General features: G+C 36.0%; 5 protein-coding genes across 5 annotated transcripts; 3 read left to right on the top strand and 2 right to left on the bottom strand.

Annotated features, from left to right (window-relative positions):
- The first annotated feature begins 19213 nt into the window (after positions 1-19213).
- LOC131024714 (biotin synthase, mitochondrial-like) lies at positions 19214-24377 on the top strand. The gene is made up of 7 exons (XM_057954253.1): positions 19214-19613; positions 21124-21388; positions 21459-21638; positions 22049-22155; positions 22793-22998; positions 23181-23320; positions 23912-24377. Exons 2-7 carry the CDS (start codon positions 21206-21208, stop codon positions 24218-24220), a joined length of 1125 nt encoding a protein of 374 aa, XP_057810236.1. The 5' UTR covers positions 19214-19613; positions 21124-21205; the 3' UTR covers positions 24221-24377.
- Positions 24378-44338: 19961 nt separating this feature from the next.
- On the top strand, positions 44339-50497 carry LOC131024703 (squamosa promoter-binding-like protein 1). Its single transcript, XM_057954240.1, has 11 exons — positions 44339-45633; positions 45835-46016; positions 47052-47212; positions 47286-47681; positions 48075-48149; positions 48239-48346; positions 48566-48683; positions 48782-48923; positions 49010-49160; positions 49264-49857; positions 49938-50497. The coding sequence occupies exons 1-11, from the start codon at positions 45137-45139 to the stop codon at positions 50343-50345; spliced, it is 2832 nt and encodes a 943-aa protein (XP_057810223.1). The 5' UTR covers positions 44339-45136; the 3' UTR covers positions 50346-50497.
- Positions 50498-50863: 366 nt separating this feature from the next.
- On the top strand, positions 50864-52485 carry LOC131024705 (MATH domain and coiled-coil domain-containing protein At2g42460). Its single transcript, XM_057954243.1, has 6 exons — positions 50864-51057; positions 51145-51274; positions 51337-51506; positions 51571-51862; positions 51949-52115; positions 52215-52485. Exons 1-6 carry the CDS (start codon positions 51027-51029, stop codon positions 52367-52369), a joined length of 945 nt encoding a protein of 314 aa, XP_057810226.1. The 5' UTR covers positions 50864-51026; the 3' UTR covers positions 52370-52485.
- Positions 52441-53855, bottom strand: LOC131024709 (uncharacterized). The gene is made up of 5 exons (XM_057954249.1): positions 53485-53855; positions 53186-53254; positions 52947-53022; positions 52814-52878; positions 52441-52667 (listed from the first exon to the last, which is right to left on the bottom strand). The coding sequence occupies exons 1-5, from the start codon at positions 53617-53619 to the stop codon at positions 52602-52604; spliced, it is 411 nt and encodes a 136-aa protein (XP_057810232.1). The 5' UTR covers positions 53620-53855; the 3' UTR covers positions 52441-52601.
- A 5188-nt stretch (positions 53856-59043) lies between these two features.
- LOC131025723 (uncharacterized) lies at positions 59044-68055 on the bottom strand. Its single transcript, XM_057955515.1, has 5 exons — positions 68028-68055; positions 67367-67447; positions 66942-67001; positions 66747-66835; positions 59044-59502 (listed from the first exon to the last, which is right to left on the bottom strand). Exons 1-5 carry the CDS (start codon positions 68053-68055, stop codon positions 59044-59046), a joined length of 717 nt encoding a protein of 238 aa, XP_057811498.1.
- Between the last annotated feature and the right edge of the window lie 1535 nt (positions 68056-69590).

Here is a 69590-nt window from a genome sequence, read left to right as displayed (position 1 = left end):
AGGATTATGTCCACATCTCCCATCGGTATAACATACGAGTTGTTCACTACAAGCTTGAGTGACCCTATGTTCAGTTCTAGGTTCAAGCACACATGATCTACTGTCGTCATCCCTCCTATAGGTGATGATATACTCAACTCCTGGTCAGCTCTTTCCATTTTAAGTTTTAAGGTGTCGACACATGTACTTGAAATGAAAGTATGCGATGCGCCCGTATCAAATAGAAGTACAACAGGAGTATTGAGTAGCATGCCCATACCTGCCAGGTTTCCCTGGTTGTTCTCGGGCTGCTTCTGCCTTATAGCCTAGGCTCTAGCATGACGAGACTTTTCATGTTGTTTCTGTTGTCGCTGCTGTTGTTGGCGGGCCTGTTGCTGATACGGTTGTTGAGGTTGTGGTTGGTACTGTAGCTGTTGGTGTTGCTGTGGCTGCTGATACTGTGGTTGCTGCCTTGGGTATTGTTGGGGCAAAGCTTGGATTGCTTGCAGATGTGGAGCCTGGATAGGTGGGTTTGGCCTTAAACTCGTTCCATGTTGCTTATTCGGGCACCGATTTGCATAGTGCCCCTTCTGGTTGCAGATATAGCAACTATCACTGCCGGCCTTACAAATTCCCATATGACTTTTGTTACATTTGGGACAATGTGGGGCTCTTTGTTGGTTATTTCCCATCTGTTTCGGTGCGCCCTGGCTTCCATAACCTTGTGACTGGAAGACCCGTCCCTGCCATGGCCTCTTCTCGCCTTGGTTCGGGTTACTGTTGTCCCATCTCCTCTTTCCTTTGAAATTCTGATTATGATTTTGATCATGTGGAGGTGCTGGCGCAGGTATAATTGCAAGTCTTTCTCCTGGCATGGCTGCCTCAATGTCTAACGCTCGGCTGAGCGACTCAGTGTAAGACAATCCTCCGTGGCTTGCCAAAGCCATCCTAATCTCGTGCCTCAGACCGGCACAAAACTTTTCAGCCATCTTCTCATCTGTGTCAACTTGTTCCGGCGCATATCTAGACATATCGCAGAACATCCTGTCGTATTGAGTTACCGACATCTTTCCTTGTTTCAGATTGTAAAATTCAGCCTCCTTTTTCTTGCGGTAGCTCTTGGGTATATACTTGTCATATATACCGGCTTTGAATTGTTCCCAAGTCAGGTTTTCTAACTGCTCTGCTGTCATCGTTTTCATCCTTGCTTCCCACCATAAATCAGCTGACCCAGTCAACTGAAAGGACATACAAGTCAGGCGTTCTTGGTCGGTGCAACGCAGGAAGTTGAAAATGCGTTCAATAGCGCTAACCCAAGTCTCAGCTTCTGCCGGGTCTCCTGTCCCGTTGAAGGTAGGTGGGTTCTGTCGCAAGAATAATTCCTCAATCCGCCGTTCTGGCTGAACAGGTGGTTGAACTAATTCAGGTTCTGGCCCTGCTTCTGGGCCTCTCTCATCATTACGGGGAATCCTTCCCCCTCCTCTCGGACGCCCTCGTCTTGGTGGCATTCTAATGAGTAAAAACACAAGTTATCAGCGCATTAAAATGCAATAAGGACATACTATCGTTTCTATAGTTACTCCTTAACTCATCGAGTTCTGCTCCTGCTAAAACTTAAGCGAACATATAAATAAAACATAGCGGTTCGACTTGCCGCGAAAGACTGATAGGGTCGCTACATAGACATGGGAAATTAGTATCAATGAGGACTATTTCATCAACATTTGAATCTAAATATGGTGATCTATTCAAGCATTATACATGATGAACTGGCTATCTTGCAAATTCATCATGAAAGATCTCAGTTCCAAAATGCCCTATTAACCAGCGTTTCCGTACTAATACTAGTCAAAATAACTAAGCCAACATAGGGGCATACAAAAGCATCGAAATGATCATCGTTTTCGAAATACACAAATAAGGTCCTACTAAATGCACAAGAGATTGTCTGTATGCATTACGTGCTTGACCCTTGGGTTGAAGCATATGTGTTTGACTGATTTAATCAGATAAGTATCTGTTTGTCCTTGGGTCACAGAAAATCTACCAACAACTAGTAGATCGCAATGATTCAAATAACAAATGGCAATTAGGCAAAGTGTTTCAATAATTTGCCAAACAATTGAAAATGAATAACCATAGGGTAGAAATGAATTGACTGAAAGGTCGAAACGAAATGACCTAATAGTCTGAACCCGTTTGGCTTTTCAGATGAAGGTTTAAAATATATAGGTTTAAAGACCCATATATGACGACTACTGAGATTTTGGCCATGTGGACTGGCCAGGTCCGACACAACTACTTCTCAGTCATTCGGAAATACTTTTCCGAACTTGGCAATTCTTGTTCCTTGGCTGCAAAAGGTATATTTGGTCTAAAATCACCACTTTCTTCTTAATATCTTGAACATGTCCTTGAGAATATTCTAGAGCTTCTCAAACTTGGAGTCTGCCTCCTAGTTTAATGCAATCCTTAAACATTTTCTATAGGCGAAATAAGGTAGGCTCGACCTTACTCAATAATGTTCCTCTATATGATCTTAATGTAGTACTTCTAGTACTTAGTGTTCCTTCACATAGCGCTTGAAATGCAACCATATAATTTGAAGCACTCTTCCGTGTTATTGCAAAAGACCTTCTGAATCATCACGCATTCAATAAGGAAATAGCTTTTGCTCATCTGAGTACCTTTATAGGGTATGTGTCCCCATGTGTAATTCTAAGTCATGGAATGACCTTAGTCAATGCTTGCATTCTGGCTACTAAACTGAATGTTTGGTCTAAAATGTTCTAACTGGGGAATGTCTCTGATCGACTAAGGTATGCATACTTAACCTGCTTAGTCTCTCATCATAATCTCAATCTCTTAACTTTAACATCGAACCATTGTCGATATTTCTAGCTCTTGTTAAACTCCAAACCATCTTCAGGAACTCCTCCCGTCTTACGCACTTGTATAGATTTTTCTAGTCAATCATAATGGTTGGTAACTTCTAGTTACCCATGGCACCTATCCTCCTTTCGATTTGTAGCAGGTGATCGTAATCAATAGAGATTCTCAGTCATGTCCTTATCCATTGCGATAGGTACTGTAAGTAGAATGGTTTCGAATATCTGAAACTATAAGCTGATAGTTTTAATCGCGATGCTATAACATCATACACAAAGTGTTACAACTGCATGTGAGTCTGACTATGAAGTTCGAACATAAATCATGAAGGTTCTCTTCATGCCATAACTGGTGATAATAGAGAGTTAGTAATGAGTCTTAGCTCATTATGCGATAGCTAACTGATTACATAAGTCACACTCGTCGCTACGAGCAATGACTCACGTGATCTATCATCAAATAAGGCAATAGTCGATTCGGTGTTCTGAGCAGTTGATAGCTATCCTGCCAGGGCTAGTGTACACCAGTGACCGTGAGTCATCTAGCGGGTTGGCCGGTCAAGTGTCCGTGAGAGGTGGCCACCTCTCCGGCACACAGTTCCAGATATGATAGATTACAAGAGAACTTCGTCTGCAGACGAACTTTAAGAATCACAAATGAATTTAGTAAGCTTGGGCCTTTTTAGCGAAAAACTCCCTTGCTGTACTGTTTATGATGGCATGACAATTTACAACTTTACGAAGCATGTTATATTTCATAGTAGGCATATGTGCCCACTGAGTACTTTTATACTCAGCCCTGCATATATTTCTAAATGTGCAGGTTGAGCAGCTGCCGATGGTGATGAAGTGACGAGCGGGACTCTTTTGTCTTATTATGTATTAATGAACTCTAGGGTTACATGTCTTCATACATGTAATCAGAACCTTATTCCGCTGCGTACTCAGAAGTTGTATACTATTTTGGATAAGTCGGAGTTATCCGAACTTATTAGTTATTTGAATCTATACGACTAAAACTTCGTTATATTATAAATATTCCTTTTGTTAAATGATGAAATGTGATTCTTCTTTGTTTAATTATCCCCTTTCTACCCCGCTTCTAATATCCCTCCATTAGTCACGGTTTCCCGGCTTAATTATCCTTAATTAGGTTCGGTCGTGACAGTGCTACATTGAGAATTATCTTTTAGTCACTTAGCCAAATATATCCTACCCTACCACAGAGCCTACGTTACAACCTTCAATAAAGACCTTTGTGATCTTGGTTATAGGAGCACACGTGTAGTGGTGGAGAGGTGAGACAATCGACAAGCCTATGGTTGAGCACTTGTCTTGCTTGAACTGAGAGTATACACGTCCATGATCTTGATTGATACACTTGAGAGTTGAGAGTTCTTAAATTCTTTATCTTTTGGTGAGGATTGCAAGTCATTGAGACCATAATTTGAAGTTCGTCATGAGTGTGATATCTTGATGATAGGAGATACAAATGCATGTTGGTTTTTTTTTTGTTGACAAATCTGAAACCACTATGTTATCCACTTTTCTCTACGCTCTTGTTGATTCATTCTTGGTTCATCTTTGTTTTTTCCGAGGACGGACATGTAATGACCCGACTTTTAATTGAGGATTTAAAATCTTCTAATGACTGATTAAGGATTTATTTTGATAATTAGGGTTCATCATCCATTAATAAAATACGAACTTATATGAATTTGATGATTTATATACGTGATGATTTATTTTTATTTTTATTTTCAGTGGACGATGCACTCAAAATATATTTTGAGTCCATTAATTTATTATCGATTATTTAACATTGAAGTGTTAATTATAGATCTTTTAATTGATTGTTAAAGTGAGCATATGCGATTATTTAATTTATGTTAGAAGCAAGCTCAAATGGATTTTATGCTTCAATAAGAATTAGGCTTATATGTCTTAATGTATTTAAATGAGTTTGGAACCATATAATTAATATATTAATCTCTTAGATATTTTAATGATTAAAATTGAATAATCCTAAGCATGCTGAAGAATTTACTACGCATGCTGAAGAAATTCTTCAGTCATACAAAGCTAGCTGAAGTGTTCATACTTGTCAGCTGAAGAAGTCCACGATCCTCATCCATCCAAGCCACCCCATTTTTCTTTTATAACCTACACCATTTTTCAGCCAATTCCCACCTCTCACATTCATCTACCATCTCTCTGGCAGCCATTTTCGAACAGGAGATTGTAAGGTAATAACCACAAGGATCGAATTTTCTGTATCTTTCAATTCTCTTCACAATTGGCTTCTAATCTATGCCATATATAAAATCTGCAGAGACTAATACCATACACCTATTCAAGGTATTCCCCTTTTTATTCAATATCAGAGAACCACCAAGTGAATGATCCAAAAGAAAAGTTTACACGTATTAACATATGAACTGTAATTTCATAGAGTTTAATTTGCAAGAAAAGATATTTAGATGTTAAGCAATCGTGTATATGATATTTACAGTTTTTGATATGTGCTAAGAAAAATCCTATGCTATGTGTGAACTGATTTGAGGCTTGAACCCTTGCTTTGTATGCGTGAGTCGAGGTCAGCGGACGGCAGTCGCGGTGTCTGCCGGCGGTCGACGGACGGCGACGGAGCCGCGGTGGCTTCCGATCTGCCAAAGAGGGGGAAGGGAGATAAGTTTTCAGATTTTAATTTAGAAAAGGGAAAGGATGAGGGAAGGAAAAAGAAAAGGAGAGAAAGGAAATTAGAGTTACCAGTTTTCAGACGGCGGTCAGCGGCGGAGTCATGGTGGCTCGTCGGCGGTGGCAGCGGCGGTAACGTGACAGTCGTGACGTCGCCGTTGCTCCGATTCAGCCAAATCAAAAGAGAGGGAGGAGTTTTCAGTTTTAATCTAAAAAGGAAAGAAGGGGAAAATGAAAGAAGTTAGGGTTTTACCTGGGCTGTCTCCGGCGACGGTGGCGACTCCTGGCCGTCTGTCCACCGGCGAAGGGGAGGACGACGCGGCGGCGCGGCTTTCGCCGTGTCCGCGTGCGTGTGTGTGTGAGTCAGTGAGAATTAGAGAGAAATGAGAGGGGGAGAAGAGGAGACCGAGGGGGTGAGAGTGAGAAGCGAGGCGACGGCGAGGCGGCGCGCCGGAGGCGGCGCCGCCCTCAGCCGAACAGAGAGGGAGCCATAGAGAGAGAAAGGAGGATAGGCGCAGCTGATGTGTGTGTGATTGAAGGTGTTTTGATGTGTGTGTGTTTAGGTTAAGAATTGAGATGGGCCTTGGGCTTCAAAATCTGTTGGGCCATTTTTATTTGGGTGTTTTATTAACTATGGGCCTGAGATATTAAAATCTGATGGGCTTTTATCTATATGGGCTCGGCCCTTTTAAATAAAATCTTATGGATCTTTTAATTTAATTGTTTGGGCCTTATTCAAAGAAAAATATGATGGACTTAGTTTATCTAATTAATTTGGGCTTATATCCATTTAAATTATTTGAGCTCTTAATTATTAATTTAAATTGAGCTTAATTAATTTAATTATATATTAACCTTTTAAATTAATTATTTAAATGGAGTCTTTCATTTGATTATTTATAAATGAACTTTTAAAATAAAATATTTTGAGTTAAATTCTTATTTAATTAATTCTTTTCAAAAGGCTTATTATTATGGATTATTTGAAAATGATTAAATTGTTTTAAGTATGAGAAAGCATGATCTATGATGATATAATTTGTCTATGTGATATCCTATGATTTATTTTTAAATGACGGAATATTTAACTTGATGGCGTGAGTAGAACGAGTTATGATTGATGCGCATGATGATGTTCAAATAAACGGTTTCGAACCTAAATGTTAGTTATGTGATAGATGTTTTGAGTTTAAGGTTTTGAACGAGACAAGATTAATATGGATGCTAGAACCCTAAAATCATTAAAGGAGATAGTTTAGTTTAGAGACCTATCTTCCTTTCTTACACGACTTTCTTCTCGAACTTATCGACTCTTCGTCAATAAAGGTCCAGACGGGAAGTGAAAGCTAAAGAAGGAGGTAACTCTACGCCCCTAGTGGGAACGAATAAGGTGGGCTTTCTTAAAACACGTATATAGAGATCCCCTGCATACAGGCCTCTTATACGAAATAAATTGAATGACATGATATAACTGTGATATTTTAAATGGTAAATGGTTCTTATGAAATGAAATGTTTATGGAAATGATTAAATGATGAATGGTTCTTATGAAAGGAAAGGAAATGTTTATGAAATGATTGTCTGCCAAAAATGTTTATGTTTTATGTATGTATCCTATCTGTGTTGGTTCGCCAACTATAAAGGAAATCGAATTCGGACCCTACGCTAGACGAAGGTTTGCTAGTAAGGGTTAACGTGTACACTCATGGAGACTGTGTGTCGCTTGCGACCGGTCTTGGCGTCCGTGGAAGGAGGCCTCCTTCCCGGCGCGTAAAAGGAACAGATAAGGATCATATAGACTGAAAATGGGATGCGCATCCAACTTTATGAAATGAAAGAAAATGTTTAGTAAGCACAGGTCCTTCAAGTAAAACCCTGTGTGTTACTGTTGGCAGTACAATAAATGATATAAAATGTTATGTTTCCGGCATATGTTCACTGAGTATTATTACTCAGCCCTGCATGTTGTTTTTCCTAATGTGCAGGTTGAGCGGGTGATGGAATGGAGTGGAGTTGAGCGGATGTACCTTTTGACATAGAACAATAATGTAACCTTGAGTATACATCTTCATATGTATAACTCACACGTATTTCCGCTGAAAGATACTCTGATTATGATAATGTTTTATTTTAAGTATGATACTCTTTTGTTGAGTAATCCACTTCGACGGGCCTTCCCGAACGAATGTCTTGATTTTGCCCAAGTGATCAGTTATGATCCTAGTGTTATATAATAAATGTCTCTTTTCGTAAAATGTTTGATTGTTAAGTAAATGCCCCTTTCTTTCCCCGCTTCTTAATCCCCTTCCCGAGTCATAACCCCGGTTAAACCATCCTTAGGGATTGCGGGCTGTGACAGGACAATAGTTCAAGTTTGGGGGGTTGATAAACATGCATTTTTACCTCTTAATGTGTCATTTTTGATGTTTAGTTATGAGGATTTTGTGTGTTTATTGATTTATTTGAGCTTATATTGGTTTATGGTCAATAACTTGTCACTTACTTGTTGTTTGAACAAATTTTCAGATATAATGAAGCAGAATTTGGAAGAATTGACTGAAATACAAGTTGTAGTTCGTCTCGATAGGAGTTTGTGAGCGCAAACGGATCGTAAATCGGAGTTCGGACGAAGGAGAACGAGCCAAAACAAAATTGCTACGCAAAGCGTCAGAGCTCGCACGGCCGCATGCCACGGCCGCGCGACGGAGCAGAATTTGCTGGAAGACCGCGCGGTCCAGGCACGCGGCCGCGCGATTCGCCGAGTTTTCGCCCAAAAGTCCGTTTTTCAGCCTTTTACGCGATTTTGGGGTATTTTTAAGTCATACTTGACCTAGGGCATATAAATACTCTCCAAGAACTTATTTCTAAAGACCTTTTATCATATTTTACATCTTTTGGAGAGCTTTGAGAAGACGGAGAACACCATTGGAGCAAGAACTGAAGATTCTCGATTCTCCTACGGTTTCATTGTTGAATGTTTATAGTTTTATTGAGATATTGTTTTCTTAGTCATATGTCTATGTATGGCTAGAATCCCTTTTCTCAGGGTTTAGGGAGTAGACATGATTTGAATTTCTGACTGTTTGATTCAATTAATTGAGATTGTTATTCTTTTTTATGTTCTTGTTATAATTGTTTGCTTTATTGATTGGCCACTAATTTAGCATAATCATATGTTTTAATTTGATATCGGGAGATGATAATTTTTACCTGAACTAAGAACATAGAACACATATATTTAATTCTAAAGGGAATTGATATTTGTGAGGGCGTTAATCCTATGAGCTTTTAGGAGTTTCATGTTAGAAGTGCGATCCGGGGACGGTAGCCTTGCATGTAATCAACGGTTTGTATGCCACGGGAGTGGGTATAGACTAGTTTTGAGATTACCTTAGGAGATTATCTTGATAATTGAATTGAACATGTTAGATAGGAGAGTCTGTTGAAACCTCTGCCTTGGGAAATCTTCTCTTATTTGTTTCTCTGTTTCGCAGCTTGGTTTATTTTCTTTCCTGCTGTTTATTTATTTAGTTTTTAAAACAAAAACTCATCTTTCCGGTTTTCCAGATAGAGTAGAATAATTTAGGATATGAATTGGTTAAATCAGTCTCTGTGGAATACGACCTTACTTGCTACTGTACACAATTGCACCCGTACACTTGCGGCGTGTTAAATAAAATAGCGAACAATTTGAAGGAAACTCATTCTGATAAATCAATCAGAATCCGTGGTATCGACTGACTACAATGATCAGTCGATCAGTAAGTATTTTAAACTTACTATTTAAAAATAAGTTATTTCAGTTATGAGCCTTTTGTCTGTTTTCAAAAGCTTTCTCTAACTGATCAGTTCTTTTCAAAATCTTTAACTGATTGTTGGAAAATGGAATATCTGTGAAGGACAAGTACTTTCGAAAAGGAGATTTGTATTTGATTTAACTTGTCCTGATCTTTACTAAAAATCTTTCCAACCTTTTGCCTCTGAAAATGAAAATCTTGAGAATCTCATTGATTTGACTACATGCAATGATCTTTCTCACCCTTTTGAAGCTTACGTCCCCTGCAGTGACGGCGGACGTGAATTTTCTCTTCAAAAAGATTTTAGGCACAATTTTCGAAAAACATTTTCATCTTCTTACTTGGTACATTTGTCTATTTATACCTTGATGTCTTCAATATTTTTCTGCATCAACTAACAACTTTCCACAGCCTTCACTGTGAGAAAATTTTCAAATCTTTCAAAGTTTGCAGAGAAAAATTCTGTTACGACAAAGGAGAATTCAATGACTGCAAAGTCATGGAGTGGGAGAATGACGCTCACATGCTTGGTCTTCACTGGACCCTTCCACTGGATCTCAACGTCTCTCCGACGTCAAAGCTTGCTCTACCCTCACTTGTATCCAACGAAGTGAGTGTCTTCCATCCTCATGCCAGGACCATACGGTTTGAAGTACCTGTCTCAAGCAGACGGACTTCACCTGATTCTCAGGCAAGCCTCACACCTTTTTGTGAAGCATCCATATGGTGCAACAACAATGAGCAGGAGCTCGTTGTCAACCGGCGCAACATCGACAGTGGTTGTCCTCACGACTGTCACTGATTCGATTTTTCATCCTCACTTTCCTTTCCTACATGTATGACAAGCCGCGATTTGACCTCATTCTTTCATCAAAGGCTCGCCATGCATTTCCTTCAATTCTCTCCCCACCTCTATCACTCATCTTCCCCACCAACTCATTGTCTCTCTATCTCTCCCTCAGGTTCGTATGTATAGCTGCATCTCATGATTATCTCTAAGATACTATACATACTTTCCTTTCCTTCACGTTTCTCGTCTTCATCTCTCCGTCTCCTTCACTTCTCTGTCTCCCTTCTCATCTCTCTCTTTCTCCACACTGGCGTCCTCTTCTTCTGCATCTCTGGAATCATCCTCTTCTCAAGACCTCCCACAAGTGCTTGAGAATCGGAGTTGAGTCCTATCCGATCATAGCTTTCATCATCAGCTCTCTTTTTGATGTTGCCAAAAAGGGGAAAAGTAGGAAGTCAGAGGAAAACCTTCTCAAAGGTTTTTCCCTGCATCTTCTCGAAAGACTGAAGATGGTTAAGCAAAAGGATCACCAGAAGTTGTAAGGATGACGTTCCAGTAAGGACCTCAAATCAACGGAAAACAAGTGTGAGTGGAACAAGCTTAGGAACATGAAGACTGAAGATGAAGATCAAGAAGTTCAAGGTGCAGCCAAGCAGACTGCTGGAGTCCATGGGTTTCCCATGTGTTTTGTTTTGTGTTTTTTTTTACTCCCTTGCAGGTTTTGCTATGTACCTCGACTGATGTCTCATCAGTCACTTTTTATTGAAATAAAAAGAACTTCTTTTGATCTCAACCTGAAGACAATAACTTTTTGTCCAGGCTCTGATTAATGTTTTTCTGTCTTTGTCCCTGTTCTGTTTGAACTGTTGCGTTCTTGACTCTAAGTACAAGTTATTAGGTTCTATTGTTAAGGGGGAATAGTATTCACCCTGTTTTAGAACTTGTGCTCTGAGTTCAGTCTTTTTATTGTCTAGAACTGTTGTGTGGTTTTGGCATCATCAAAAAGGGGAAAATTGTTGGAAACTTAATGGAATATCCTAATCCTTGTTTTGATGATACCAAAATCCATAGGCTTTGAATGTAATAGACTAGAACTGCTCGAACTCAAGTGTTAGAGTTCTTTTCTAGTTTAGATGCTGTCCTGAAGACTGAAGACTGAAGAATGAAGGACTGAAGACTGAAGACTGAAGTTGCCAACTGAAGTATCAGTTGAAGAATCAGTTCGTAACTGATTACTTAATGCGTGCCACGTGGATTCAGCGGACTGATACTAAAGTCAAGTATCAATTAAACATTATTCCTCGGGTTGAACCTCCAACGTTCAAAGGAAGCCACGTACTCCAAAAGTACAGCCGCATTAAATGCAGAGATCTCAGGATCATCCTTCTCTGCAGAGGTCATTCCTATTTGCTGGCTACTTTATCAGAGACGTCGCATCTCCTGCTCCTCAACATAGCCATTCCCACCAAACAAGGAACCTCGAAGATTGAAGCCTCAGCCCAAATTCAAAAAGCTCTCCAACGGAAGAAATCTTGAAGACGTTCTCCGCCAACAGATCTATTCAAGACCTCTCCTATAAACAGCACTCGAGGATCACTTCAATCTTCACCGATTCAACTACATAAGCTGAAACTCTGCCAAAATTGTTTCTCAGCCAAAAGCTTAACCTCTCCAAAGCTTGAATCGAATAAGAGAATTCCAAAGCCAAAAATCAGTCACTGCTGATTACATACATTCTCTTAGACCTTAGGCAAACCTCTGTTTACCCAAAAGCCTAGGTCAAACTAGCTCCAAAGAACTTGTTCTTTGAAGTTTAGTTGGTAAGATTTCAAACCTCCATTCGAAAGATAGAATCGAGTGTTTGAGTGAAAAGGAGTTCAGGAAGGTACTCTGACTCCGTGAGATCCTTGTGCCAGTTCGTGCTAGGAGTGAAAAATCCAACGCGAGTGAAGTGTTGGTACTGAAGATTGGATCTTCGGTTGATTCGGTTGTATGCACCCGGCTAAGCACACGGATAGGTTTGCAGTGCACCAGCAAGCACTTGCAGAGTGGATTGTTGGTCTGATCAACCGACCGTGGATGTAGGAAGTGTTTTCTGAACCACGTAAAAATTCTCTGTGTTATTTACAGCTTTCAGTTTTACATTCTTACTTGTGTTCTTACATTCGATAAACTGAATACTGACTAACTGCAAAGAGAAACCTAAGACTAACAACGTGCTCAACAAAGGCTATTACGAAACAAAGTTATTTCCGCTGCGTATGTTATCAGTCTGACTGATCTATCATCTGATAGCCAGGAAAGATTTATAACATCTCTGTTTTAGCAAACTCGACTGAAGCCTTACGTGCATCAGTTAAGTTCCAGTGACTTAACTAATAACTCATTACTGAAGAGTATTTCAGTATCAGTCGTCAACCCTGTTTGGTCAAAACTCTTTTCTGTTAACATGTGTCTTAGTTTGCTTGTAAAGTTTCGTTTGATCTCTATCTTGAGATCCCTCTGATTTGTCGAAAAATAGCCTATAGGTGTATTCCCCCCATACACCTATTCGAGACCCTCCGGGCCTAACATATATATAAAATAGGATATTTTTATACCTTCAAATTATTTATCCTCTAATTTTTTCCATCCAAATTTTCTTTCTCTAGTTTATAGTTTAAAATGAATTTTCATTTGAACTCATCTAAATATATACGATAATTTTTTTTTTGAAAGATATATGATAAAATTATTGAGTTATATAAATACAATTTTTTTTTTTGAGAATAAATACAAACAAAATTGTAAATTAAGTATTTCAATTTTTAACGCTACATATGGCCCATGAACAAAATTCTCACAAACCCTACATAAAGCTAACAAAAATAAATAGCTAAACAACATGAGAAAATTAGAAGAAAGAAAAACCCTACATCACTACACCTGTCTACACGCGGCTTATTCTTTCTCAGCGCGCAGCCACATATTCTCCTTCTTCTTCAACAAAATTCTCTTCAAGCTGGAGCTGCTAATTTTCCTTCTCAAATGGAGCTCTCACTAATTCAAGTTTCGATCTATGTCCTATAAAAAGGAAAGAAATTCTAATAAAGGTATTTATTTCAGGCTTGTTCGATCTATGCAAAAAAAAAATGATTTTTTTTCTTCAAATTCTAGATTATTGAGCCATAATTTTCATACCAATGAGGTTTCTGCCGAAATAGCAGGGAAAATAGATAAAAGGGCTCGTTTGGATTTTAAAAGAAACTAGTGTTGTACCCCGTGCGATGCACGGTTTAAAAATATATAAAATTTCGTATGAATAAATAATTAATACACAAACATGAAGATAAATAAATAATGAATCCAAGAAAATTATAATAAATGTAAAACGACAAATACAATATATATATATATATATATATATATATATATATAGGGGAAGGCTAAAATAAAAATCAAAGTTAGACTATAAAATAGGAACCATTTTCAGCCCTTGGATCATCAAGATCTACGGTTAATTCATCACCTTGTTGGAATAATTCATGGTCCTGAGTTCGGATCCCATAGGTAGCAAAAAATTTAATTTTCGTAATTCATACATTTACACAGCGGATTCATGGGTGTTCTACATATAATTCATACATTTAAATTAGTTTATAGTTTATAGTCTAAGAGGAGTTTTCTGAATAGCCCTCCCCTATATATATATATGTTAGGTCCGGAGGGTCTCGGATAGGTGTATGAGGGATACACCTATAGGCTATTGTGGAATAAGAAACTTGAAATACAAACTGACTCAACCTTTTAGTTAAAAGAGTTTTATCAAAACAAGGTTGACGACTGATACAGAATACTCTTCAGTAAAGAGTTATCAGTTAAGTCAGAGACTTTAACTGATACACGTAAAGCTTCAATCGAGTTTGTTGAACAGAGAGATGTTATGAATCTTACTCACTATCCGAAGATAAATCAGTTTGACTAATAACACACGTAGCGAAAAACTTTTGTTTCGAAATAGCCTGTGAGATTAATCACGTTGTCAGCAGTTAAGTTTCTCTTTGCAGTTAATCAGTTTTCAGTTTAAGAAAGTTTGTACACAAGTACAAAGGTAAATACTGAAAGCTGTAAATAACACATAGATTTTTACGTGGTTCGGAAAACACTTCCTACATCCACGGTCAGTTGATCAGACCGACAACTTCATTGGGCATGTGCTTACGGGTGCACAACAAACCTGGACAACTGAAGATCCTATCTTCAGTACCAACACACCTGGTTGGATTTCTCACTCTTAGCGCACACTGGGCACTAAGATCTCTTCGGAGACAGAGCACTGGTCTAAACTCCTTACAACTCAAACTCTCGATTCAATTGATTGAAAAGAGGTTCGAAAACTTGCCAACTAGATTACAAAGAACAAGTTCTCTGTAATCAGTTATACCTAGCCTTTGGATATACAATATTTGCCTAAGTTCTAAGAGAATGTATGTAATCAGCAGTGACTGATTTTTGGCTTTGTGATTCTCTTCTTCGATTCAAACTTTGGAAGGGATTTGAATGTTGAGTGACAAATTCGGCAGCGTTTCAACTTATGTAGTTGAATCGGTGAAGATTGAAGTGATCCTCGAGCTCTATTTATAGGAGACGTCTTGAATAGATCCGTTGGCTGAAATGGTCTTCAAGAATTATTCCATTAGAGAATAATTTGAACTTTGGCTGAGGCTTCAATCTTCGAGGTTCCTTTGTTTGGTGAGAACGGCTACTTTGAGGAGCAGGAGATAGGACATCTCTGAAAAGGTAATCACCAAAAAGGATTGGCCTCTGTAGAGAAAGGACGATCCTGAGATCTCTGCATTTAATGTGGCTGTACTTCTCGAGTGCGTGGTTTCCTTTAAACTTTAGAGGTTCAGTCCGAGGAAGAATGTTTAACTGATACTTGACTTTAGTATCTGTCCGTTGAATCCACGTGGCTCGTATTAAATAATCATTCGTAACTGACGCTTGGACTGGTTAGTCAAATATCAGTATTTGACTTTGCCTTAATCGTTACATCAGTCGGCAACTTCAGTTTTCAGTCTTCAGTCTTCAGTCTTCAAAACAACAACTAAACTAGAAAAAGAACTCTAACACTTGAGTTCAAATAGTTCTAGTCTATTACAAGTGAAACCTATTGATTTTGGTATCATCAAAACTAGGATTAGGATATTTCATTAGGTTCCCAACAATATATATATATATATATAGATATATATATATATAATAAAATAACATGATACTTAATTATTAATAAAGAAAAAATTTATATAAAAATGTATTAAAATTACTAAATTATTAAATTTTTCTTCTCATTTTGCTACTCGACATATTTCAACGTCGTGATATGACATAAATATACTCATGTAAAAGAATAGAAACGATGTTGTATTGTTTAATCACATAGAAATGACGTTTTTGCAACAAACAATTACGATGAATTTTACAAAAAAATCGTCTGTATAGGATTCAAACTAGGACCTGAATTTATTCAACAAAGTAAAAAATTCATTGTAGATCCTCATAATATAAGAGATGACAATGGTTCCTAATTCTAATTTTAAAATGAATTTTTACTTTTGCGTTACCCCCAATAAACATTTAAGAATAAAATATTTTAATTTAATAAAAAATAATAATAATACTTCAAATAATTTCTATGTACAATTTAAAATAACACCAATACACGTAACTATCTATTATGGATAATGATTTAATCAAAATAGCATAAATATTGACACACACACACACACACACACACACACACACACACACACACACACACATATATATATATATATATATATATATATATATATATGTCAATACACATGGATATATAAAACTATGTAATTTAATATAGCAAAGTTAAAATGATAATAAAAATGCGAATTATATATATATATATATATATATATATATATATATATATATATATATATATGTGTGTGTGTGTGTGTGTGTGTGTGTGAATATCAAACTATGTATTCTTCTTGAACTATCATTTACTCTATAATTTTTAAGCATTGTAATTATATAATATTATATAGTCAAATTACCGGTTCAATTTTAAAATAGAAATTATAACTAATTTGAATATTAATTTAATCCAATAATTTTTTTACATAACTATGTAAAATTACTTATTTACTTTACATTTTTCATACATTATAATTTATTAAATAACAAACTACTGATTTAATTTTAAAATATAAATTACAATTAATTCAATTCGGCAATTTTTTTTAATGTAAAATAGATGTCATAGATAAAATTAGCTCTAATAGATAAGAAATAAAATCAAAAAAGGTATATGAACAAAAATTCCTATTATTCAATAACCCATTATAGGAATCAACAACCCACCTTAATATGATAATTGTGAACTCTTAATTGAATTATTATTTCTAAATTAAAAGCAAAACTGTTACTAAATAAGCAACACATATTTAAAAAGATAATTAGATTTAACCCAAAAAAAATATGGAAGAAATAAAAAAGAAAAAAAATGATAATTTCCCAAATTAAAATTAATAATTTTGGACATGAATTAAATAAACTAAACGAATAGCCCAAAACTAAACTAAATGATCTTGATTGAATTTCGTATACAAAAACAAAATTACAAATAAAGAATTAAAATAAAAAAGAATATAAAAGAGAAAAAATTGACGCCCTAGTTTTAGGTTATCTATATGCGCCTAATGAAACTATACTTGCCTAACTAACCTATAACAAATTTGGGCCATTAATAAAACAAAACAAACAAAGAGCCCGACCAAAATTAGAAGACACAACAATGAAAAACAACATAAAATCCAAACAAATAGGAGTAAAAACTTAATCTTCTTTCTTGTCTCTCTATCCTCTCTCTCTCGCATTCTTGGCAGCGCAGCTTTCTGTCTCACTCACTCACTCTCTCTCTCTCTCGTCTCCGGCCTCTCCGTGCCGTCGTCCTCGCCGGCTTGCTCAACCCTCTCGTCTTCCAGTTTCTCTCATTTCCTCTTTCAGTGCGCCGCCGCCCTCCCAGACTCGCCTAGCCTTCCCCGTCGCCCCGCCTCCTCCGTCCTTGACGCCTGCGTTCGAAGCCACTGCTGTTGTCAAAACAGGTAAAGCCAAAAACAAAGGATTCCGCTTCTTCTTCACAATAGGTTTTTATTCAACGTTTATTTCTCTTCAATCCGCCTGTCGTGAGAAAAGGTCATTTATGTAGTGAGATTTGCAAGTTTGTCTATTTTTGTGAAGGTAGATTAACAGATTTTGAAAAATTGCTTTGATGAAAATTTTGAGTTGGACATGTATTTATAGCCATTGGTTTCTTGGAGCCCAAATCTTCATCTCGAAAAGAGTGATTGACTTATGTATATTAACTGCAAGTTTTAGCAATACACAATAGTTATTGGGTAAAGGTCACTTTCTGTCTCATCGTTTTAGCGAATTCTAAAAAATGTCTCAACCTAACGATAATATCAAAACGATACCCAACCTATCAAAAAAATATCATCCGTGTCCTATTAAAATTTTTCGGAGACCGGAAATTGACGTGGACGACCGGAGAGCCTACATGGCCATATCGACGTGGACGAAATTTATCTAGCTGGAAATTTTTTTAACATGGCTCTTAAAATTAAATCTCCACCATCACCACATTCTTGAAGACTGCCAACCCCGTCACACCCACCCTCAACGCCGCCTTATCGCCCTACCTCCCCCAGCTAACTTCCGACGTCTTCCACTCCATTCTCTCCTCCTCCGCCCTCCACCGCCACCCGTCCGCCCTCATCTCCTTCTTCAATTGGGCCCAATCTGCCGCCCCTCTCACCCCCCCTTCCCCTCCCCCTCCCCCCTCTCCTTTCTTTCATCTCCTTCCTCATTTCCCACCACAAATTCGACGGTGGAGGGCTCCTCCCTAGCAACTTTGCTCCGGTGGAGGACCTTCCCCCCCCACCGCCTGCAACACGGTGGAGGGCTCCCTCCTAGCTGCCTCGACAGCAGAGCTTACATCCACCTCGAGGATGACGGCGCACCAAAAAGTTGATGGAGTCATCGGAGAAGCCTTCGCCTATGAATACGGCTGCAGCTCTCCATTCTTGACCTATTTCCAGAAGGCGGGAGTGGTGGTGACTGACGGCGGGTAAAAGGGTTGCTCGGCGGAGGAAGAAAGAGTGGTTAGGGTTTGCAATTTATAGTCTGCAGAAAGGGGGTGAAGAAATTCTTCTCGTTCTTCTTCTTTTTTTGCATTATTTGCTTTAGGATTCTTCTCTGAGCCCATTATTTCTTCTGTGAATCCGAAATTTATTGATTTGGATCAAATTGTAGAAGAATTCGAGTCTAACTGTGATTCGTGGAACCGAGCCGACGATGACTCTTGTCGGCCCTCCAGTGGCAGAACGACGCATCAACAGAGGAGGTGGCGAGATGTCGAACAGAGGTCCTCGTCGATATCAGAGCAACCGCGACTTGAGAGAGGGATGGAGTCTTTGGCGGTGGAAGAGCTGACCATTTACCGGAAATTGCGGAGAAAAAAAAAAGAAAAAGAAATGATAAATTACGTGTATTTTAGTTTTTAGTTTTCTTTTTCCTTTCAATCCACGTAGGCAAGCCATGTAGGCTCTCCGGTCGTCCACGTCAATTTCCGGTCTCCGGAAAATTTTAATAGGACACGGATGATATTTTTTTGATAGGTTGGGTATCGTTTTGATATTATCATTAGGTTGGGACATTTTTGAGAATTCGCTAAAACGATGGGACAGAAAGTGACCTTTACCCATAGTTATTTATGCATTCCAGATTTCCAACAGATATATTGCTGCACTCTATTGACGGGAAAATGGCTAAGTATGGATGCATTTGGCTTTTATATAGATATATATAGATATCATAACTCAACCAAAAACAAAAAACAATATCAAGGAATTTTACTTTTAAAAACTATAACTCGTGAATTATTTTGTTAAAGTTTCTTATTCAAACATGTAATAAAAACTGTCTCCTATCATTGAAACATATGTAATAAAAAATAAAATAACTCATTAAGTAACTTGAATGTCTCACATTCAAACGTGTAATAAAAAATACTTGGTAAATTTTGACTAAAAAGTTACTTAATTATTTGGATCAATGGACTAATATTAGTTTCCAATTTGTTATTTGGATCAATGGACCAATTCTGGCCTGTAGATATTTTGAAGTCACAAGGAGCCCAACTAAAATTAAAAGAAATAGCATAAAATCCAAACCAAATAGGAAAACCTAAATCATGCGGCGCTTTACTGTTCTCTCTCTTCTCATTGTCTCCTCTCTCTCGCATTCTTTTCTTCGCGGCAGCGGTGTCTTTCACTCTCTCTCGTCTCCGGCCTCTCTGTGCCGCCGCCCTCGCCAACTCGCCCCCGAAAATTGCCCCGCCTCCTTCGTCCTGCGTCTGCAGCAGTAGCCTCTGTCCAACAGGTAATAATATAAAGCCATAAACAAACACACCGCTTCTTCTTCACAATACCTTTTTATTTTTCAATGTTGATTTCTCTTCAGTTATTCATCAGCTCGGTCGATCCGCTTTTCGAACTGATCGGCCATAACCGCTGACCACACTCTTCCTCCATCTTATCTTCTCGTCTCTCCCTTGATTGATAACTTCTGAGGCTGAACTGATATTTATATTGAATCATTTCTTGAATCCAAAAAAATGATGAAGCCGAATAGATGATGATTTATGGGAATGGTGATTGCACTTGACTTTTATATATATATAGATTAGAGAAAATCATGCTAAATCTTAAACATCGATTAATTGTTGTGCTGAACGTACTCAATTGCTCTCTTTTTCTTGTTGGGTTATCGTTGTGTTGCTGCCAAAATATGATAGAAGAAAAAAAAGGTAGATTATTCTTGGAGAAATTGAGAGAGAACAACTGAGTTAAATTATTCAGAGAAGAGGATCGAAAGTTGAAGGAACAATTTATGGTTAAAAACTGACACGTTCTTTTGAAATACACTTAAAAATTGACGATAAATATTATCGTTAAACTGCTTTTTCATAGAATACTAGTACATCGGCGAATATAGTTTTGCATCAAAATTACCGAAGGTCTTGGGTTCATCAAAATTACCGAAGGTCTTGGGTTCGAGCCCCTGTGGCGCGCCTTTTAAATTTTTTTATTTAATCATGTTAATTTATCAAAAATAAATAAATTAAACGATGTATCAAATAAATAAAAAATAAATATTAAATATAGTTAGAATATAAGTAAATGTAAATTATTTTTTCTTAAAAAATAAAATAATCTACATCAATTACTCAGTAAAGATCCTTAATTTTATTTTATACTTTTGAAAAATATCATTTTTAATTTTCCATCTATTTGATGGAAAACTTTATTTTCTTCCTTAAAATTATAGAATAAACACATCATTCAAATTAAAAGAAACGAAGAAACAATACAAAAAGAGTTTTCACATCACAATATATAGTTTTAAAACACAAGCTAATCATGCATAAAATTAATTTTTTCTAAATTAGTTCATTACCTATGTCGTCTTATTAGAAAAGCTTCAATTGATAAGTTGGAAAATAAATTATATTATTAGAATTTATTAGAATACTAGTTAAATAATTATTTGATACCAAATCAAAGATCTTGCATTCATCTTTAATTTAAGATCTATATAGAATATTTTTTATAAATAAAATTTGATTTTAAAAAAAAAATCATTAAAATATGAAAAAGAGAATATGAGAAAAAGAGAGAGAGAGCGAGAATAGAGATATAGATTATATTATAATATTATATTGATGATATAGATTTTGACGATAATATCCAAAGCTTCCTACGGTAATAATAATAATAATAATAATAATATTTTGTTGAAGTAACAGAAAATATCTGAAATTGAGTAAAATTTGTTATTCTTCACAAGTAACAAGTGTTAAAAAAAACAAAATTTGATTTCGTCGGCGCAGCCTACAGAAGGAGTGACGAGAGTTGAGCACTTGACTCTCAATCAGCGGACTTGTCGAGGTGTTTCGCCACCATTCTGCCTAAATGATGTGGATAATGAGATCGATTCGACGGCCATTCGCCCAATTTCACGCGGCGGCCAATTTCTCATCTGCGGCAGCGGTGGAAGCTGAGCGCTGCGTAAGAGATGGAGCGAGGAATGACTGGAAGAGAGAAGAAATTAAGTCAATCTACGATTCGCCTATCCTTGATCTGCTATTCCATGCTGTATGTAATTCATTTATTTTCTTGAATTGCCTTCCTTTTCTTACAATTTTGTGGTAATGTAATGTTGCAGGCTCAAGTTCATAGACATGCTCACAATTTCAGGGAAGTGCAGCAGTGCACGCTTCTATCAATCAAGACTGGTGGATGCAGTGAAGATTGTTCTTATTGCCCGCAGTCGTCCAGATACAACACCGGACTCAAAGCACATAAGCTTATGAATAAGGATGCAGTCTTGGAGGCTGCCGAAAAGGTTCATTTCTTTTCTATGAGCTCCGTGATACTATAGTAAGATAGCATGTCTGCTATACTCAATTGATGATGTGAGCTTGGATTTCTCTCTGTGAAATATAGCAAATTGACAATTCCCTTTAACCTCAAGATTCTTCTGGAAACTTGCATTCGGAAATTCGTGCATGGAATTTATATGCCTAATTAGCTTGCTTCTCTCTTCACGCATTTTTTCGAGGATAGCTTCTAGGTATGTGATATATATAGTCCAATCTGTGGCATCAAAGAAAACTCAGGGTAGCTATAATGGAGCTGGAGCGAGCTATTGATTTTTCTGTGTAATTTGTCTATGATTATCCTACTTGAGTAAGTTGCTTTCGTATGCATGTACATCAAACTTATAAAGCATCTCGTCACTTTGTTATGAAACAGGCAAAAGAGGCTGGCAGCACTCGGTTTTGTATGGGTGCAGCATGGCGAGACACTGTAGGAAGGAAAACTAATTTCAATCAAATCCTTGAGTATGTTAAAGAAATAAGGTAATGGACTATAGATCTGTGATATACATGTTGCAAGTGTTGTAAACAATTTTGTAGTAACCAATGGCATGGTATGACGATAGACCTTGTTATTTATATTTATCGACTTATTTATTTATAAATCCGTAATCATCTAACTGATGTAGTCAAGACACATGACATATGTGCTTGTGGCAAATAAGCCCGTTTATATGCATGTATGCATGGTTAATGTCTCCTTTGGGTGGAATTTAAACTTTACTGTCTTACCATAATTTAGTATTCAGATTTAGAAGCAATATGATCTCCACAATTAGTTGGACTTACCTGGGAATGCTCCTTCAGAATGTATAGTTAATCTAATAAAGGGGCTTATAAGAATATTTGACAATTTTTGCAAACCAAAAAGAGTTAAAAATTGCTCATCCGTGTTCTGTTGAATCTATTCTTTGCACCCATGTGTGCATGCATATCATTTGCACACCGTATATATAGGACGGAGATATTTTTTCTTAGAATGGTGAAAAGAGTCATGTAAACTGTTCCGATGAACTCATTTTGCATTCAACATGATGTTTACAATAATGCAGTTGCTCTAGTATGTTCTGGGATCATCCTCCATTTGCATTAATTATCTGAATTATTTTACCTTGGTAAGGGGTATGGGTATGGAGGTTTGCTGCACTCTGGGGATGCTGGAGAAGCAGCAAGCTTTAGCACTCAAGGAGGCAGGACTTACAGCTTACAACCATAATCTCGACACCTCAAGAGAATACTACCCAAATATTATAACCACCAGAAGCTATGACGAACGGCTCCAGACCCTTGAGTATGTCCGTGATGCGGGTATCAATGTCTGTTCAGGTATTTGCATACTTTATTTCGTGCAAAAAATCTCGAATATGTCACATGTAGTTTGAATGGATCTCATGACTTTATTAACGAAGTGTCTATTCAACATAAATTACATAATACTAGCACATACAAAGTATGCATTGCTGCCTAGGTTATTATAGCTAAACTTTACCTCCAATTTTCTGTTTCAGGTGGAATAATAGGGCTTGGTGAAGCCGAGGAGGATAGAGTTGGCTTATTACATGCATTGGCAACTCTCCCAGCACACCCTGAGAGTGTTCCCATTAATGCACTCATTGCTGTACAAGGCACACCCCTGGAAGATCAAAAGGTAATCCTATAATTCGATTTTAGCCAATCCTACAATCATATTTTTTGGGGGGATCAAGGAAATTTATGTTTGGAAAGAATAAAAGTCTAAGGATTAACTGGGTAGGTGCTAGTCTCAACCCAACTCATAGACTGAGAGAACATAGAAACCAGCACCATCCCTAGAAGAAAAAGGTATATCCTTTGCTATATAGTTATTTGTGCATAAATGAGAGTATAGAGAGGAACATCAAACTATAATTTCGGTTATGTTGTCTAGAGACTAACACATATATGCATGTACTGATTCTGAATGTCTTAAATAGGGCTGAAGCCTTGGAAACTCATAATGGTTGACAGTTGCCTTAAGTTGTGCTTCTGTTTCCATGGGATTCAACATCTAAAACAAAGTATCAATTTATAGACTAGACGAGTCATAGGAATGGGTCTAGTACGGTGAAGATGGTTAAAGTTCCTTATTCATACAAAAATTCATAGGTATGTTAGGGTTTATATATAAATGAAATCAGGTGAAAATAAAGTCTTAATACTTTTGATTCTGTGGTAGCTGATATGACAAATTGATTGACTGGTGGTATTTTGCATAATTCAGCCAGTTGAAATATGGGAGATGATAAGGATGATTGCCACAGCCCGCATTGTGATGCCAAAGGCGATGGTGAGGCTCTCAGCTGGGAGAGTCCGTTTCTCGATGCCTGAGCAGGCACTTTGCTTTCTTGCTGGTGCAAATTCAATCTTCACAGGAGAGAAGCTCTTGACAACTCCCAACAACGACTATGATGCTGATCAAACCATGTTTAAGCTGCTTGGGCTCATTCCCAAAGCTCCTGATTTCTCACAGAATTCAGCCAAAGATTTTGAAACAGAACCTGTTGAAGTGGCAGCTTCAAGTTCTGATTGAACCTGCAATTTTCACTTGTGATGTTTTAACTTGGAATAGGGTTATTCTGTTGTATGGAGATCTACAGTTCAGTTATAATTGTGTTTTTATCTTTTTCATATTGTGAACTTTTATTAACTATTGTAGCTGTTGGAAGATAGTTCTGTTTTCATCTCAATTTTCTTACTGCCTTTATAGTTTTTTGGGTTAATTACGCCAAAAACCATAAACTATACCCCCATTTTCAACATTTTTATGAACTTTTTTTGTTTATCAAAAATTCCCTGAATTTAATGTGTTGAACATTTTTCCATGACTATTTCCTCCGGTGAAGCTCCGGACTGAACTGTCGCCTACGTGGTAATACCGAGCTGACATGGCGCTTACTTAGAAAAAAAATAAACAAACAAACAAAATATCCATGCCTCCGCCGCCGTTGTTGTGGTCGCTGCCCCTAATTTTAGCAGATGCCCTGGTCAAAACCCTACCTCCTTCGCCATGTCTCCGCCGCCGCTTCCATTCCAGACGTCGAGCAATTAGGGTTATTTTCATGGATCGAGCAATTAGGGTTGTTTTCGATTCGGGTGGTATCTGTCGGCGACTTGCGACTAAGGCGGAGGTGGAGAAGAGGAATCAACGGTGTAGAACGGCGGCGACAGTGTGGATGGTGTAGAAGAAATCGCCGGAGGGATGAATTTTCGCAACGCACGCCACTGCCCCCTCTTTCTCCACCGCCCTCCCCCTCCACCATCACCAGATCCGCCGCCACCAACCACCCCCGTAGATTCGCTGCCTCCCAGATCGAACAGTAGGCTAGCCGCCACCAGCCATGGCATGGATGGGCTCGACTGCTGTTGTTCGACTTCCGACGAGCTCAAAATAAAAATATTAAAAGCTGTCGGGGTGTGGGGGGCACGCATAAAGTTGTTTGGGTGTTGGGTGCGTTTTTGCACCTAATTTCTTGATTTCCAAGTGGATAATGAGATAGGGCTTCGCCTTAATGTCGAGCCCAAGTTGTTATTTATTTAGGCTATCAAACACTTGAATATCCCAAGATACTTAAGATATATGGCTTAACCAAAGCTATCAAACACAACCTTAGGGACGTTGTCTCAATAAAGGGATTATAGTGAAAGATATGAGCATCCACATTGGTCTTACTTGATAGCTTACTTGAGTAAGAAGGCCACATTGGGATTACTTGATAGCCTACTTGATTTTTTTAGTTTTGATTTTTGTATTTTTTATTTAAATTTAATTGCATAAATTTGAATAACACAATTTACTAAAATTTTAAATTGTATCAATTTTAAAATCTTAAAAATTACATAAAAAAAACTAAAAATATAATTTAAAATTACTAAAATATAGCCTCCTTTTGCTTACTTGAATTCAGAGCCTCCTTTTGTTTACTAAAATATAGCCATGTTTTGAAAGTCGGCACAGGAGGAGTAAACAAAAGTTGCTTACTTGATGAGTATGGACACCTCTCAAATGAATCCCGATGAGTTGGCGTTTCACTTGGCCAAGGTGGAAGAAATCAAGCAACACAATAATCTCCCATAGATTCTAGGTTTCTTTTGTATGTTTTTTTAATTTTAAGTAATTTTGGACTTTATTTAATTGTATTGCAATTTTAATTTTCAATCAATGTAGTGTTAATTTTTAAATTTAATGAAATTTGAGTTGTTAGATTTAGGGGTAATTGTCCCTAAATACATAAACTTTCACATATTTCTGGAATTGCACACCATCTTTAGATTCTGCCCCACAATACATGAACTTTGAGATTCTTCTGTTTTTTCTCATGGCACCGGAAACCACTAAATGGAGAGATGACGTGGCTGCCGGAAAACACACGTGGATTCGCCGGCTCTGCTCAGCTCAGCTCTGCCCTGCTCTGCTCAGCTCAGCTCAGCTCTACTTAGCTCAGCTCTGCCCTGCTCGACTCAGCTCAGCTCTGCTCTGCTAAGCTCAGATCTGCTCAGCTCAGCTAAGCTCAGCTCTGCTCAGAGCTGAGCTTAGCAGAGCAGAGCTGAGAAGAGCTGAGCTGAGCAGAGCCGGCGAATCCACGTGTGTTTTCCAACAGCCACGTCATCTCTCCATTTAGTGGTTTCCGGTGCCATGGGAAAAAATAGAAGAATCTCAAAGTTCATGTATTGTCGGGCAGAATCTAAAGATGGTGTGCAATTCCAGAAATATGTGAAAGTTTATGTATTTATGGGCAATTACCCCTTAGATTTAATGAAGGATTTTTCATGTTATGTGAGCTCTTGCAGTAACGCGTGGGTATCAATTCGAGCTATTGGTTGGTTGATCTAACTATTTAAATTCAAAATTATTGAAAATAACTAAACTTTTAGATTTTGGGTCATAGATTTATGACAAATTCATGAAATCCTCAATCATATTCAGTGGCAGACCTAGAGGGGGTAGTGGGGGCACTGGCCCTATTGGGCTTTTTTTAAAACGCAAGGGTATTTTAGTAAATTCACAATTAATAATTAAAATTAATTAAAATTAATTAGACTAGGTGGAAACTAAGAATTACTCAGCCCGTCCGCTGCCAAATGTGATCCTTTGTCCCACTATTTTGTGTGTACCACCGTGTATCACTATTAATTTATCTATTTTATAATTATTTTTTATAAAAATAAAAATATTATTATATTATGAACTCTAATTAATATTTATCACTAAAAATTGAAATTTGAAAAAATTATATACCCTAACTTTGAATTAATAAACCCAAATAATTAATTATTAATTCAAATAAATATAAAAAAATAGTTATTAATTCAAATAAATATAAAAAATTATAATAAATTAAAAGTGGTACACGGTGGTATACACAAAATAGTGGGGCAGATGATCGGTCTCCTGCATATTGGTTTTGAAATCTGGGAGAATCATTATGTTTCTCACATCACCGGTATGAGAGATGTTATGAAGATATTATGCCACGATATCCAAACATGAAAAATAGAAGAGAGATGTTATGAGATTCTTATGTTTAGCTTATATTTTATTGACGTTGTAATGTTATTTAAACCGTATTATGATTATATTAAATTTTTATTTATTTTAACTTTTTTGTATGAATTTATGAATTTATAATTATTTGGCCCCCACTGAATAAAATGTCTAGGTCCGTCACTGATCATATTAATCCTCAACATACACTAACTGCCATCCCATTAGGCCACAATTTTTCATATATCCTATATATAAATATAACAATAATAATTGATTAATTACTTAAAATCTTATTTCTAGAAACGGAAAGATTTAGATAGAATTAAATTTACTATATACAGAATTCGGTGTTATTATTATATACCATATAGATATAGATTATTATTATTATTATAATTATAATAATTATTATTAACTAGACACAAAACCCTGCGAAGGGTTTATGTTGGCCGTTTTGAAAGGTTGTCAATATTTAATCGGGTTAATATGCAAAAATACCCCTAACGTTACCTCCCCAATTACACTTAAGCCTCTAATCTATCGTTGATAGCAACTAACACCCCAAAGTTCATTCAGTACTATAATTAAATCCATAAACAAAATTTCTTTCACAAAATTAAGAAATTCATTTTTTTTAATTTATATAATATATAAAAGGGGAGTTTTCTCCCTCCATTTTTTCCCACCATTTTTTCTCTCTCTTATCCGATCAATTTTTTCATATAAATAAATATTTTCATACACAGACATAAATAAAAAAAATTGTGAAATTTTAACAAAGAGAAAGAAAATACAATATTTTAAAATTATAATAACTTATTTGTTTTAAATTTATTTTTAATAATTTTTATACCATATTAAATATTTTGTTACAAACTTAAAAATAAGATGCTTATTAAATATTTTTTCATAAATTAAATTTGATATTATTTAGAAAAATATTAAAATTATAAAAGAAAAAAAAAGATGAAAAATAATGAAAAATTGATGGGAGAAGAGAGAAAAAAAAAATGGTGGGAAAAATTGAAGGGAGAAAGCTCTCCTTTTATATATTAATATAAATTTTTTAAAAAAATGAATTTCTTGATTTTGTGAAGGAAATTTTGTTTATGGGTTTAATTGTACTCCATTCGTCCCAGAAATAATAGCATGTTTCTTTTGGGCACGAAGATTAAGAAGTGTTAAATTAGTAAGATAAAGTGATGGGCCACATATTTAAAGATGTTATTAGTAAAATTAATTGTTAGCTAATCTACATCAATTGAATTCGGAGAAAATTTATCCAATATGCAAAAACAGAATTCTCCTCAACGAATTGAAACATAAATTGAATTAGGGGAAAATTTATCCAATATGCAAAAATGGAATTCACCTCAACGAATTGAAACATAAATTCATCCCTAAATTGCTAAAAGTAAATGCAGAATCAAAATTCAAATGGAAGCTTCATCAAAATTCATCCAAAATCAAGTTCATTCATAAATTCAAAATTCAAAGGAAAGCTTCATAAAATCGCCACCATTATGAAGGAATATTAAACTTAATTAATACTCGATTTGCCCGAGGATCGTCTCTTGGATTATCTTAATTCACCATACATCGATTAAACCTAGCATGCTCATATAAATTTAAGTGCTGCACCTTGGAGTTAGAAATACCTGAAGAATTCCTAAGAATTCATCAATTCGTCGCTGAACAGGTCAGCCAACTTCAACGCTCTGTTTGACCCCTCAAACAACCTCCAATCGTATTTTGTGCAGAAATATGACTTATTCGTCTTTGAAAGAGCTTTACGTGACCGCTTGTTTCACCTCAGTCGGAGTTCTGTAGAGGAAGTTATGGCCGTTCTTCGGTAACTGCCAGAACTTGATTTCCTGCGAAAAACTGACTCCAGCTCAGATCTTCTGAACTGCATCCCGCTCAGTTTCCAACGTTGGATGGACAACGAACTATGAGAACTCCCAGAGACAGTAGCCGCCCACTCAGTATTGTCGCCCCACTCTGCTTTCTCAAAACCCTAATTTTTGTATGTATTATTCTGAGAGCAGATAGCTGTATTTATAGACAAAACACAGACCTAGGGCCCTTATACTGCTGTTGGGGTCCCCTACTGTTTCCTGGGCTCAGGAGACTTTGGGCCAGTCCAGAGATCAGATACAAGGAATAAAGATGGGCCTCCAATGAATTAATTTCTATGATCAGCCCAGATCATAATTAATTCATAACTATTAATTCATTCCACTAGAGAATCAATAGTGACTTACCCCTTTATTGTCGGTGATGAGTCGGGGCTTGTATTTAGACTTATTAAATCTCCTTATTTAAAATATCCGACATCCATTAATTAATTAAAGCTGTGACAGCTTATATTAATTAATCTCTTTGTAATCCTTAAGCAGTACCACTCAAACATTATTATTGCGCCTGAACTTAATCAACCTGCAGGGTTTAACACAATAAACCTTATTGAGCTCCTTAAGGGGATGTCATTATCCTATACCGGATACGGGTACTAATACAGATAATCAAATATCATATATTGACCGCTATCACCCAAGATACAGAGTACTCAAGTTACTATATAACTCTCACCCATAGTAAGTCAAAGTGATATACGAATCAACATATATATTTGAAATCTTATTAGTATTAAGATACTTTTAAGTCACCGAGATCTTGATTCTTCACTTATGTCAGATAGAAGAATACATCTCACTGTGATCATATCAATACGTTATGACGTACCAGTATAGACAAATAGTCAAGACAAATTATTTCCATCTATACTGCAGCCTAGACCAACGACTCGTCCTAGAGTCATCTCGGCTGTGATCGGTTTATATCTCTTAAGGTTATTCCAATTATATGGTCTTCTGTGATCTACAAAACACCATATAATCTACTTATACAGAGACAAAGGACATACATATGCAATCATGACCACAATCAGATAGGAGATTAAATAGTAAACACATGAATCACTGTATACAAGCATAAAACGTTCTTGCTTTCAGTATACAAATCCAACACATTCTGCCTAAATGATGTGGATAATGAGATCGGTTCGACGGCCATTCGCCTAATTTCACGCGGCGGCCAATTTCTCATCGTCTGCGGCGGCGGTGGAAGATGAGCGCGGCGTAAGAGATAGGGCGAGGAACGACTGGAAGAGAGAAGAAATTAAGTCCATCTACGATTCGCCTATCCTTGATCTGCTATTCCATGCTATATGTTGTCTGCATTTGTTTGCTCTCTCTTGCAATCTTCCTCCACCGCTAGGTTAATTCATTTATTTTCTCGAATTGCCTTCCTTTTCTTATAATTTTGTGGTAATGTAATGTTGCAGGCTCAAGTTCATAGACATTCTCACAATTTCAGGAAGTGCAGCAGTGCACGCTTCTATCAATCAAGATTGGTGGATGTAATGAAGATTGTTCTTATTGCCCGCAGTCGACAAGATACAACACCAGACTCAAAGCACATAAGCTTATGAATAAGGATGCAGTCTTGGAGGCTGCCAAAAAGGTTCATTTCTTTTCTATGAGCTCCGTGATTTTCTCTTCTCCATATAGGTTATCTACTATAGTAAGATAACGTGTCTGCTATACTCAATTGATGATGTGAGCTTGGATTTCTCTCTGTGTAATATAGCAAATTGGCAATTCCCTTTAACCTCAAGATTCTTCTGGAAACATGCATTTGGAAATTCGTGCATGGAATATATGTGCCTAATTAGCTTGCTTTTCTCTTCACACATTTTTTCGAGGATGGCTTCTAGGTATGTGATATATATATAGCCCAATCTGTGGCATCAAAGAAAACTCAGGGTAGCTATGATGGAGCTGGAGCGAGCTATTGATTTTTCTTTGTAATTTTTCTATGATTATCCTACTTGAGTAAGTTGCTTTCGTATGCATGTACATCAAACTTATAAAGCATCTCGTCACTTTGTTATGAAACAGGCAAAAGAGGCAGGCAACACTAGGTTTTGTCTAGGTGCAGCATGGCGAGACACTATAGGAAGGAAAACTAATTTCAACCAAATCCTTGAGTATGTTAAATGATTTATGCTTAATTGTTCTAATTTTAGGGGTTTGCATGTGCATATTTTAAGTTAAATCTTCTGGAAATTGGTGCGTTTTATGATTTGTTTTTTGCTTTGCAGGAGATTTAGGTTTTATAGATGGAAGAATGCAATTTTGGAGATTTTGGGTTAAGAATGACGTTTTTTTAGGATAGCTCTGTCACCAGAGCTGAGCTACGAGGATAGCTTTGTCGCCAGAGCTGAGCTGCGAGGATAGCTCTGTCGCCCGAGCTGAGCTGACTTGCAAAGTTAGAGCCAAAATTTCCAGAGCTGAACTTCCCTATGCATAGCTGAAATTTTCAGAGCAGAGCTGAATTTGCCAGAGCTGACTTCCAGCTCTGTCATGACCACCAGAGCTGACTTCCAGCTCTGACTACCTTTCCAGAGCTGACGCACCAGAGTTCGCTTTTCAGAGCAGAGTTACTCTCGCCAAAGCTAAATTTCCAGAGCTGACTTCCAGCTCTGCCATGATCGCCAAAGTAATTTGACAGCGCAGAGCTAAAGATCGACAGAGTCAACTTATGCAGAGCTGACTTTTCAGCTCTGCACTTTTTCAGAGCTCGCCGACCTTTACAGAGCTGCGATTTTCGCCAGGATGGAGATTACTTGCAGAGCACGCCAGCTGGACTTACCTATGTTTACACGATTCTTTTGCCTTTAGAGTCCAGCTTTGCATGGCAACTTTGAGGATAAGTCTATAAATAGGGCTTTGTTTTTCATTGTAAAGCTCTCGTTTTTTGCCCTAATTTTTGTGTTCTGCCGTGGAGAGTATTCCAGCGCTGCACCAAGACTTAGGCATTTATTGCTTTCCTATTTTCTTCAAGTTTTCGAGTTTTTAGTTCTAGTTTGCTTTTAATGGATTTTCCCTTGCCAGGGGGAAAACTCCGAGTAGGGGTGGTCACCCCCGCAACATCGGACAATGTCCGATAGGTGTCCGATAGGTGTCCTTACCAACAAATGCAACACAATCAACCCACACCGAACACAAGTACCAGGGAGAGGGGATGTAGGATTTACCTAGGTCTGCGGTGGAAACTGAGGAAGATTAATCGCGAGGTTTACGCCGAAATGAGGGAAGGAAGGCCGCCGGAAACAATGGGAGTAGTTGAAACGTATGAAACAAGAGTGAAGAAAGTGAGAAATGAAAACTGTCTGTTTGAATTTGCTAAGTATAACCCACGCGGGCAATAGGGAAATAGCGTGATGGGCGACACGTGGCACCAAGGGGAAGATCGACGGCTGAGGATTCCTACGGAAATACGGAATGACGGAAGGGCAAAAAAGGTAACCTCGGGATACGGAAAAACACACTGTAAAAGGGCGGGCATTTAATGCGGGTGACGTCAGCCACGCGGGCAAACACTCTGACTAGTTACTTGGAACGAAAGGAAAGGAATGTCTCCTGCCAAGTGCGATCCCTAAGCAATTAACTCCAAAAGCAAGAAATAAAAGTCTAAATCTAATAAGTAAAAACAACGTCTAACTCCAACTAAACTAATTGCTAATATACTACTCCATAATCTAATACATAAGCTCCGCCGCCAATCTCCAATATCCCCTAGCCAATTCCCTAATATATAGTATATAACTATCTAATGTGGCGGCTAAGTGGAATCCCAAAAAGAATGCTTAGGGAATTAAATCCCTTCATGGCCGTGTATCACCCAATAATTGGGCCAATCAGCTACTTACAAAATAAAGCCCAAAGGTAATTAAAACACAAGAGTTTAAGGGCTTAATTAAATCTAAAATAATTAGCTCCAAGCCCAATCTCTAATTATCTCTTCGAAATCATGCCAACTTCATCAAAATTACGTCTTCCTTGAACTTTCTTCATCCACGAGCTTCCAACCATAATTCATGCAATTCCTGCTCCAAAACGCCAACGAACTTGTGTAATATCATATAAAATCACACGATAAATAACTTGAATCTAGACAACTAAATCACACACATCAAATCTCCTCACACTTAAATCATACTTGCCCTCAAGTATGAAGTGAAGAAAAGACTAAATGATGGAATTAACTATCTAGACACGACCTCCCCTTGACTCAACACACAAACACACGAAAAGGAAAAGAACGATGGAAGATAAGAGATGAGACACGAAAACACAACAGTCAAGTAAATGCCAACTGCTAGCTTGTAACTTATACTGCCAAGATGAACTAAGTAATTCATAAATAACTCTCAACCTTCAAAATGAAAAATTTAGAATCTCAAGAATGCATCTCTATCATCAAATTAGTCAAAATCAAGCAATAGCAAGTACAACTCACGGTTTCACTCATTCGCTCAATTTTCTCCATAAGATATGAGGTCATTCACACACACACAAGAAAAGATCCACTCGGTCATGATATGTCGCGGTCAAATAGTGATTCAAAAAGGACTTTGTTCATTTGGCGTAATGGGGCTAGGGACCATTCATAAAATTGGAAGGATCTAAAGGGGTTCCTAGGTTTAAGCAATGAAGATCAAAGTGTGCACATCTAATCCAAACCATCATCCACAATTTCAAGTTCATAGAGAAAGAAAGCAACCAAACTTAGGGGAAAAACTCCAACAATAACAATGATACTACATGCTCAACTCAAACTAGTGCAACATCTTTTTTTTTCTTTTCTTTGTTTTTTTTCTTTTTTTCAATTTTTTTTCTTCTTTTTTTTTTCTTTTTCTCAATTTTTTTTCTTTTTTTTTTCTTTTTCAGCAGCACCCTTCTTTTTTTATATCCCCAATCAACATGTAATCATCATCTACAAAATATCCCCACAAATCGTCTCCCAAACCCAATCTGAATTCACTGCCACTGTTTGGCCAAACGAATCATAGATCCTTATCATCTAGCACAAGACAACAGTTTGGGCAAATGACACATGTAACCACAGCTTAATTTTCTCTAGTAATTAGTGGAATGAAGTTCAAAATTAGACATGCATCACTGGGCCAAAGAGAGAGTCCAAAACAGGCCTTGGCTAATTATTTAGTGACTAATAAGAATAAAAATGGTCAAGGCTTCAAAAATGGCTCACTAGGAGTTAATGTATGGGTAGGCAATGAAACGCAGGCCAAATCGGCTTTCCTAGTGCCTTCTATCATTTGTCACAAATAACACACTTAATATCACGATCTCATGAACATCAAATCACTCAAAAAAAAAAGAAATGTAGTAGAGAGTGCTCTACTCTATTAAGCTCAAATCTCATTTATGTGTGGTTTTTACTCACTTATTACCTTTATTCGTCATCCCAATTTTCATCTAATAAAGATTCATCCAAAAAAATCACAATTCTTCAATTCCAAAAGTATCAAGTCATCTACTTCATCACAAAGTGCAACTTGGCAGCATGCATACACAAAACTAACAAACCAACACTCACTTGACTAACATGCAAGACAACACAACGACTCAACAAAGACACATCCCTCTCCTCACACTTAGACGTTGCTTGCCCTCAAGCAAACAAGAAAAAGCATAAAAAAGGGAAGCACACAAAAAACTAACTAAAACACAAGACAAAAAAACAAAACAAAGAGAAACAAAAAGAAAAATCAAACACAAGGGAAGGACATCACCGTGCACGCTGCCTTGTGGAGATGCCGGCAGAGAGCGGAAGGCGGCAGTTCTGGAGGGGGTCGCGGCGGCGGCGGTGTTTCAGGAGGAGAGATTCGAGTGGAGATGGAGGGCGGTAATGGAGGCTGGCGGTGGTAATTTCCAGATGCAGATGAAAAGATATGACGGCCGGAACAGGGAGGTGTTGGATTGTGGAATTGGAGAGCAGCGGCGGGTGCAGGTTGGAGATGGAGGCTGGAGGTATGTGGCTGCGGCGGCGGTTCTGGAGTAGGTCGTGGCAGTGGTGGTGTTTCAGGCGGAGATATGCGAGTGGAGATGGCTGGAGTGGGTTTTGAAGGAGGTGGAATTGAGAGGGAAACGATGGGGGAAATTTTGACTAGGTCAAATCCTCCATCAAATCCCAGAATTGCAGTTGACTCCACCACACTTAGCATAGTGTCCAATTTGACCCCAAATTATCCAGAATCTTCAAAATGACACCCAAACCCTACCTCTTTCAAGTCTACCTTCGATGGCTTCACAACAGCTGGCATACTCGGTTCTGTGTTGGTCGATTTGGGCATCCTGCTCGATAGGTGCCGAATTGAAATTTCGTCCGTGGAGTACAGCTGCATGATAATCTCTCGAATAGCATCATTCTCCTCTGTTTTGGCATCCTCATCATTCCGCACACTGAAAATAACTTGATCGAGCTCCTCTTCCCTGAAATTCTCAACAACATCATCAACCAAAGGATCAATCACAGTCATGAAAATAGATTCAGGATCCTCTTCGATTTCTACTTCTGCCTCTGAGTCAGGATCCGTTTGGGCAAACAGATCCTCTTCAACAGTGAATGCACTGAGTTCAGCTTTGAGAACGGTTCTGTTTGGGCAAACAAAACAATTTTCGACTCTGACAGTTTTCGCAACTTCCTCGGCTTACCTCTTTTCTCAATCACAGAACAACCTGCACCTTTTTTTTTAAAACCTGAAAAAAAAACAACAAAAAAAATAAAATAAAATAAAATCAATAGGAAAAAGAAATTAATTAACACCGTTCCCCGGCAACGGCGCCAATTTGGTGGTCGTCGTATCCCACCAAATAATTCCTGCAATAGCTAAGAATTAATATAGTTAGTAGTAAGCAGGGTCGAACCACATGGAACGGGTAATTGCAATCAATTTACTAAAGATCTAAAAAAATGGTGTAGCCACCACGCCTTAAATTGAAAGAAATATTAATTAACTAAGAAAGCGAATTAAATCAAATAAAATAACACTAGAAAATAATCAAAGAAAAGTAACTCAGCTCGAATAAATCCATATTAATTTAATAACTCTGATCATCGACGCAAAGATTAATTAATCCCTATCAACCAACCAGTTATAGGACCGTGAAACGCAACGGACGTACCCCAATTCCTACTTACTGTGTCGATAAACAGCTGGAGACGCCAGACCTGCTTATTTCCCTTATTAAAATATAACCTAGCTGGAGACGCCAGACCTAGATTTAATATTCTAATAGCATTAAGATGAAGGAACCCAGTTTAGATAAATTATCCTAGATACGCTAGTAATAATTCATCCACCAATTTATTCCTACTACGAACATGGTAGCTTTATCACTAATCAGCCATATTCCAACAATTACGGATTGTGGGAACCAATTGACTGTAATCCAATTTAACCTAAGTTGATCAGACTTAAATTAAATCAGAACTATCTTTAAACACAAGGAATAAATCGAAATCAACAGGAATCAATTATATGAACAATTAGGTCTCACAAATTATTAAATCAATACTTCATTATTCTCGCCGAATTAAAAATTTAGCTATTCATAATTAAAACTAGAACAATCAAGTAAATAAAATCAAACATGAAATTCAAGAAATAAATTGCAAACTAAAATAAACCAATCACCACAATGATGAAAGAACGTCTTCTGGCAACTCCAAAGAATTCGAAGGTCAAGTCCCCTCTTTACCAAGTCTAAGCAAAAAATAAAGGTGAAAAAAACTAAACAAACTAATCTAATAAAATAATACTTGTCTTGCAAAAACTAAAACTAATATATATATGTCCTCCTAATCTCTTTCTAATGTGGCGGCTATTAGGAGTCTCCAAAACAAGGGACTTATATCCCTAATCAAAACAATGCCGCCAATCTCCACACATGGGCTGCCAAGCCGAAAATAAAAGGCCCAAATGAATAATTAAAAAGAGTTTTAAGGCTAATACATCCAAAATAAATAAATTCAAGCCCAGCTCTCATGCATCTCCAAATTTAAGCTAAAACTTCATCAAAATTCTCGACTTTCATCATCTCCCGGCATCTGCCATCTTCATTCTCCATTCACACAATTCCTGCGCCAAAACACCATAAACTTGGGTAATATCAAAGAAAAATCACACGATAAAAAGCATAAATCTAGACAACTAATTCACACACATCATTACTCCGTGCCAGAGCGAACTAGCCAGACCAGAGAGGGGAGTAGCCGATGAGGAGTAATATGTGTAGAGCAGAGTAATAAGCGTTGCACCCAGGAAGCATCAGAGGAATCACTCGGACAGAGGAATGGGTTTGGGCAGAGGAATGGGTTCAGACCAGAGGAATCCCTCGGATCAGAGGAATCATTTAGGCCAGAGGAGCGCTTCATGCACAGACAGTCAGTGGCAGGGCTGACCATTTTACTCGAGAAGCGTCAGAGCAGAGGAATCACCTGTCTGCAGAGGACATCCGATTCTCGGTGTTTGAGCAGAGGAATGAATAAAGAAAGGCTAAATTACCACGATGACCTTGACCATGCGGAGAACGTGACTTTAGGCCGAAATTACTATTTTACCCCTAGCATGTATTCTATAAATACCCATGCACCTGTATCTTGTAAAGGCACGCTCTCTCCTAATACTACAGCAGATTTCCTTTTGTTCTCAGCAATTCAACTCTTTCTCTCAACTCTCACGTTCAACACTAGGTAATATTCATAGCACAATCACAATTCACCGATTAATATGTTATCCACCCGATCACGATTCACCAGGTATACTCTTTGCGGACGCCCGATATAGTAAAAATGGTCCACTTTTGGCGGACAGAGGGAGTATTATTTATTTTTTAAATTTATTTTATTAATAATATTAAATATATTAAAATTAAAAGTAATACACAAATTAGAATTACAATTTACAAACCCTAGTTTTATGTTGAGACTTTGTATTGCATGAATGTGTTTTGTGTAATTTTTTATGAAGAAAATTAGATCTTGTTGATTTGTGACTTTTGTTAATTTAATTAAAAAATAATAGATCCATGGATCTAGACCTGCGGATCTGACGGATCTGAATCTAGATCCTAATTTTTCAGATCCGTGGATCTGGATCTGGTAAAATGAAACGGATCTGGATCTGGTATTGATGAGATCCGGTCCAGATCCGGCTTGTTGCCATCCCTAATAGAGGCCCTTATGGCCTATAGCACCACATAGTTAAGATTCATTCAATCGAGCCCCTAATGTTATAATTTGGGTGTAATCAACCCCCTCCATGTAACGTCTAACAAACACAGTCTGAATTTTTTTGTTCTTATTTTTAATCTCGAGTGGGTCCAACCTAAATATCTAAGTGGTAGAGGAAGGGCTTAAAACACTAAAAAAAACCATTCATTCCTTCATCACTCAATGTGAAGGACGGCGAAGAACTCAAAGATAATTTCACGCCGAGATTGTACAGAAGATCGAGGTAGCCATACGCAATGTCTGTAGAACCAAAATGCAAAGAAAGATTAGTAAACTGATTCCCCTCTCTGTTAAATTTTGCTAGTTTAGGAGCATGCAAATTGAATTCTTGAGCAAAGAAATTTTGATTCTTGAGCAATGTCTGAAACATATGAACCAATTCTCCTCTGTGAACCTGTTTTCTTATTTTGTGATGAGGCAGACTCGATTCACGCGCCAATTTCGACGTAGGGCACGAACAAGGAGACCATGATGTGGCCAGCGAAAGGCACCATGGTGTAGATGAATGAGGTGGAGAAGGGGAGGACGAACGCCGTGTTGGGGTCTTTGGTTGGGATTTTGGAAAGGTGGAGAGCGCGGCCGATCTCAAGGCCAGAAGTGATTCTCAGTTCCTTCAACCTCTTACCTTCAATTTCGCAACCGCAATACCTATGATTAACCTCGTAATGTATCTACATCTATCGTCTACTGCTCAAAAAGCTTGACCCACATGTGGAATTGGAACTCATTTTGACTATCAAACGACAAAAACAACTAAACCCTTAAATTAATTCAAAGGAATATTTACTTATTCTATCAATTTCGTTTGGTATGTTGCGTATTCAAGGTTTCCCCTTTCACAAAAAATGCCCAAATTAAATAGGCAGCTGAAAATCGTTATGTGGTGGGACCCACAATGTAAATTAAATAATACAAACGGTGTCAAATGGTTGTAACACGAAGGAGCTAATTGCACCAAAATCGGAACATGGAAGACTTGATTGATCAAATCTTGAGTAGAAGGGGCCAGATGCCATAATGGTGTCTCTGTTAAGGGTTAAATTACTAATTTTCTTTGGAAAAAAAATTAAAAAAAATTGACAAACAACATTTGTCGGCCATCAACATGAACAACTTGATTGCACACAATTTGGAACATGAAGGATGTGATTGATCAAATATTTGAGTATAGGGTGTCAGAGGCCATAGAAGTGTCTATATATGATAGGCTACAATGCACGGATTCGCCTAAAATCAACACCGTGCAGTATCCAATTCGCGCGGGGGGCGGGTGCGGGCGCGATTCGCGTGGGATTCGCACGGGATTCGCCACCTGGCGAATCCCCCCAAAATTTAAAAAAAAAAATGGATTCACGAATCGGGTGCGCCAACCTCGCGAATCCGGTGGTTGGCTTCGTTAGCCGTTGCGGTCGTCGGATTTCAGAGGGCGGCGGCGGTAGGGGCGGCGACCTCCTGCCGTTGTTCGGCCTTCAAACGACGGCGAGTGCGGCCTTCAAACGACGGCGGCGGTGGCGGTTAGAGAGAAGAGAGGTTAGAGAGAAGAGAGAGCAGCCTTGAGAGGGTGAGTGTGCGGTGTGGGTGTGCGACAGAGGGAAAGAGAGAGAGAGAGGTTAGAGAGAAGAGAGAGCAGCCCTTGAGAGGAGAGTGTGCGTGTGATTGTGTGGCTGAGTGTGTGTGTGTGAGTGAGTGTGTTTTAGTGTGTGTGTGTATTAGGTTAAAAGAAATTGGGCTTGGGCTTCTAATTAATTGCTTGGACCCTTAGTTTTATTTAAAAAGAAATTTGATGGGCTACGAAAATTTGGGCATTTAACAAATTTTAATTCTTTAAATGGTCATTTATAATAACAATATATATATATATATATATATATATATATATATATATATATATATAGCAGACGTATCCTTCACGAATCGCACCCTATAATTTTTAAAAATCTGTATCCCCGCACCCGAATCGTATCGCTCCCGCACCCGCCCCCTCGCACCTATGCAACATAGATGATAGGGGATAAATTGCTAATTTTCTCTAATTTGTTTTCTCCCTTTCAATTCCTTATTTCGTATCACTCATTCTCTATTTAAAAAAAAAAAAAAAAAAATCATCGTTTCTTATTCCACCTTCATTTTAAGGAGGATATTATCACACCAATTCCTCATTTTCCTTGGAGTGAAAAGGAAGAATGACAAAGAGAGTGTTTTTTTTTTTATAGAAAATAAAAGATACAAAAGGAGGGATTTAAATAGAGATTTTTTATTTGTCTCTCGTTTTTTTAATGATATATTTACCATTTAAGTGAGCGTCCCATTAGTTATAGACGTGGATTGACTATTTTCTATTAACACACGTTGAAATATAATATCCAAGCTCAAAATGAATAATGTCATGTTGATATTATGATTTCTTAGCAGCAGAAGAGACTCAACTTTTTCTTGGGACGACAGATTTATGTTAAAGCCGAAGCCCTAGTTGAAATTTGGTGTTTTGCAAAATAACGAAATATAAATTGGGGTGGACGAGAGAAACATAACATAAAACTTATAGGAGCTGAGTTAACCATCAAATTTATGGATTTGATACATATAATAAATAGGGTTAATTGTCGAAAAATTCATATATTTTCATAGATTAGGGTTTTTTCCTATGACTTTAAATTATGTGTAACAATACATGAATTGAAAATCATTTGAGATTTTTCCCCGAAGTGACGTGGATCCTACGTGTTATTTTTTTTTATCTAAGTGTCACTACATAGGATCCTACCTGTAATTTTCATTATATTTTTCAATTGGGTTAATTGCCGGAAAATTCATATACTTTCACAGATTTTGATTTTTCCCATGATTTTTAAATTATGCTTGACAATATTTTGATTTAGGGAGTGCTGAAATCTCATGTTTGCAAAGTTGTTTTAGTTCTTGATTCATTCATGAATTCGAGCTTGAGCTCCAAGAATTATCCATAGATGTCTGGAATCTAGGCCAAAATCTTTACTAACCTTGCTAATCTTCAGCTCCAGGATGAATAAATCGTGGCAGGAACATTTGAGGATAAAAAAATCGCAATGAATCTCCAAATAAAACGTAATTGCAGAGGCATGCATGTTCAATTTTAATATAGAAATGACGTTGCTTTAATTAGATAAAAACGTCATCGTTCAAGTTGCCGGATGACATAGCCACCCTTGCTTTTAGATTGCCAACTAGGACTTAATTTGGGTCGAAAAATATCGTTGGGGAAAATTACAAATGATTTTTCAATTCATGTATTGTCAAGCATAATTTAAAAGTTATAAGAAAAAAAATCAAAATTAGTGAAAATATATTAATTTTTCAACAATTAACCCTAATAAATAAGGCATCTTAAAATATATTATTGTATTATTACTATTATGAGTTTTCTTTTGACTAGTCATTTTCTTGAAGTCCTACGAGCCTATGATATGTACATTACCAATCCTATAATTAACAATTACCATCAATTCAAACCAACCACAAAACTTAAATTGGAAGACTCGTTATAAACTCCATTCCTAAGGCTAAGGGTTATAAATTTGAATTTTAAAAATATATTTCATGTCAAAATAGAAGAAAAAAGATAAAGTCAAATAGAAAACGCGCGCGTGCACACAAACTCAGTAAATTTATCTAAAGCATATATATAATGAAAACCTGCGACCGAATTGCTCAAATTGCATGTACTGTATATGCTACACAAAATCAATGTATTTTCTTATATATATAGTAATTTAATTATTTTAGTATGCATGAAGTTTAGTTGGAGTCAATAAATGAAGTACTTACAGAGTTGAAAGTGTGGCTTCAATGGTTCAGCTGCAGTATTCTGATATAGACAAATAGATTCCATCGTATATCACCAACTCAATTATTTTTCCTTTGTTTTAGTTTCTCTGCAAAAAAACTTAAAATGTAGAATCTTATCGAGCATAAGTTAGATATAACTCACTTAATTCACACATTTAAACGAATCAAATTTAGAACTAAATCTTAAAATGAAGTACTGCCTTCATCCCTCAAATTATGATTTGTTTTTGTTTTGATAAATTACATAAGTAAGTAAAAAAAAATTAAAATCGTATGACGGTCTTTATTCTGCATTTATTTCAATTTTTGTATATTCCCCAATATAAACACTTTTTTAGAGCTAAATCTAAAAAGTGTTTATAAGTGTTTCATTTTTTTTACACTCCCCCACTTTATAAGTGTTTATACATTCCTTAGTATAAACACTTAGAGCTAAATCTTAAAATGGAATACTGCCTTCATTCCTCAAAGAAACAATGTAGTCGGCTAGCCATAATCAAGACCGAAAATCAAATTTTAGCTCCTAATCTTCAAACAACAAAATCTGTTCATTGATTAGGCGGTATGCCTAATATGCCCTTTTTACCCATCGGACTCGTCGGATCCAGCCCAATCTCTCTCTCTCTCTCCTCTCTCTCTCTCTCTCTCTCTCTGCCGTCGATGAAGAGAGCCAATTCTACCTCTCTCTCACTCTAATTCCAATTTCGTAGCCATGTCGTACGCGTGATTCCCCCTCTCCCCCCTCCCCCCCGTCGACGAAGAGAGGAGACACAACACGTTATTTTCTCTCTCTCTGCCGTCGATGAAGAGAGCCAATTCTACCTCTCTCTTGCTCTGATTCCAATTTCGTAGCCATGCCGTACGCGTGATTCTCCCCCCGTCGACGAAGAGAGGTGATTCTCATCTCTTCTCTCTCTCTCCCTCCCTCTCTCGCTGCTTTCGACGAATCTCTTTCATGTGCTTCATCTTCTTCACATCACGATTTCTTCATTCTATTGCCGTTGTTTCTGTATTTTGTGATGCACGTATAGTACTTATGGCACTATTAGTGTCATAAGTGTCAAAATGACCATTTTAAACACTTCTCCGTAGGGTTTAGATTTTCCATTTAGGGTTTAGATTATCCATTTAGAATTTTTTGTTTGTTTGTTTGTTTCATGTGCTTCATCTTCTTCACATCATGATTTCTTAATTTTATTGCTGTTGTTTCTATATTTGTGTTGTACGTATGGCACTTATGGCACTAGTGCCATAAGTGCCAAGATGACCATTTTACTTAGTTTTATTTTGAATTTACATTGACACTTATGGCACTATTAATGCCATAAGTGCTAAAAAGATCATTTTACTTGATTTTATTTTGGATTTCCGTTGACACTTATGGCACTATTAGTACCATAAGTGCCAAGATTTTACTTGATTTTATTTTGGATTTTCCTTGGCACTTATGGTACCATTTTACTTGGTTTTATTTTGGATTTTCCTTGACACTTATGGTACCATTTTACTTGGTTTTATTTTGGATTTTCATTGGCACTAAATCCAAAATAAAACCAAGTAAAATCTTGGCACTTATGACACTATTAGTGCCATAAGTGACTAATCCGACCCGGCACGTGACCCGCGTGCCTAATCCTACCCGGTCAGCCTAATTAAGGGTAAAAACGTCAGAAATCGTTAAAAAAAGGCCAAATTTTATGTTTTTTCAATTAGTAGCCATAAATTGTGTTTTATGCTTCATTTTGACTACTTCAAAATTTCGCTCTTCCTCAAATTATGCGTTTATATCATATTTTTGTATATTCTGATCCCCAGTATAAAAACTTTTTATTTTTGAGCATTCCGCCCATAATTTAAATTATTTTATCTTTATCACTTATACTTATTTATTCATAATCAACCTAATAATATTCTCAAAAAAAAAAAACTAATACAGTAGTATTTTTAATTTGAGATTATTATTTTTTATTATCAATACATTGAATAACTTTTTATTAAAGCTAATGTCAAAAGATTCCCTATTTAGGGGATGGAGTATAAGAAAATGTTTTGAAAAAAAGTCGTCATGGTTACATCATATGTAAAAGTCAAAGAGTAATAGTAGTAGTTATATCTGTTACTGTAAATTCTTGGCATATATTTCAGTGAAATTCTTGAATGAGAGAGAGAGAGAGAGAGAGAGAGAGAGAGCTGCGGGTGTGGGTCTTAGATTCTGTGAAGTGGGTGTCCTCACTAATACACCACTTGTTCATCTGTACTATGTTTTCGTTTCTTTTTCTTTTTTTCTTTTCTTTCTCTTTTTCTTCTTTCCTGAGAATACTATGTTGTGAATTTTTACACGACAAGGCAATTACAAGAAAAATAATGCAGGGTGAAATAATTTTACAAGCAAAGCAACAGACGCAGTGAATTAAGTCCCATTTTTCTTTATTTTATTTCCGGCCCCCTCTAAAGCTTTTTTCAGTTAGTACAACAAACCGTGTCTAGATTTTCTCTCTCCTCTCTCTCTCTCTCCCTCAAATCGCCGGCGATCTCTCGGAGCTGACACGTCTGCAGATCAAATCCCATATCAACTAGAGTCACTTGTTATAATCTGGAGTGCAATTTACTTATCCACAAGGAGGGACACCCAACAACGTGAGTTGGTCTGTTGGAATTTTCCATCCGTTTTGGGACCAAAGGTGGAGTCTTTACGGTTTGGCTGATCTATCTTGCCTTCCAAAGTTATGCTAATTGTAGAATAGACTTGTTATTGGCATGTGGGCTGCTCTTGTTTGGGTCCAAGGATGTTTGGGTGTGCTTTTCTTGGATTTCTGGGGTTGTAGCGAGGCCGATTGATTCAGAGCTGATTAATTCTGCCGCCCCTCTTTCAGAGGGCTTCAAATTTCTACCTTTTAGTTGTGGGTGTCCCTTGATTTTTTTTTTAATAAAAAAGAAAAAGAAAGAAAGAAAGAAAGAAAGAAAGAAAGAATGGAGACCAAGTTTGGTGGAAAGTTGCATAATTTCTATGGGCCGGTGGTGTCTGAGGTGGGGAAGAAGAGCACGGAATGGGATTTGAATGATTGGAAATGGGATGGTGATCTTTTTATGGCTTCTCCCTTGAATCCTGCGCCTACAGATTGTACAAGTAGGCAGCCCTTTAACAATGATGAAATGATGATCCAGAATGAGAGGGAGAAAAGGAGAAGGGTTGTTGAGGTTGAAAATGAAGAAGCTGGTGGCTCACTTAATCTGAAGCTAGGTCACCAAGAGTATCCTCTGGATGAGTCGGAAGGGAAGAGCGGGAAGAAGACTAAAGTCTCCGGTATTCCGTCTAGCCGTGCTGTTTGTCAAGTAGAGGATTGCAAAGCAGATTTGAGCACTGCAAAAGATTATCACCGTAGGCATAAGGTCTGCGACGTGCATTCTAAGGCTACCAGTGCCTTGGTGGCAAATGTTGTGCAAAGATTTTGTCAGCAATGCAGCAGGTCCAATTTTGTTTCGAGATATTGCTATATTTTAGCTATTCTGCTGTTTTCTTCACCTGCATTAAGTTCCACATTGATCATCTTGGATCACTCACTTGAGGATTCAGCTACCTTTCTGTTGGACATATGAGCTATTTATTAGCTGGTATAAATCTGTTTGCTATGGCAGGAGTACTTAGTTGTAGAATCTTTTCAATGCAGGTTTCATGTTCTTCAAGAATTTGATGAAGGGAAGCGGAGCTGTCGAAGGCGTCTAGCTGGCCACAATAGACGGCGGAGGAAAACACATCCTGAGAATGTACTAAATGCAGCCAACCAGAATGATGAGCGGGGGAGTAATTACTTACTCATCAGTCTGCTAAGGATACTCTCCAATCTACAATGTAATTAGGCCTTTAATTTGACTGTTTTTCTTTTAGTTTTTGGGTTCCATTTCCAAAGAGATCACTCAAGGCAGTAATAGTTTGATGTCAAAATCACCCCTTTAGCTTTAGTGCTATTTTCAGTGTGTTAGCTTTTGCATTACGTCATTGAGGGCGCACAATGTTCTTGGTGGCTACACGAAGGCAGCAAAATCTGATAGCTAATGCACATCTGCTGTCTTTATGATCTTACTTCCATAATCGTACATCTTTAATTTGGAGGAGAGCTTGGGAATCTTGAAAGCATAGCTATTTTTTGCAACAATGTTGTTCTGTTAGAGTTAAATCCAACAAAAAGCTTGGCTTTGACTTCCACACATAATGACTCAGCCTTTCTTTGAAAAGCTGGGTATGGTAGTTCGTAGGAAGAATTCTTGCTTTGGGACCATGATGCATATTCATGTTGGGAGCTATTTTGAGGTGCTGGTAATGATGTGAAACTTTTCAAAAGATTTAAAGATCCAAAATGAGATCTTAGAAGGTCGATAAGTTCAGCTATTGACCCACTCCTTTTTTCTTCTTTGATAAATATCGACCCCATGTTTTTCAATAGCTTTTATTGATCCAACTCTGGGAAGTTAGTATGACCAGAAATTAGTTCCATTAGCATTACTATGAATCTGGTTCTATGGAACACTGGCCATAGATTGACTTGTAGGGCCATTTTTCACTTATGGGTTAGTCTAAAATGTAGAGCAAACTGAGACTAGGTTCATCACAGATATATCTTCCTCAAAAGCATATTTCATATAGAAACACTTATAGACTGATCTTTTCAAGGTAATCATGGTCAACTTGTGAAAGAAATATACATGACAATTGTACTCTCAAACAGTACTAGTTGATGATAGTACAGATCCTAAATAATGAGTTATATGTTCCAGAATATGTTTAAGTGAAATCTCTTTATATGTTGTTCCTCCAATTGTAACTTTCCTTGTTATCTCAGCTTGAGGTTTTGAGTAGCATCATGATTTAGTTACTTAACAATTGCAGTCAATAGCTCTGATCAAACCAAGGATCAGGATCTACTGTCTCATCTTCTGAAAAACCTTGCAAGTGTTGCCAGTACAACAAATGAGAGAAATCATACTGAGATACTACCTGTATCTCAGGACATGCAGAATGTAGGAACATCTTTGGGAGCTGCTCAAAAGGTGATAAACCTAATCCACAAACTTCTGATGCCATTATTGTGTTTTATTTCTTCTAATTACATTTTACCTCCAGGACCTTCCTACTACCACTGGCCTAGATGCATCTGTTTTGACCAAAACGAGGGCGCTAACTGATAAGACTGCAGGTGGAGTAGTACAAAATGCATCCACTTCAGTATCTCCTTTAGTGTTCAGAACGAACGCAAGCAACTCAGTTCAAGAGAAGACAGATACTATACGAAGGACACAAGTGAACAATATTGACTTGAATAATGAATATGATGGCTCTCAAGACTGCTTGGAGGAGGGTCTTCCAGATACTTGTGCCCGTAAAAATCTTGGAGATATGTCTCCTGCTGGCCCTTTATGGTTATATAAGGATTCTCAGCGGTCTAGCCCACCTCAAAATAGTGGGAATTCAGGTTCCACGTCGAGCCAATCGCCATCTACATCTAGCGGAGAGACACAGGTTCCATCTTAAACTTTCCTGCACCAGATGCTACCTTTTTAGGAAGGAGGGTGGTGGGACGGGATTAACAGAAATCAAAGTCGTGCTTTTTATAAATTGGGAATGTTTAGCTCCATTAATGTTACTGTGTGGCCATACTATTATGACAGGCTTCAGTGCCCATATCTATAGCACTCGCACACATAATCCACTGAATGTAATTCGTCATGAGATAAACCCTTGACAAAATTGGTTTCTTCTCGATATGGATTTTTTATAAAGGAAAGAAATCTCTTAATTATTTCCAATTAGATTCCTATTATATAGTATTTCTTGAGATACCAAGTAGCCAAATATGAACAATTCCTTACATGGCAGGATATTATTGCAACTAAACTTTCAATTGGTTTGCAGAGTCGCACAGATCGGATTGTCTTTAAGCTGTTTGGGAAGGATCCAAATGATTTCCCTCTTGTCCTGCGAAAACAGGTGCATTTACTGCGTCTAAGGTTAAAATGTTTTCAAATTTGCTTTTCATTTCGTCTTTGAAGGTTTTACTTGGTCCTACTTGGTTTCAGATTCTTGATTGGCTTTCAAGTAGTCCAACTGATATGGAAAGCTACATCCGACCTGGTTGCATTATACTGACAATATATTTGCGCATGGAGAAATCATCCTGGGACAGGGTAAGTTTGATTCAGCTCATTCACTAGGAAGCAACATATTCAGTTGTAGTTTGCTTATGTTGATGGTCATAAGTAGAAGTATTGGTTTCGCTTCCTCAGTCGTGAGATCATCACAGTCTTAGTTTCTTTAGATAAATCAGTATTGACACTAGACCAACATGTCATCTCTTAAGTTCTAAAAGAATGGCGTGTAATTGCTAACACTATTGTCGTTTACAGCTTTACTGTGATCTCACATCCAGTTTGAGAAGGCTTCTTGATTCATCCACTGATCCATTTTGGAGGACAGGATGGATATATGCTAGAGTACAACATCGTGTCACATTTATGTATAATGGTATATTCAGATTATTGATTCTACGTTTTATTTGCAACTATTGTTCCTAAACAATCGCTTTTTGGATGGTAATGCTGACAAATTTTTATATGCTTCAGGCCAGGTTGTGTTAGACACGCCCCTCCCTGTGAAAAACCATCAAAGTTGCAGAATATCGAGTATCAAGCCAATTGCTGTTACCGTGTCAGAGGGTGTTCAGTTTGTAGTCAAAGGATACAATTTCTCTCATTCCACAGCAAGGTATCCTAGTTTGACATTTGTCTGTTTCTTGGTATTGGATATGGTTCTCCCTTTGTTTTCTTGGTAATGAATCTAATTTGCATCAGGTTACTATGCACTCTAGAAGGGAAATTTCTAATTCAGGAAAATTGTGCTGATATGAGGGGAGGAGCAGATTCTTCGATTGAACATGATGAGATTCAGTCCTTTAGCTTTTCTTGCGCTGTACCAGATGTTATTGGAAGGGGATTCATTGAGGTGATGCCATTTTATCATTGCCCATATCCTGCTAAAGTGTATCTCATTGTTTGCCTCACTCTTTAACCACTGATTTTATATGATTATTGGATTATTGGATTAGGTCGAGGACTATGGTCTCAGCAGCAGCTTCTTTCCATTCATTGTTGCAGAGAAGGACGTCTGCTCTGAAATTTGCACTCTAGAAAGCTTAATCGAGCTTGCTGATGCAGCTAACCCAGATAGTAATGCACTAGAAATTAAGAATAAAGCTTTGGACTTCATACACGAAATGGGTTGGCTGCTCCACAGAAGCCACTTGAAAGTTAGGTTAGGTGATGTGGATCCATTCCCTTTCGAACGTCTCAGGTGGCTCATCGAGTTCTCCATCGATCATGACTGGTGCGCTGTAGTGAAAAAGCTATTAAGTGCTGTATTTGATGGTATTGTGGACTTGGGACAAGAAAAGTCCAATATACAAGCTTTGTTGGATATTGGCCTCGTTCACCGAGCTGTTAGGAGAAATTGCGTAACCATGGTGGCATTTCTATTAAGTTATCATCTGGACAAGACAGGAGAGCATAAGCTAGTCGACGAGGATGGCTACTTGTTCAGGCCTGATGCCATGGGGCCTGGTGGATTGACTCCTCTTCATATAGCAGCCAGTTTAGACAGCTGTGAGAATGTTGTGGATGCATTGACAGAGGATCCTGGATCGGTATGCTCGTTTAATCTCAGAATTACATTTGTTTAGGGGATGATAGATTAGGTTGACAATACATATGAGTGATTGTGCAGGTGGGGATTGAAGCATGGAAAAGTGCTCGTGACAGTAGTGGGTTGACACCCCATGACTATGCATGCCTCCGTGGTCATTACTCGTACATCCATCTAGTGCAGAGGAAGCTCAACAAGAAACCGGGAAAAGGGCACGTGGTGGTTGACATCCCTGGGGTACTAGACAAGAAGCAGAAGGTGGTGAAATACGCGCCTTTTGAGAGTGAGAAGCAGTGCAGGCAATGCGAGCAGAAACTCGTATATGCTAGGCGTAGAGGGTCCGTCAATATATACAGACCGGCAATGGTTTCACTGGTCGCCATAGCTGCAGTGTGCGTCTGCACAGCGTTGCTCTTCAAGAGCTCTCCAGAGGTATTTTGTTCGTTCCATCCCTTCAGGTGGGAGCTGTTGAAGTACGGATCTCAATAGAGAGAGAGAGAGTTGATGTTTGATAGATATGATGATGATGTATGATTGTTGATGCTTCTTGTCTAAATGTAAGTTGTTATAAAGGTGAATTGATGATGATTTTATTATTATAATAATAATAGCGATCGACGTATGTGTCTTTATAACTTAAATCTTTCCAACTTTTTAGGGATTAAAGTTGTGGTAATTAATAATACCTAAACCTTAAGTTATTCTCTTATATATACATTGAAGAAGTGTGATATTTAGTCAATATGTGCAGATGATTTACTCATTGGAAAATGTAGTGTTTGTTAGAAATATTTCACTTAAACTGGCTTCTTCAACATTTTTCAAATTTGTATTTGAATTATGTCTTGTCAAATTCAAAGCAAGGAAGCAAATTTATGATATTCAATTCATCATCACCTTGTAAAAGATTCTTGTCTATACATTCCGTATACATAAACATAATTGAAGAGGAGAGAGTTGAGGAATAGAAGATTGCCATGGCAAAGGGCTATACCTTGTTTCATGATTGGGACAACAAGAGAAGACCCAAATCAAGCAAAGGATAGCTTTTCTACCACCTTTTGTTTCTCATCATATCCTTAAGAACCTCATCAACCTCACCAACATCTCTCTGTCTTTCTCTCTCTCACCAACATCTCTCTCTCTCTCTCTCCACTTGATCTTCACCTGATGGGAGAATTATCATTCCCTGGACAAGAAGGTTCCTCTTAATTTCGACTTGAATATCTTATTAAGGTACACTTATCATTCTTGTTTTACTCTAACAACTACTCTTCATTTCCAATAGGGGTCACGAGATCAATTTCAGATACACCTCCAACTCACTACATATTCAAACTTCAACTATTCTCACAACTTGTTAACAAGAAGCTAGAGAGCTACACCTCCAATGAATTCCAAGCTGGCGGCTGCATATGGTACACTCTCACCTAATTATAATTTCAAATGAAACATCTATATACGTTTCCTCTGCGTGCAGGAAACTGGTTCTTCACCCTAATGGTAACAAAAACAAAGGCATTAGCGACCACATCTCCCTATACTTGGTCATTGTCGAGCCAAACTCACACGGCCCAGCTTGGGAGATTCGAGCACTTTTCCGTCTGTTTCTGCTTGATCAGAACAATGACTCCTACTTAACACTTCAAGGTAAGATATCAAAGTAGAATACCACTATCAATTACATAATAACAATCTTGTGATCTTCTATTAGACACAGCGGAAAATGGGAGACGGTTTCACAGGATGAAGCTAGCATGGGGATTTGATAAGTTCATACCTCTTGATGCCTTCAAGGATGCTGTCAATGGATATCTGGTCGACGACACATGCGTGTTTGGGGCAGAGGTCTACGTGTGCCAAGAAAAAATAGCTGGAAAAGGGGAGTGTTTATCAATGATCAAGGACGCAATAGCCTATACGCATACCTGGAGAGTCGACTTATCTTCTAGCTTAACTGAAGAATGCGTGTACTCTAAACCATTCAATGCTGGTGACCATAAATGGTATAATTTCTCATTTCTTTGCATCCATCATCAAACTTCCACATTTAATAAGGAAGATATATATGTTCTCTGTGGGACTGTTCCAGGAAGATACAACTCTATCCTAATGGAAAGGGCAGTGGTATTGGCAGCTATGTATCTCTTTATTTGACTTTAGCAGAACCAGCAAACTTGCCTCCAGCATCCAAGATATATGCAGAATTTACACTACGCATACTAGACCAACTTAATCGCAAGCACTACTTTGGAACATGTAAGATATTCTCTCTTCACCTAATACACTCTGATGCATGAGATGAACAAGACCTATGATTCTACAAGAGGCCCAAGCATTGATACTTTTTTCCTGCAGCTAATTACTGGTTCACTGCATCAAATTCAACTAGCGGATGGCCAAGATTTATCTCGCAAGGCTATTTGTATCAACCGACTGCTGGTTTGGTCGTCAAAAACATATGCCTAGTAGAAGCAGAAGTCAAAGTCCATGGGGTGGCTAATGCTTTATGAGCGTGCAAGTTATATGCAAAGCATTGTATAATGCAATTTCATATGTCATGCATATTGTTCATCTCTGGATATTGATAATGAAACAATTCAATACGATGGACCATTTAGAATAAAAATCTCTACAAAAAAGTAATACTGGCAACACTACATTGGATATTTCTTCCAAATACTAACCCATTAAAGGGAAACCAAGGTAAATGTAAGGCGAAAGTATTTTAATGAATATACTTGTTCAGATTTGCGGCTTTGTATATCCTAGACTAACAAGCTTTTGCAGCAGCTTTTTCTCAGCACTTGCCTGAACCCCAAGAAAGCAAGTTAAATACAGAACAAAAAAAATATACAAAGAAATATGGCATTGAGATAAAAAGAACTTTGCCATTGTACTTAGTAAAGACTAAAGAAATACGTAAACCAGAAAGAGAAACAATAGGGAGATCTAACCTCAAGCATGGGGTTATTTTTTGGTAAATTACAAGCAAGAACAACATTAAGCCCAGTCTTGAGAACTGAAATTAAGAAATGTGTCAGCCAAGAAGCGGATTATGCAGAAGCATATCGGTCTAACAGCAATTACCTAATCGACGTGCAATACCAGAACCCGTATTATCAGAGGACCCTCCAATTAGAGAAGTCACACCAACTGCATTGCTCTGTTCATAAAGTCAAGCAATCAGAAGTAGTAACGTGATGTGAAATTGGTCAATTGAGACGAAAAACACCAAGAAAGCACCCTATGAACAAAAATGCTGCGATCTTGCTGAGTTGGAACAATATACTCAACATCAACATAGGCAACACACTAGTATAACTTACTGGTCTTGTGGGAAGAGCGGCATAGAGATGTCCGAAGCTGGCTGAGTTGCAACCTATCCATACATAAATCTAGACAAGGAGGCGCTTGTTTGTAAGGATGAGGAAATGCAAATACATACAAACATAAGAGAGACATTTCAACAGAAAAAGGGAGTCTTCCAGCTCGTGAGAATGAATTCCCATCTAGAATAGGTATGCAAGAGTGAATTATAACCCTATAGAGAAAACCTAACAAGCATAATCAATTGCAAAAGCAAGCATCTTGAGCACGAATTAAAATTGCTGTATTAAAGAAAGACCTGTTTTTGAAGACGAATAATCTGAAAGTGGAGCAAAACGTCGCCGTCTGATTCTTCGGAAAAGAAAGTGAGTTGAACGCCATCATCATCACCATCACACTGGCAGCCACTATTCTCACTCTGAGTTCCCTCCATTTCTGTAATTGCAACCAATTAACAAACAGCAAATATTGCCGTCAGATGGAGGATGTTTTGTGTATATACAGCTTCCAATGAGAGAGAGAGACTACGAAACTGCTGGGGGTGGGGGGGTGGGGGGGCGTGAAGGCGTGTGATTGTGGAGAAGAAGAAGGAAAAAATAAAAGGTTTTTTTTTTTAAAGGGAAAAAATAAAAGGTTTTAGTGTGAAGGACTCTATTTTAACTATATTTTGTAATCAATTCACGAAAATTTCCGTTAATTTCTACAATAATTCTGAAATATTATTCTTTCAAAAAAAATCTGAAATATTTAATGGTAATAATTATAATTAAAATAATAGTAGTGTGTATATATATATATATATATATATATATATATATATATATATGACTAAATTAGAAAAACATCAAAATAGTACTTCGTCCACCAAAAAATTGACACATTGTGAACGACACAAATTTTAGTAAAATGTGAGTTAAATTATTTTTCACTTTAAATGTAAGTGGAATTGTGTTAAATAAAAATGATAATTTTTTTATGGACGGACCAAAATAGAAATTATGTCAAATTTTTCGTGAACAAATAGAGTATAAATTTTAATATATTTAATTTTATATAACATTCATAGTTGTACTATAAAAAGAATACAGTAATACATCCTCTCAAAAAAACAGAATAGAGTAATACTACATTATTAAAATAAAAAACTTTAATATGTCATAAAATTATTTTTTTTAAATAAAAATTTGCAAATGAGCTGAATAATCACAATTACTATTTTCGAAAAGTCATACTAGTTGTTTTTATATATAGATATAGATATACGTAACCCCAGTTGTTATTATATATTTACATATATTTTTCAAATACTATATATATATTATATTTTCAGCATTTTCACCTATATTTAATTTTGTTTCAACGACATATTTAACTTAATTTCATAAAAAAAATTACTTTATATATTTGAATATAAATAATAAAATTATAGGAAATGTAGTGCCCCAAAATATTTTTTAACTACAAAAAAAAAATTATCTTCTTTAATTATTTTTTTAATAATTAAATATTAAGTCCTATAAGTCGCGCCTAGATATTGCATTAACATGAGCATTTTTTTAATAAATTCTAAGCATTGTTTATCATTATTAATTTATTATTTTTATTATTTTATTATTATTATTATTATTATTATTATTATTATTATTAGTTACTACATATTTAAGCCCAAACAATTATATTTTTATTTCAGCCCAATTCTTTCTTGGAGCCCATTGCTTGAGCCCAAAGTAATTTTCTTCTCTAGAATTTTCAGCACTAATTGATTGGAAACCCTAATTCACCTTTCCTTCTTGATAATATTAAAATTTTGGAAAGATTGTTCCTTGATTAATTTTACTGCCAAAAATAAACCTCTATCTGCTAGTATAAATACCACTTCTCTTCACTATTTTTCCTCACACTCAAAACAATTACTCATAGAGCTTTTCGGCAGAGGTAAATCCTCCTCCAATTTCTTCCACAGTATTATTTCTTTTCGCACCATTCTCTTTTCACTGCTTTGTTCTTTTAGTATATGTAAGTTTATATATATATATTATGTATATGCATGTACTTTTGATATGCTAGGTATGCATAGATATATAGGTACTGCACCTTTTTTTGGGAAAACCCCCCCACCATATAGTGCCTTTCTTTTCAAATATGTTATTTTAATAAGCTTAATGCTTCTTTATATAAGTATATATATATATACGAAAATATTTATATAATAAGTGATAGTGATGATAGTAAATTTAAATATAAAAGGGATACTTGGTAGTACATTCTTATTTTTACTCATGTATTATTTACTTTATTTTAATACTTTATTGTAGGAAATTTGTTTGATTAAGGGTGATTCATTATACATTTATGTTGACATATATATATATATTACGTGTATCTATGTATAGCATCTAGAAAATTTGTGCATTTGTTTGTTTTATAAATAAACTTATGTATGTAATATATGTTGTATCCCTAAATATGTGGATGTATATATTAAATATGTATGTGACGTAAGTTTATAGCTTTTGCTTGGAAAATTAAATTAGACATGTATTATAATAAAATCTACATAGTTTTGATTCTCAGTCTCTTCGATCTATCTATACATATATATATATATATATACTTGATCTCTTAAATGTTCTAATTTTATTAATAAAATTTTAGCATATTTTATTCATTCGTCTTCATGTGCATTCATTGATTTAAATGTATCTTAATTATGAGTTCATAATTTATTTTTAGGCGAAGCGCGCAAGACTTAATCTTTAATTATTCTACACGTGTCAAAGAGAAGTAAAGGTGGGGTTATAACGTTGCATTTAACATTTATCCTTATTATACGTTTTACTCAATTTATATGTGTGAGAAGCAGGCAGAGCCTCCGGGCTATGAGACAGAAAGCTATAACCTACCGGTTATATGAGAAAGAAAGTTATAACCTACGGGTTATATGAGACAGAAAGTTATAGCCTACGGGCTATATGAGACAGAAAGTTATAGCCTACGGGCTATATGAGACAGAAAGTTATAGCCTACGGGTTATATGAGAAAGAAAGTTATAGCCTACGGGCTATATGAGACAGAAAGTTATAGCCTACGGGTTATATGAGAAAGAAAGTTATAGCCTACGGGCTATATGAGACGGAAAGTTATATAGCCTTCGGGCTAAGAGACAGAAAGATATTGCTTTCGGGCAATATGAAAGAGCAGACAGTTTTTATTGCACTTATATTTTGTTGTGATTCTTATAATATGGATAAATGCACCCCACTGAGTTTATTGTACTCACCCCAAAACAATATTATTTTCAGGACATGGCTCGGGCGATGCGAGGTAGGGCGAATGATGGTCAAGATAAAAGAAGAAATAATGTTTTATTTTCAATTGGAATAAAGACTCAGTTTATGATGTTTATTTAATTTTCTCAGTTGGATTTGGGTTTTAGTTATTTAAATATTGAAATCTTATTATTTTTAATCAAATTACTTCTTTTTATTTAATAAGAAAATTGGGGCGTCACAGGAAAGAGAAAAACAAGAAAAGAAGAGATAAAAGAAGCATACAATTTATCCTATAATTTTATGTTAATTGCAAAGATTGTCACCACGTCAATAATCCTTTAATTTTATTTTAGTTATAAAATTTCCATCCATCAATTTAATTTGAAATTGATTTCAAATTGAATGTTGACTTTTTAATATAGTATAAATAATTTTGATACTTATATATTTTTTAAAAAAAATTAGGGATACTTGTAAATATTCTAACAACCAAAAATTTGATATAGCATAAAAAATAATTTCGCTGTGGGACAAAACGCTGCAAAAGACGTGATTGTGTACGAATAATTTGAGACGGCTACAAAATCAATTAAAAGGTAACAAATAATTAAGGTAGATATGTAGTGTGAGACATTAATAATGGATGCATCTTTCATCTTATTGAAAGGTTATTCGGTAATTGTTGTGTTGTTAGATAATCTTTAGGGCATAAAGGCAAAAGTGATATCACTTTTATGAGTGTAATTAATAAGTAAGATTAAAGGACAAATCTTTCTTTTCGACAAATCTACAAATATCTCTCGTAGTGGATTCTCATGGCCTAATGGTCTATTTATTTGAATAACAAGATTTTTCCTTCGTCATACCTCACTCAAAATCTATGTGATCTTCTATGCATCACAGCACAGGACTAATATATATGTATATATATTATGAAGCATTTAAGGTTAGTCTAGTTGCATATGTTCGAGATGATATAATACATTAATTCGATTGCAAGATCATGACAAATATTATAGAATTGAATTGCTAGGGTCCATGCATGTATTGCTGCCTGTGGGTCAGAAGAAGCATGTTATATTTGGTCTAGGTATTAATAAGTGCTTTTGCAGTGCACCAACTAATCTATATATATATATAAAAGTTCGTTCAACTTCACAATTTTTTTCCCGCCCAAAACTAGAGTGTAATTTATATACCAATCACTATTTAGTCTTATCTTAAATTTGATAATTAACAATTAATTAAAGCATTAAATATGATAATTAGTTTATAATGATATCATAAATATGTCAATATTGAGTAATCCATTCACATATTAATAGTCGGTTATATATATATATATATATATATATATATATATATATATATATATATATACATGTATATAATGTAATACATAACATATGTAGATTTATGATTTATGTAAATATTTTGTTTATGGTAATTAGTTCACACCTACAAATATTATAGTATAGTAATTAATGATTCCTCCAAATATATTCATTGTCCATTATATATAATGTAAGAATAATGAATTACATTATAACATGAAATATGACAATTTCTCACATAGTTTCAATTATTCCATTAAAATTCTATTTTTTTTTTTTTGAAATATTTATACCAATTATATTTGATCTATAGATGCTAAAAGAATAGTTTTCTTTCTCAAGCAATAAATAGTTTTTCTACTAATCTCTTCATCTTTATGTCAACGCTAATCTTCTTATTTTTTTGTTAATTTTTCTACTAATATTCTTATTGTATGTAAAAGAAAACTATTCTCATAAATAATAAGTTATATTTTTTCTACTAAAATTAACTTACTAATTTTAGAAATAATTTTTAATTTTTAATTTTTATTTTTTAGTTTGTCTTCATTTCGTCTACTCCAAATCATATTGGTATTTTTTGTTATAAATTTTCTATTATTTTAATTAAAATATTAGTTAATTTTGTATCTCTAAAATATACTCCCTCCGTCCCGGCCAAGACACTACATTTATTTTTCGGCACAAGATTTAAGGAGTTGTAGATTAATGTTTTAAGTGTGTAATAATAAATTAAGTGATAAAGTAGGAGAGAGAAAGTAATAAAGTGATAAAGTAAGAAAGAGAATGTAATAAAGTGATAAAGTAGGAGAGAGAATGTAATAAAGAAATACTCCCTCCGTCCCATTAATAAAGACATAGGTCTTTTGGGCATGGAGATTAAGACGAGGTAGTTTAAGGAATAAAGTGTTGTGGTGTGTATTTGATTAGGAACTTAACTCTCAACTCTCTCTCTCTCTCTCTCTCTCATTTCTCAGACTACCACTGCCCACCACCACCACCACCACCACCACCGCCGCCGCCGACCACCCCCACCACCACCGATTCCCTATGCTATGCTGCCGAAAATGGAGCCCAGAAAATCAAACTAGAAATCGCAAATTTTCCAAAAAAATTAGCACAAAAAACTGATTCAAAATTAGCATCAAATTGCAAACGAAAACTATTCTCATTCCAAAACAAAAATTGGCAGAAAGAGGAAGAACCATTTCAAAACAAAAATTGGCAGAATGGCGGCGGAGATGGAGGGTTTCAGAAGGAGAGTGGTGGCCTCACTGCTACGGCGGCCGGAGAAGGAAAAGAGAGGGGGATGGGCGGCGGTTTCAGACGCGCACGCATCTCGAGCGACACCTCCGCCGCCTCAGAACCAGATCCGCCACTCTCTTCCTCTCTCAAATCGAACCTAGAAATTGAGGGTGGTGGTTTGGCGGATCTGGGTTTTTGAAAGGAGACCAGAGCCGCGTGGTGGTGGTTCGGCGGCTTAGGGCGGTGGTGGTTTGGCGGATCTGGGTGGCGTGGGAAGGGCAACGTGCTGTTTGGCAGGGCTAGGGCTTGGCCCTCTGCCCCCGTCAGTGTATGCGCGAGCGATCGAAGGCTCACCAGAGGGGCGAGGGGTGCTCGGCGGTGGCCATGGTTCGCCGGCGGCGACTCCGCTGAGAAGGGGGAGGAGATGGGCGGCGGGAGTGAAGAGAAATGAGGGAGGCGGTGGGACTGAAATGAGTAGATTAGGATTTTCTACTTATTTATATCATAATTAAGGTTCAATTAATTAGTTGTAATTAAGCTCTAATTCTTTCCTTTTTTGGAAATGTGTCTTTATTATTGGGACAACCCAAAAAGGAAAGTGTGTATTCATTAGTGGGACGGAGGGAGTACTTAATTAGTGTTAATTAAGTTTTTAAAAATCCTTATTTTTGACAAATATATAAATGTAGCATCTTCGTTGGGACGGCCCGAAAAGGAATATGTAGCATCTTGGGCGGGACGGAGGGAGTATTATACTATATGATAGTTATATAGATATAAACTATGAACCAAAGATTGACTAAAATAAATTAAAAGTCGCTTTAAGCCCCCCTCCCCCCCCCCCAATTCATCACTTCTATTGCAAATGAACTATCATTGCACCCCGTGCAATACACATGAAATATTTTCGTATTTTCCTTCTCTCTCTCTCTCTCTCTCTCTATATATATATATATATATATATATAAGCACAACCACTTTCAAAAATAGTAAATTATATTTTCCCGCCAAAAATCACTTTACTATTTTTAGAAATAATTATATTTTTAAATTTTAAATGGCATATCATATTTATGTATTGATAATTTTGGATCAACAATTAATAATTAATGTTATAATGGCATAACTCATGACAAAAAATTAATTTTAATAATTTAATTGAATGTTATTTCTGTAGTGGCATGTAATGAACTTAAGAAGATTTACTTATATACAATTAATAATATATTATGTTATATAAATTATATATTCCATACAATATATATGTATATATATATATTTATTGATTTTAATCTATAATAGATAAGATATTATAGTCTATGAATGTTCATTAGTTTAATCTAATATATATCTATAAAATAATAGTATAGAAGGGGCAAAAACATCCAAATATTTTAATTATAATTGTTTAAACAAAATAACTCATAATATCAATATTATATATATGTAATCAAAGTAGTTCATTAAAAGTAATTTGTCACTCACATACACAAACATAAAAGGAATAAATTTTCACCTTTAAAAATTTGAGGACATTATAGAGTAGTAGCTCTTAATCAAGACAAGTGATTTGCTACATTTGTTACCAATTTTATAAATTTTCAATGAAAAATACTAACTAAGATGTGAGTAGGATTAAAAAAATTAGAATAAAATCAAATTCGTTATTACAATTTAAACTTATGAAAATGATCAATATTTTTTTCATGAAGCGTCTATTTCTATATAAAAAGAAAGTACGAATGTGAAAATGTCAATTCAAAATAATTTCACTTCATTGAATTTTTTTCAAAAAAAATATTTACATTCTTAAAAAAAATCTTAAACTTTTATGTTATCTTATGTCATTTTTTCTCATTCAATTTATATATTCCATTAAAAAAATAATTCATTTTAGCTTCAAATTTATCTTTAAAAAAATCATAAATTCACACGATAAAAGAGTATAAATTTTAGTGTGCTCAAAACAATCATCAAATTGCTTCTCATCTTTATTGTCCTGATACGCGTTAATTTAATTCTTTGATTCACTTTAGCATTAATGTATTGTCAAATAGTAAATATGGACATATTAGGAATATACTTGTATAATTTTCTTTTACAATGATTTTCTTAATCATTGTGTAGAATTCAATCAGCCTATATAACTGGGACGAATGGAGTCTTTTGAAAAAATTCAGAGTTGTATATTATGCATCAAATAATAAAAATTCTAGAAAATCTTTTTTATAAAAAATTTCTTTCTTAATAGAAACCTAAAATAAAAACAGATGAATATTTTGATGGACATTTTAACTAGCTAATAATGATAGTTGATAAAAATATGTTGTTAATTGATATTGGTCATTGATTTAACTTACATACAACTATAAAAAGTCACATTTATTTAAACAATTATAGTATTAGTGAGATCTCTCTTATATAAGTTTTAAAAATGATCAATATTATCTTTTAAGTTATAAAAATATTAATATACGATAAAAAGACATTCAACATTAAAAAGTACAGATTATTTATACTTTTAAATAATTTAGTTAAATAGTAACTATTACCGTGCATCGCACAGGAGCAAAACTAGTTTGTATCTTATACTTAACCCTCCTATGTCTCGTAACATTTGCAATGCTATTACATCCGCTGTATCTTTGAATTTTGCTACTACTCTTTGATGATCCATGTTTAATAGTGCATTGTGGAGATCATTATGAGCGTTAATTGCATTAACTTCAGCCTGTTCTTGTTCAATTCCAAGTTGCAGGATGATTGCTCCATTCCCTTGTGGAAGCACTGCTGTATTTCTATCTCTTTCCTCAGAAAAAGGGCTTGGGCATCACTCATCCGTGTTGCGTGGGCTCTAGCTAGAGCCCACGTCCCCTAGCAGCAATGCAAGATAAATACAAAGGACATCACTATCTATTTCAAAAAAGATTGAAGAAAACTCAGAGAAGACTTAATGTGCACATTAAGAACTACTAAGTGTATTTGAAAGTGCACATTAAAGACTTGATGGTAAAGTTATAAAATTAAAACTCACCATTTTGAAGTCGGTTGGAGAGAGAGAGCGAGAGAGCTGCGAGAGTAAATTCAAACATGTATCATAGTGTGATTAAATGAGATTTCATATTATGTTTAGTTTAATCATTTAAACTGCTACTAAAGCTACAATAGTGTGTATCACTCATTACTGATTTCTAAATTTTATAACGACTATTAAATTTTATAGCATAAAGATACGACAATCAATTTTGGTGTGAAAATTAGGGCTGTAAACAAATCAAGCCGCTCGCGAATTATTTGGAGCTCGGCTCGAAAAAAGCTCGTTCAAGTTCGTTTAGAGAAGCTCGATAAATAAACAAACCAAACTTGAGCTTAGTAGTATTCGGCTCGTTAGCTCGTGAACATGTTCGTCAAGTGATTCAGCTTGAAAATTATAAATTATTAGTAGATACAACTTATATTTATCCATTAAAATTAATAATAATTGTATTAAATCTCTAATTAATTTTGTTAGTTATAAGAAAATAATTATTATATTTATTATTTTGAATAAAATAATTTATTTTTAAAATAAAATAATCAATATTTTGAATATAAATATAAATTTAGAAAGTTTGTATAGGCTCGATTGGGCTCATGAACTGCTCGTGAGCCTCAAAGTATTCGGTAAGTAAAGTTCGGGATTCGATTCGATACTAAAACAAACCAAAACTTGAGCACATCACTATTCGGTTCGGCTCGATTCGATTACACCCCTATTCATAATAATCAATATTATGAATCTCTTTCATTTTATGATAAAATAAATAAATAAATGTAACACAGTACGTTATATTTGTATAGTGGAAGAATTCGAATATGTACCCACCATTATCTCTCAAGCATCCACGGGCGACAAGAGGAAAGCCTAGAACCCATTAACGTGCTCGACCATATATAATATATGCATATATCGTAATATAATGACATTATCCGTGATTTCTAGCTAGTGGAAAAACTAGGTCCAGTCTCAATTTATTCTACCATGTCATGAAAATATGCATTTCTTGTTGGAGATAATATTATGGAAGATTTTGGTGATTTAATATTCTCATTTCAATGAGGCCATCTCAAATTCTCAATATATATATTTATTCTTTAGAGTTAATTAACGGGCTAAATTAGTCAATCGTCCCATATAATAAAAAGATTTTTTATTTATGAAGATAAAAAATTTAAAATATTAATCTTTTATGATATAAATGTACTAATTATCTTTAATTATTTTTTTAAAAATAATTAAAATACAAAAACTAACTTACCCAATTCCTGCTCCCCTCCCTGTTTCCTTTCCACCAGGGCCGCTCATTCCCCCTCCCTCTTCTACACCGCCGCCACCACCGCCATCGCTATCCAACCGCCACCCCCGGCCCATTTCTACGTCGCCACCGACGCTGCTATGCGGCTGCCACAACCAATAGCTTGGCTATTTCTTTTTCTCCTTGCCCCCTTTCTCTCCTCGTTTCTCTCTTTTTCCACCGTCGCCATTCCCCTTGCCCCATTCTACATGCATCGTTGTCGTTCGTCGCCACTGCAAGCTTTGTCTGCCTCTCTTTCTTTGACTATTACTCTCTCTTTCTCTCCCTCTTCTCGCCTCTAGCTATCACTCAGATATCTCTCTCTCTCTCTCTCTCTCTCTCTCCTCACCACTGCCTCAAACTTCGGTGCTTCATCACCGTTGCCTTGAGCTTCGACGCTTCGCGCTCTACAACTTCTCTCTATCTCTCCCTTCTCTCGATTCTCCAACGTCGTGGTCTCCCGTCTTCTCTTAAATTTGAATCACGGTTGTTATACACTCTTGCGAAAATAGTGTGTAACAGTGTAAAATAATACATTGCTATACAATTTTCACAAAAGTGTGTAATTGCAAAAAAGTGTATAACAATGTAAAATATACTCTTACACGCAAAATTATATGTAAATCGAATATATATATATATATATATATATATATATATATATATATATAGGGGCGCGCTCCAGTGAGACCCCCTATTTTTCGTGTAACATGAGTACAATGAATAAGACATATAATACTAATAAACAAAACGTATATCTAATGAACAAGATATATATATTGATGAAAAATAAAATTTAAAAAATTCGTAATGAATAAGACATATATACTGATGAACATGGCCGTATATACTGATGAACAATGCAGTATATACTGATGAATAACAAAATTTAAAATATTCTGCTCCCTCCAAGATTCGAACCCTGCGAAAAAAAACCACCCTGTAGATACAATATCAACCATAGGATTGATAAAATAAACGCATCAGATCGTGTCCTAGATCTCACTAAAATTAGGGGGTCTCATTGGAGCGGCCCCCTATATATATATATATATATATATATATATATATATTGGTGAAGCATCCTATAACACCTAAAATATTTATTCATTGAGAAGTTATAAGCGAGTAACTTGGATGGTCGCGATTGCTCACAGATTGAGAGAAAACTCCTGAAGCTCTTTGAAGGATTTGAAAATAAAATGCAAAGAAAATAGCCGTTGTATTAATATTGCGTATCCCCCTTTCAAATGGGGCAAGCTATTTAAAAGAGAAATACAAGGAGGGTAAAATAGTAAATTTTGTGTAATTCACGTACTCTTCATGCAACAGCTACTGTTCCTATCAACATCGTTAAATATCCTACTATTAACTAACTTGCAGCTTTTGTCGGGTGTTTTCTTCGCTAATAAATCGGCGCTGACTTCTGGAGGCCATGTGGTCGAACTGCGCCGGACCTTCTTTCACCCTTCAATGCGCTGGATCTTTTCTTTGGACGATTTTGATGTTGACTTGGGTTCGATCTCTCTTTATTTTAAAGAAGGTTTTTAGAATGATGTCTTCATATATAAACGACAATTGCTTTCCCGCCTCCTTTTGGTTCGCTTCAGTGCTAGTGATGACTGCGCCGTAGGCTCGAATATCCTCTTCTATCTTTGCTGCTGAGTCTTCTCCTTGACGGACATTGACTGATATTACTAATATTACCTACACTGTCACGAATATTTTGAATAATAGTGGTAACCGTTAGTTCAAGATAGAATAATAATAATAATAATAATAATAATAATAATAATAATAATAATAATAATAATAATAATAATAATAATAATAATAATAATAATAATAATAATAATAATAAATTATTTAATTAAATATCTGACGCTGATGTAGAAAGTACTCCTCATCATATATATATATATATATATAAATATATATATATATATATATATATATATAGGGTTAGGCTAAAATAAGAACTAACTTTAGGATATAAATTAAGAACCAATATAAACCATTAGATCTTAAATTTTGGACGGTTAGATTGTGCCTATAATTAAATTAAGAATCACACGTTAATTTCAAATTAGGGGTTAAAGGTAATTTCATGTTTTGGTGTAATTATTCTTTCCTTAATTTAAGGAATCGTGGGATTCAGTTTTGATCCCAATTATTTTCTATCATTCATACGCCGGCGGAATCTATACTAAGAACTTAAAAAAAAAAAGAAAAAAGATTTGTTTGCCCAAGAATTCAGAGAAGTATTCTCCCAAAAAAAAAAGTGATACCAAGGTTGTTCTTAGAGTTCCAGAGTTTCCACATGGAGAATGAAGATACGTGATTATATTATATAAACTTCATTCATAAATGGTGCTCTGGGAGTTGTAACTTAAATTCAAATATTAGGTAGAATTTAAAAAATTCATGCACATAACCATATTGATTCACACACGATTACATAATATTCACGTAAAAATTCATGCACATAACCACATTGATTCACACACGATTACATTATGCCTATATAAGTTAAATTATGCACATTAAATTAGTGCGGATAAATTGAATGGTTTAGGCAGCCATTTCGATATACAAATATTGTAAATGGTGCTCTGGGAGTTATTTCATATGTACAGGCAGCAACAGTAGCCTAACTTCAAATATTAGGTATAATTTAAAAAATTCATGCACATAACAATATTGATTCACACACGATTACATTATATTCACGTAAAATGTGTGAATTTTTTTTTGGCGTAAATGGGTTATATTTTGGTTAACACCATATTTACTTTTGTGTGCATTTAAACAAATATAGAATTTCACCTGCTTCAAGGTAATTAAGACAATTTATTAGGTGGTATTAAAATAAAAATATATTGAATATTTAAGTAAGAATACAAACATTTTCGAAAAACTACAATTATAGAATTATTAAAAGCCAATTATTTTTCTTGTACTAAATAACATACATGAATTAGTGATTCATTCGTCAATTCCTATAATGGGCATACTATAGATATTCACTTGTCCATTACGAAATAAATGAAGATACTCATAGGGATTGCACGAATAAATTTTTATTAATACATGAATCGCTAAGCACCGGTGCATGAAACGACTTAATGACTTCATAACATTCAAAATATGACTATGTTTATACTATTTGTAAGAATGACTATGATACCTATAAGAATCATCATGTAATTGTGTTTGAAGAAAAACACACGCTTTACATCAACAAAATAATGGATTATACGCCATAAATAAAATAACTTTCTACTAAACATTAAATTTACTTTTCACCACCAACTTTTTGTAGTTTTTCGGTACAAGTTTGCGCTTGTCAATCATTTTCTTCTTTGTAGGAACTACCGGAGAACCTAAGCCAACAGCAGGGAAAACCGCATCTTCAGCCTGAACTGTGGTAGATGTCACCTTGTTCTTCCTTTTCAGTTTATCACCTAATTGAACAATAAATATGAATTGACAGTTAATTCGAGGCCCAAATGAAGGTGCGCGTTTCCTAAACACAATACTATGAATTAATTTAAATATAATATGACGTACCATCTACCATCAATCGCAAAAACTCAGACAAAGTTGGATCATTTCGAAGCTTTGTACGCACTTAAATATTCACACATAACACAATTACAATTCACGCAACATTATATAAAATGCATGCATATACAATTCATTACATACATAACATGCATATAAAAAAAGGAATTATATTTAACTGATTGTGGCTGCATAGGTACACGAATTTTTTTTGAATAAGCATGAATTAATGAAATATTCACACACAATATCATTAAAATTCACACGACATTATACAAAATGCACGCTCAATGCGATATGAATTCATGCCTCTACCTACATTATCCATATTGCAAAATATGTCACCAATGTCAGCTAGTACCACATATTTCAATAATCAATGCCACAAACAAGTCTTAAATAAATGTTAAATCAATTTTAATAAATCTCACCTTCTTTCACATGTTCGCTACCTTCACCTTCCTCAGACCCATTGACAATTGCCTTAACCTTTTCCTTATCTCTCCCACTAGCTACACATATCCAATTTTTAAAATAGGATTGAAACTTGACAAATTAATCACAAGAAATATATATAAAATTGTTTAAGAAAAACCAAGAGAAAAGCATAGATATAAATCAGCAATACAGTATACCCAACAAGATTGTCGCATTTCATGCCACAACATAGACCCAACTGTTATTCCCAATTTCGTCACACAAACTCAACATAAATTTTGATCCACGCAATAAACAATACCATCACTGTAATGCGTGTGAATAATTAATAACTACGACATGAATTGAAAATAAACAACAAAAAATACACATCAAAAGGTTCAGCAACAAAATTTTATATTAAACCACATTCTTAAAGTAGACAACAACATATTTCAGCAACATAGTGATATACTCAATATTAAAAAATTCATGCACAAGTGATGACAAATTCACTTAGGGACCACAAAAACAGTACCACGAAAAAAATTTAGTACCCAACATACATTAATTCATTTTAGTACAACTATAAGAACACACCACAAAGGTTAAGGATATTAGGTTAATCTCACACAAATCGAAAGAACAACACAGATCTATAAAATTAAATCTAACCCTGTTGATTAGGTTTAGTTCTCTGCATTCCTAAGTTCAGTTGCTATAATTGCACGGACGAACTAGCCGGAGAATCGAAGGAACCCTAGGATTTGAGCCTTCGTCGCCTCACTTGTGTCGCCGCTGCAATTTTCTTCTTCTCAAATTTAAGCAATAAATGGATCGGTTCATATGGGAATAAAAAGTGATTTAGGTTAATGTATTTAATCCTATCAATGATGATTGTCGTCCCAATTTTTTAGGAAATTTAGTACTTTTTAAAAAAATATTTCACGCAAGAAATCTTGTGTTTTCAATCCAAATCAAATCATAAATTGGGTGAAGATTTGGACGCCAAAATCGGAGGTGTTATAATTGATATATGAAAAGTCAAAAGGCCTATACCATTTATACCCTTACGTCATTTTAAGAATGAATTAGATGTTTTAATTCAGTGAATTATAAAATGCTCTTAGATGTAATCCCATCCGTCTAATCAAGCGAGATCTACGGTCCAAAGAAGTTCTTAAGTTATATGCTAAGTATGGTTTATTGAATAACCGCCCCCTATATATATATATATATATATATATATATATATATATATATATATATATATATAGGGGTGGGCTAGAACAAAAACACTGTTAAGTGTATAAAATATAAACGTTTCTTAATGTACGAATTTTATGTAGAACACGTATGAATTTATCCAACAGAGTTACGAATTGCGAAAAATAAATTTTTGTTACCTTTCGGATTCGAACTCAGGATCACGAATTCATCCAACAGGGTTACGAATCAACCGTAGATCTTAATGATCTAAGGGCTGAAAATCATTTATATTTTATACACTTAAGAGTGTTTTTATTCTAGTCCTCCCCTATATATATATATATATATATATATATATACACTCCCTCCGTCCCATTATTTATGGGACGTTACTGTTCGGCACGGAGATTAAGAAGAGTAAAATTAAGGGAATTAAATATTTAGTGTTATTATAGTTAACAAACATGCAGTCACACACACACACACACTCCCTTTCTCTCGGCCTCTTTCTCGCCGGACCGGTACACGGCGGCGAGCGCCGCCTCGTCGGCCCCTCTCTATTCCCCTCTGTCCTCTCTCTCCCTTCCCTCTTCCATCTCTCCCTCTATCCATCTCTCTCTCCGACTCTCGTTCGGAAAATAAAATCGATTTATGCAAAATCGATTCACCAGCAAAATCGATTTTGAAGACATCCCAAAACCAATTCATCAGCAAAATCAATTTTGAAGACATACCAGAACCAATTCACCACCAAAATCAATTCTGTCAAAAACCAATTTTGAAGACATGAACCAGAAAATCAGAAATCAAATCACCAGGAAAATTGATTTCGAAGACATCCCAAATCACCAAATCCACAAATCCCTAAATCCATGAACCAAAAATCAAATCTAATGTAGGATGAAGTCTTTGGAGCCGCCGCGCTGTTGGTACGAGCCCTAGGAAGCGGTAAAGTCTGTGACGATGGAGGTGGAGGGGACGGCGGCGCTAAACTTAGAGGCGGTGGAGGCAGGAATCGCGCCGCTGTTC

The sequence above is a fragment of the Salvia miltiorrhiza genome, chromosome 5, assembly GCF_028751815.1.
Source record: "Salvia miltiorrhiza cultivar Shanhuang (shh) chromosome 5, IMPLAD_Smil_shh, whole genome shotgun sequence".
Lineage (NCBI taxonomy): Eukaryota > Viridiplantae > Streptophyta > Magnoliopsida > Lamiales > Lamiaceae > Salvia > Salvia miltiorrhiza.
This window is presented reverse-complemented; position numbering and strand designations above follow the sequence as displayed.

Bases quoted from the DNA above. Each gene is read 5' to 3' on its own strand.
- LOC131024714 (XM_057954253.1), top strand. From the start codon at position 21,206: ATGATGTGGATAATGAGATCGATTCGACGGCCATTCGCCCAATTTCAC. The intron at 21,639-22,048 runs GTTCATTTCTTT...GTTATGAAACAG, and splicing joins TCTTGGAGGCTGCCGAAAAG to GCAAAAGAGGCTGGCAGCAC. The intron at 22,999-23,180 runs GTATTTGCATAC...TTTCTGTTTCAG, and splicing joins GGGTATCAATGTCTGTTCAG to GTGGAATAATAGGGCTTGGT.
- LOC131024703 (XM_057954240.1), top strand. From the start codon at position 45,137: ATGGAGACCAAGTTTGGTGGAAAGTTGCATAATTTCTATGGGCCGGTG. The intron at 47,682-48,074 runs GTTCCATCTTAA...ATTGGTTTGCAG, and splicing joins CATCTAGCGGAGAGACACAG to AGTCGCACAGATCGGATTGT. The intron at 49,161-49,263 runs GTGATGCCATTT...TTATTGGATTAG, and splicing joins TTGGAAGGGGATTCATTGAG to GTCGAGGACTATGGTCTCAG.
- LOC131024705 (XM_057954243.1), top strand. From the start codon at position 51,027: ATGGGAGAATTATCATTCCCTGGACAAGAAG. The intron at 51,275-51,336 runs GTACACTCTCAC...CTCTGCGTGCAG, and splicing joins CAAGCTGGCGGCTGCATATG to GAAACTGGTTCTTCACCCTA. The intron at 52,116-52,214 runs GTAAGATATTCT...TTTTTCCTGCAG, and splicing joins CAAGCACTACTTTGGAACAT to CTAATTACTGGTTCACTGCA.
- LOC131024709 (XM_057954249.1), bottom strand. From the start codon at position 53,619: ATGGAGGGAACTCAGAGTGAGAATAGTGGCTGCCAGTGTGATGGTGAT. The intron at 53,255-53,484 runs GTCTTTCTTTAA...CTCCTTGTCTAG, and splicing joins TTATTCGTCTTCAAAAACAG to ATTTATGTATGGATAGGTTG. The intron at 52,668-52,813 runs GTTAGATCTCCC...CTTGGGGTTCAG, and splicing joins AAAATAACCCCATGCTTGAG to GCAAGTGCTGAGAAAAAGCT.
- LOC131025723 (XM_057955515.1), bottom strand. From the start codon at position 68,055: ATGCAGAGAACTAAACCTAATCAACAGG. The intron at 67,448-68,027 runs GTTAGATTTAAT...GGATATGTGTAG, and splicing joins AACTAAACCTAATCAACAGG to CTAGTGGGAGAGATAAGGAA. The intron at 66,836-66,941 runs GTACGTCATATT...TTGTTCAATTAG, and splicing joins TTTGCGATTGATGGTAGATG to GTGATAAACTGAAAAGGAAG.